We start from the raw sequence: 72089 nt of genomic DNA, 5'->3' as shown, positions 1-72089 counted from the left end.
GTCAATTGCAAGTTGTCGAAATTGTGAAGCATATACTGTTACTGAGCGATTTTCTTGTCGCAGAATTCGGATCTTATTTGTTGCAACACGAGTTGCATCGTGTTCACCATACATAGATCGAAATTCCGCCAAAAATGCTTCCAAATTGTCCAATATTGAATTTCGTTGTTCAAGAAAAGACAAAAACCACGATAATGCAGAACCAGAAAGTAGAGTGCCAATAAACCTGACTTGTGATCCTGGAGTTGGATAGCTTTGCGGTTGAAGTTCAATTGCCAATTGTACTTGATTGATGAACCCTCAAAACTTTGATCTCGTACCATCAAATTTCTCAGGTAAGGCAATTCTTGGTTCTCTAGTGCTTATAGGGTGTTGTACAATTGGAGAAGGAACGTGATTTGTTGTAGATGTTGAAGCAGCTCCGATCATCTCTATATCTCCACTTTCAGCTATTCTTGTTCTTTCTTGTGTTGGTGAATTGAGTTGATGCATCGCAAGCATTAACTCCTTCATTTGCTCTTGCATTTGTGCCATTGCGCTCTTCATTTCAACAAGCTCTGCCATAATGACACTAAGAAGAAAAATTTGTTTGATATTGCTCAAGACAAAAGAAAAGAAAGACTTGATAACAAAGAAGATACTAAGAACAATATCAGTTTAGAAGTGGGTAATCCGCAAACTTCTAATATGCTTATGTCTTGTCAAGAGAAAGGGGTAATCCACTCTTACTCAAGAAAAAACAAAGCTCTGATATTGTAAGTGCACTCTTGTCAATCTGTCAAGGACAAGAACTCGATGAAAAAATAGTTCAGACAAGTAAGCCTTCACTCAAAGAAAAGTAACAAAATATGAATAATAAGTATGTATATTGAAAAGAGAAACTAGAATGGCTATTGCCAAAAGACAAGAAAACTAGAGACACTTGAAACTAGACTAGAAGCAAGAAAGGAGTTGACAAGAGTGAAGAAGCCTTCACTCTTGTCTCTATATATACTATCTCACTAGGGACTACGTGGCGACGTTCTATAGGACCTCCAATATGTGTTGACTTTGTAGGACACATGCCTTGACTTACAAGGCAAGTTTTTCTACGTGTGGGCCACATAGTTAGCTTGATCTTCAAGCTAACAACATGTGTGGCACATGGCCAACTTGTTGACCACGTTTCTAATCCAAAAAGTCAATTAAAGACACCTATGAAGTCAAAGTAGCGTCTAGGAAGTTTCTAGGAAGCTTCTATATTAAATATTATATAATTAACTTACTTTTATCTATTTTTACTTACTTCTACCTATTTCTATATGTAATTATTAGCTTACATGATTATGGCCATGACAGTATGGCTAACAAAGCATTATAAGAGGTCATGGACAAGATCGATCAATTTGAAGGAAAGGATATTACAAAATATTTAGGATGTTATGTAAAGAAAATGGAATTGAAGCGTATTTCAGAAAGTGAGATGGTTCAATTATTTGAATTAGCCTCTACACGAGAGATAAGAAATCAAGTTAAGTTTCTTAATCAACACTTTGGAGGTTCATGGGAGAAATTTTTTCAAGCTTTGAAGGATGAGTTTTTCTTAAAAGATAGTGAAAGGGTTACAAAAAGGTCTTTTTTTGAATGGATTGAAAAGCCAAAGAAGGATCTTCTAGCAATAGAATTATTAAGAGAGTTTAAAAAGTAATATTCTTCTTTATCAAAGAAAGAAAGACAGTTATTGGATCCAAGTAAGGTGGAGCTCTTTCTTCAAGCAGCTCATGGAAAGTTGCAAGAGAAGTTGGAATTCATGCTTGAAGATAAAGAAGAAGATGAAGGATTGACAATAAATTGGGAAAAGAGTAGAGGATGCTGTAAGGACAATGATAAAAAGAGAAAAGAGAAAAGATATGGGGGGTGATCAAAGACCATTATAACCATCTAAGATAAAGGTGTCTAATATCCATCCGACATCTTTAATTCAACCTTCAATGGCTACATCAAAGAAAGAAGAAACAGGATTTGATGAAATCATACGTGGGATGAGAGATTTGCAAATAAAATTTGTAAAACTTGAAGAGAAAGGTCAATCATCAAGAATATCAACAAAACAAAGACCAAGGCCAATAGAGGGTGTAGTACATAGATGCATGTGGTCTGACAGCATAGATCACTCGAGGAGGGAATGTGAAGAATTTACAGAGGCATTACGTAAAGGAGTTGTTTTTTTAAAGATGGTATGATACACTCAAAAGAAAATGGAGAAAAATTGGAAACAAATTTTGATAAAGGAGGAATGAAATTATTTATTGGAGATACTTTTAAAGTGCAGAAAATCTCAAGTAATGAAGCATCAACATATTGGGTGGAAGCAGATCCTAGTAGATGTTTAAGTATAAACCTTGAGTTTCCAGTAGAATCTAGTTCTTTGTGAACAAGTGCAATGAGGTATGTTGAAAGGAAAAATTTTACTAGAGATGATTTGAAACGTGTTGGTAATAACATTCGACAAATTACTGGATGGGATGATCCAATAGATAGACTATTTGTACATGCTTATATTGCAAGGAGTCAATATGAAGCATTAATAGAAGAAAAACGAAGGAGAGATGAAAATAATGAAGGGCCCTCAAAAAGAATTACAAGGGGAGAAAAAGTACGACAACAAAAGAATTCTATACATGAAGAAACAATGAAGAGCATTTCTACAAAAGAGAGAGAAATTGGAAAAGAAAAAGCAAAGGCTCGTGCTTATAAATTACAATTAGATATTGAAGCAGCTATAGATTTGAAGAAGGTATTGGAGGAGCGGATTTTAAGTAGAAAGGTTGAATTCTTAATTAGTGAAATTCTAGGAACTGCAAAGCGTGAGTTGCTTGAAGTTATTATTGATACAATAAAGAGAAAATGACAATCTATAGGAGACTCTATGACATCAAATGCACAAGGAACAAGAGCAATGGAAAGAAATGAAGATGAAGAAGATGAAATACAAAATTTTGGAGATGTCTTGTGAGTAAGGTTTGCAGAAAAAAAAGATTTCATTCAAGCTTCTAGCCCTTATTTTAGAAATCATTGGGCAAGGGCTACAACAGAAACTTTAATAAAATTAGAAAATTTAGAAGAACCAGTTGTAGCATTAATTGATCATGGTTTCGAAATCAATTTGATGTCAAAGGAATTATATAACAAGGGAAAATGGCCTATTGATACTGAACATGGATGGATGATAAGAGCTGCGAATAATTCAAAGGGAAATTTGTATGGAGCATGTCCAAATATCAAAGTGACAATTGGAGATGTTATTCATGAACAAAATTTCTTTCTGCAAGACATGTCTACATACCCTATTATATTGGGACAACCATATATTATTTCCACACGAATGGAAACAAAAGTAATGGATGATGGTTCAGCTTATGCAAGAATAAGAAGCCAAGATGGGATGAAAGCAGTTCAATTTTTAATTGTTTGTGCTAATCATGAGAAAAATTGAGATAAGTTGAGAGAAAAATCAATATCAAATGAGAAATTTGAAGACCTTGAGGATTTTTACCACACACCATTGTAAGACGGGATTGCAATGGATTAGAAAAAGAAATGCTCTCGCTTATTTTAAAAAAAAGAATTATTATCTATCGCACTTATTAGGATGACACAAGATTGTGTATTGAATTTTAAGACTATTGACAAAATGAAAAAGAAGGACAGATGTTATATTAAAAATATAGAGAAAAATTTGAAAGAAAATGGAGAATTGGTTGAAAATAAATTTATTTCAGGAACATATGAAGAAGTAGGTTTTGCACATACTATGGGGGAATTAAATTATCTATTACAATGTGGGTTATAAGTAGAGAATAGAGTTATTAATGTATGTTCTAAAGAATTTTATGATGAAATTCAAGGATTTAAAGAAAATTTAAGTCGCCAAGAGGTATATGTTGAAACTAAGTATAAATCAGTAGCAAAGAAGGTCAAACCAATGGCTTTGCCACTACCATGTGATTGTAAAGAAATGATAAGTGGAGCATCGACACAACCAAATCTAAGAGATTCAAGGAAGATAGGGCATAAATTTACGGATGTTACATTAGATGGAATAAATGTTGGAGGTGATGGATTTTTGACAAAATGTGAAGAAAAATGTTTTAGGGATATGCTTTCATGTCATGGAAAAGCTTTTGCATTTGAAGCACATGAAATTGGGTGTGTTGATCCAAATATTATAGCACCCATGGTTATTTTTACTATTCCTCATGAACCATGGAATTTGTGACCAATTCCAATACCAAGAGCGCATTTATCTAAGTTAGTAGATTTATTCAATGAAAAGATTAAAATGGGAATTTTGGAACCATCTATAGCACCTTATTCTAATCGATGGTTTACAGTGCCAAAAAAAAATGGAACAATGAGATTTATATAAGATATGCAACCTGTAAATAAAGTGACTATTAGAAATATGGATTCAAGTCCAATTGTGGATGAATTTGCAGAAGTTTTGCTGGAAGAGCTATCTACTCAATGGGTGATCTTTATTCAGGTTATGATCAATTCCAATTGGCAATACAAAGTAGGGATTTGACAACTATGAAGACACTGTTAGGATTGGTTAGAATGTGCACATTACCACAAGGGGCTACAAATTCTGTAGCACATATGATGAATGGAATGCATAAGGTATTAAGAGATTTTATTCCAAGAATAATAATGCCTTTCTTGGATGATGTACCTATTAAGGGATGTAAAGAAGAAAGAAAGGATGAAACTTTATATTCAAAGGGATGTAGAAAGTTTGTGGCAGATCATATTGAAGATTGTGAGAAGATTTTGAAAAGATTGGAAGAAGTTCATTTAACCTTATCAAGGACAAAATCAATGTTTGGAGTAAAAGAAATTTTGGTGGTAGGACACATATGTGGTTCATATGGACGTAAGCTAAGTATAGAAAAGATTGATATTATTAAAAAGATGAAAGAATATACAAATACAATGGAAGTGAGAAGATTTTTAGGAGCATGTATTTTCTATCATATATGGATACCTCACTTTGCACATATAGCAGATCCATTATTTAAGTTGTTAAGAAAGAATCAAAAATTTCAATGGAAAGAAGAACAACGGAAAACTATAGAAAAATTGAAAGAACTTCTTTCTTCATCTCCAACTTTGAAGAAAATAAATTATGAAGGTGGAAGGCTAGTGGTATTAACAGTTGATGCAAGTCCAATTAGAATAGGTTGGGTGATTGGGCAAGATGATGAATAATGAAATAGATATGTGGTAAGATTTGGAACAAAGGTATTGAATTCTAGACAAAGGACATATGCGCAAATCAAAAGAGAATTATGGGATATAGTAATAGCTATGAAAAATAAAAAAGAGTACTTAATTGGAGCATCGGTAGTTATAGAAACAGATTGTCTACCTTTGTTAGGCATGATTACAAGTTGTTCAACTCCTGATATTGCTATGTTGAGGTGGATAGCATATATCAAATCTATGAATCCTGAATTTAAACATATTACAGGGAAAGAAAATTCAATTGCAGATATGTTATCGAGATCAAGGTATAATGATGAAGAAAAGATGATTGATTTAGAAGATGATGTGGGTACAAAATTTTATACCAATGCATTATCAAAGGAAAAGGGTGTATGTTTTAATATATCATTAGAAGCATTTTTAAGAGATTTATATGAAAATGAATGGAAAGATGTTGGAGAGTATTTGAGCACATTAAAATGACAAAAAGATTAGATAGATCAAGAATTTAAGAAAATTCGTAAGAAAGCCTATGGATATTTTTTACATGATAGATATTTATGGAAGCATCCAAAAAAGAGAGGAGAAGTACCACAAAGGGTAATATGTGGTTTAGAAGTTCAACGAAAGATTATTAAAGAATTTCATGAAAATTTATGGGTAGGGCATCGAGGTATTTGGGCAACATTTACTAAGTTAAAGGAAAAATATTGGTGGAAGGGAATGTACAAAGACATAGCAAAATTTGTAGAATCTTGTGAGACTTGCCAAGTATATTCAAATATTTGACATCGAGATGGGTTACATCCAACATACCCTTTGGCTTTACATTACAAATGGGTAGTGGATTTAGTGGCATTGCCTATAGCACTTGGACAAATGAAGTATTTGGTACTTGCACGAGAAGATTTATCAAATATGGTTGAAGGACGAGGATTAAGAACAAAGGATACTAAAGATGTATGTCGATTTCTATTAGAAGAAGTTATTTGTCGCTATGGTTGTATTGGAAAAATTATGGCAGATAGAGGTGAATTGGAAGCACGAGAATTCTTTAATAGGATAGGAATTAAGCTTTCTTTAATAACTGTATATAATCCAGAAGGTAATGGTAAAAGTGAGTGTGGGCATTCACCTATTGTTAAGGCATTAGTAAAGGCATGCAATGAAAAAGCACATGAATGGCCTAGACTACTACCATTTGTACTATGGGCAGATCGTAGAACTCATAGTTCGGTAACAGGTTACATGCCTTCTGAATTAGTATATGGTCAAAAACCAGTAATGCCAATAGAAGATGTAGTACCTACATGGAGTGTATTACCTTGGAAGAATAATCTCAACAGAGAAGAACTTTTAGCATTACAGATTCAGCAACTAGAAAGAAGATCTAACAATATTGAAATAGCAATAAAAAAATTGAAAGAAGCAAGGGAAAAGAATAAAGAAAGATTTGATAAAAAAACATCGATTACGACCCAAGGCTATTGAAGATGGTGATTGGATATTAGTTCATGATAGTAGCTTAGACAATCAACATAGCACTATGAAGAAGTTTGCAAAGAGATGGTTTGGACCTTATATTGTCAAAAGGGCACACAACAATGGAACATATTCATTACAAGAACTTAATGGTACAGAATTGAAGGTACCCATAGCAGCCAAACAAATCAAGTTATTTAAACAAAGAGATGAAGGCATTTGTTTTGATGAAGATCAAACTCAAATACAAGGTATTGAGATTGGAATAGAAGAGCATATTGAAGATCAAGAATTGTACCAAAATGAAGAACATTCTACATCAACATATTAAAGAATCGTTGGAGCATGCTGAAGGATGCACAGATTCAAGGGGGGTTGGATATCGTGATGTAACATGATTAATAGGTGAAAGAGTGTGGAGATTATTATAATTTAAGAGATCTTAGTTCAAAGTATTAGAACAAATTATCTTAGAAATATAGTTAATAGCCAAAGGGGTAGAAAAATTAAAAGGTATCAATGCTGCCTTTTAGAAAGGTGACTTCTACTTACTTTGTAGTACCATAAGTAAGGCAAATAAAAGTAGATTGGGAAAATAAATGATATAGAAATCTTTAGAAGAAAGTTAAGAGTAAATTCTAGAAAAAAAAAAAATTACTTAGAAAAACTAGATATTGATACCCGGAAAGGGCCGGTTATGAACTAGGGTCGAAATCAGACCTTGAGGCACAAAACCGAGTCTCGACGACAACTCCGGAACTCTTTGGCAGATTGAAGAGTGGAGTTGGAGAGAAGGTTGGATAGGGTTTCTATGGGCATTGATTTTGGGTGATTTGGAGTTGATATGAATTTGTAAGAGCTTTGCAAAGTTGAGTTTTTTTTCGGATGACTTGGGTTTTATGAAATAAAATAGGGTTTTTGTTTTGAGTGATTTCGAGAGTTTTGTTGCATATCTACAGGTGAATGTTTTTGGATTCATGGTTATAGTTGTGTTGAATACATGTTGTGAATTTGAGCTTGATCTAACGGTTGAACTGAGAGATATTGAGATTTAAGTGAGTCAAGGTCTCTGAAAGTAGAATTTTAGGTCCAGTGAGGGTTTTTAAGTTTTCATGCAATCTACTAGTTGGATTGGAATAAAACTTCTGTAAGAGGATATTAGACTTGTTTTCCTATGTCCATGAAAAATTTGAAACCAATCGAACGACGCAAAGAAGAGAAATTGGCTCTGGAAGGTTGGCAACAAGATTGGAGAAGGAGGCCGGCTAACACCCAAACACATTTTTGAACTTTTCGTCAATTTGGTAACTCCGATTCTTTTCAAAATTTTTTTGCTTGTTTTGAATTTGATTTTTAAGAAGTTTATAAATTTTGAATTGACATCAACGGTTTATTCACTACATATTGAAGGTTTAAATCTATCATAGGAATTACTAGGATTTGGATTAGGATTTGGCTAGGATTCGGTTTAGGGTTTGGATTAGGGTTTGGATTAGGGTTTGGCTAGGATTTGGATTAGGATTTGGATTAGGATTTAGAATTTGGTTAGGGTTTGATTTAGGGTTTGGATTAGGATTTGGATTAGGATTTGATTAGGATTTGATTTAAGGTTTGGTTTAGGATTTAGAATTTGGATTAGAGTTAGGATTTGATTTAGGATTTGGATTAGAGTTTAGGATTGGATTAGGATTTGGATTAGGGTTTGGATTAGGGTTTAGGATTTAGTTAGGGTTTGATTTAGGGTTTGGTTAGGATTTGATTTAAGGTTTGGTTTAGAATTTAGGGTTGGATAAGGGTTTGGTTTAGGGTTTGATTTAGGGTTTGGTTTAGGATTTAGGGTTTGGAATAGGGTTTAATTTAAGATTTTTTTAGGATTTGACTTAGGATTTAGGAATTATTAGGGTTTAAGATTTAATTAGGTTTGGTCTAAAGTTGAGTGAAATTCAATAGGGTTTTAACTAGAATTAAATTAAGGTTGAATTGACATATATTTGAGTAAAACTTTTGATCATTCTAATATTTCTTTAAGAATTTTATTGTTTGTTTGAAATTTCTTTGACTTGTTTTGAATTTGATTACATTTGTTTACCATTATTATAGTCTAATTAGATCATTGTTAGTATTCTATTTAGGATTTTGTTATCGCAATTTCTATTCTTCCTTCTATAGTCATGTGCCCGGAGCATTCTCAAGCAAGACTTCACACATTACGACAACGGCCACAAGATTTCTACTGGAATGTTAACAAAATTTCTTGCGAGTGTTCTTGGCAATTTTTCTAACTGTACATACGCTTGCAGAATTAACAGTCTGTCCAGTTCTTGATATGTTCGGATGCGCCGACAAGCTTGCAACCATGGTTTAATCCAATTCTGTTGATGCTTCCTTTTAAGATTAAGTTCTGGCTTCTCTCTAAGCAAGTTCTTTCCTTGCGCTCTTCCCTGTCTTTTTCTCAACTGATTTATTTTCCTCGATGCAATGCTCTCGTTCTTATTAACTATAATCTTGTTTCAAACACTACTGAAATCGTCTTCCATTGCCAATTTTTTCACACGTTTGGTAATTAATTCCTAACACTCAAAGCTACTATCACTCTCCGACAGCGGCACCAAAATGTAATTGCTCTTTTTGCTTATTCCAGAAAAAACCTCTCAGAATAAACCTGCATAGGGAGATTTGAATACAAGAAATGACTAGTTGCTTAAGCGTTCACGTTAGGATCACACAATCAATTACCTCCTAAATATATCGTCTCTATTTTCAATATCTGAACACAAGGAAAATATAATCTCTTCCTTCACCTTATAGGTCTCTTACTTACAACAATTCAGTCATACCAATAATTACTATTTCCACCAATATATTCACCATTATAATCTCCAATTGTAATACTGCGTCCTCACAACTTTCAGCACACAATTACCCTCATTCCAATCACTTGAATTCTTCACACAAAACTGCCATTCACATTACAATGTTTCACACAAACACAAACTCATTCTCTCTGTTGAATTACAATCACATTTCAGCATTCAATCTTTCTTCTTTTCAAATAATACCAATCACATTTTCATTCTATAATTCACTGCACAATATTCAGAAACTCTCAATCCTCTTATTCAAAGAAAATAACAAACAAAAGAAAAGAAGTAGCACCAAGCTTACCTTGGCTCACACTATCACAACGATGGCACCTTAATTAACTTCTACAACTCCTATATACTTTTTCCTGATTCTCCAGATTCTAACTGTAATTCTGTAATTAATCACTTTTAATAACTAAATCACTCATCCATCCTCTTGAATTTCCTATTATATGGACTATTAATATATTTTATCAATATCTTTTAAAAATAAATTAATATCTATTCTACACTACTTATATCTTTCCTATGATTATGTCTATGGTGGTGCTTGCTCAATAAAGGTGGGTTGAGAGTAGAATCACTTTTGATTATGGTAGTTGGTATTTTACAACTAATATTGGATGTTCTATTTCGGTCGATGATATTTTTGAATTAGTGATCTTGATGAATAAAAGCAATATCAATGGTGTCGTATTACGTGCTTTCCTACTTGAGAACACACAGGGCGTTTGGCTGTAGAAGGTAGTATAGAGATTCGCTAATATTCAAGCAGTCTATCAATTTTTTTTGCTGTTGGAATATAAACAATTGTAAGAATATACTGTAAATCTATATAGATGTCCTTTGACTGCTCGCCAAAATCCTTTTTTCTCCAGCCCGTAGGTCTCTAGACATTACAAAGAACCCCAAACAATCCAAACTGCTAATCTTTGATACTGCTTTATACTCACGATTTTGTATCCACTGACTGTCTTGTTAGATTAATCCAAAAATTCACTTCGCATACTCAATCCTATAGACACCTTTTTAATCCTTCAATCACAAATGTAACTTCAATTTCACAAAACAGTCAAGAGTAATCACACCCACTTCATTAAAACCCCGATTCACCAGTACAACACTGACTTCAGCAATGATTGCCTCAGTCTTCTCAAAACCCTATGAAGAAAAAAAAACCCCAATTCTCTGTCTTTTTCCTCCCTCCCCCCTCCCCCCCACCCCCTCAAAGCATGAAGCTAGTTCTCTGACCCTTAAAACCTTTATTCTCTCCCTTTCATTTCTTAACCTATCCTCCCCTTTAACCCTAATTCTTCCCTCTTTCAAACCCTAGCCTCTGAATTTCTTCAATCTTTCGTCTTAGATCCGAAATGGCTCCACCGTCAGAGCTTTCTTCTCCATTTTTTGCCTTTTAAAAGGTACTTTTTCCGAAAACAACACTCCCTGAAATGGCACAGAGAACAAGACAGCCTGAAACGTAATCGAAAACTCCGTAATCAGAACCACATTGAGTCACCCGACCAATTCAGGTCTCATATTGGCTAAGAGGCCTGTAGTAAGACCTGGATGTTTCCGTAACTGGGTCAAATTGGTCCTTCGCGTCAGATTGGCTAAGAGGCCCATAATAAGACTTAGATGTTCCCGTAATTGGGTCAAATTGGTCCTTCACGTCAGGCTTGCTCAGTCATCGATTTAGTCCTTTCAATTCAGTTGACTTCCACTATTGGACTCGAAGAGAGAATTTCGTTACTGGTAAGTATGCCCTGACCGACTGTGACGGGATGTCTGAATTGGCCCCTGAATATTGGCACTAGAATCGGTCGTTGCTTCCAATATTCGAGATAACTGAACATTAATAAAAGTCCCCTTTCTTTATATTTTCACAGTATATTCATGTTACAACATGACATCCACCTCCTCTGAACCTGTGCATCCTCTAGTATGCACCAATTTACCCAATTACTATTTGATTTATAATGTATTCTCTACGTCTTTGTCTAGTTCGTCTTCGTCACCTTCATTACCCAAATCACTTTCATCTTTTTGCTGCGGAGTCTCTATACCTTTATTAAGATCTTCCATATTCATCTCTGCATGTCTTCGTTTAAATATTTTTACTCGCTTCCGTGCAATTGGTATTTTCAATTTTGTACCATCTAACTCCCGTAATGAGTAAGTCGCATTATCATGAACAGTTGTTACTACATATGGTCCAAACCAATATTTTGAAAACTTTCGTAAAGTGCTATATTGGTTATCCAGACTACTATCATAAACAAGTACCCAATCACCTCCTTCAATTTCTTTAGGTCTCAATCGATGTTGCTTATCGAATCACGCCTTGTTTTGTAACCTTGCTCTTTTTAACCTTTTCAATGTTATTTGCACATCTTCTGATCTTTGCTCCAATTGTCGAATCCTAATAGCCAAAAGTTCTTCTCTTATCAATCCATCTTCCTATGGTAGTATACTCCAAGTAAGTACTTTTTTTTCAATCGACATAATTGGTTTTCGACCTGTCATAAGTTCTACTGGCATATATCCTGTCATCAAACTATGTGTTGTTCGATCAGCCCATAATGCAAATGACAATAGCCGTGGCCACTCTCTAACTTTCCCATTACAAGCTTTAACCAATTCTTTCACAATCGGCGGGTGACCGCGTTCGCTTTTTGCATTCCCTTCCGGATTATAAGCAGTAGTCAGTGATAGTTTAACTCCATAACTTTCAAAGAACTTACAAGCTTCTTGTGCATTTAATTCTCCACAATCTGCAGTGATATTTCCTATGCATCCGTAGCGGCAAATGACATCTTCAAGCAAAAACTTACAAATCCCCTCTGTAGATTTTGTCCTCAATACTCTTCCTTCTACTTGATTTGGTAAATCTTCACGAGCTAAGACCAAATATCTCATCTGCCATAACCCAATTGGCATAATAACCAAATCAACATCCTATTTAAAATGAATAGCTAGAGGATACGTAGAACGAAGACCATCTCGATGTCGGATATTAGAATACGATTGACAGATTTCACATGACTCTACAAATGAGAGCACATCTCGATACATATTTTTCCACCAATATCGTTCCTTGAGTTTAGCAAAAGTAGCCCAGATTCCTCTATGCTCTGCTCATAAACTATCATAAAACTCCTTTAATAATTTTAGTTTTTCTTCTTTTTTACCTATCACTCGTTGTGGCATCTCAATTCCTTTCTTCGGTCTCTTCCATAAGAATCCATCTCGAAGCAAAAATCCATATGCTTTTTTTCTTATTTATTTGAATTTTTCTATAGACCAATTCCCTTGCTTAGTCAAGGTATTCAAGTAATGACCAATATCCAATAATTCTCCTTCATAAGATTCTTTAAGAAATAGCTTGTCTTCTCTGTTGAGATTTGATATTGAATAAAATTTCAATCCGACGTCATCAATGTCTTCAACTATTTTATCGTCCCTCTCGTATCTTGCTCAAAATAGCATGTCTGCTACTAAATTGTCTTTCTTAGTAACATGCTTAAATTCTGGATTTAGTGACTTAATATAAGCAATCCATCTCAACATTGCAATATCTGGTGTTGAACAGTTAGTAATCATTCCAAGCAATGGCAAGCAATCTATTTCAATTACCACTACTACCCCAATCAAATAGTCCTTTTCAGCTTTCATAGCCAAAACAACTCCCCGCAGTTCTCTTTTGAGTTGCGAATATGCATGCTGACGAATACTTAAAACTTTAGCTTCAAATCCAACTGCAAATCTATTCCCACTTGAATCATCTTGATCCACAGCCCATCCAATGGCAATTGGACTAGGATCCACAGTATGAATCACTGGTCTATTGTACTTATAATCAACCTTCCTCAATATTGGAGGTGACATCAATAATTTCTTCAATCTTTGCATTGTCTGAATATGTCTTTTTTTTTATTTAAATCAGTAGCCCTTGCGTAACAGTTCATATAATGGATCTGCTATGAGAATATAATGAGGGATCCAGATTCAATAAAATACACATGCACCTAAAAACCTACGAAACTCTGTTAAAGAATCACAATCCTCTTTCATCCTTCCAATTGCATCAACTTTAGTCGGATCTGGTTTTCTTCCGTAAGATCCACATAAATGTCCAACAATCACAACCTCTTGTACTCCAAATATGGACTTCATACCCGATAATGTAAGATGAACTTCTCCAAGCCAAGTTAAAATCTTTTCACAATCTTGTATATGATCAACATCATATTTGTGACACCCCCTCTTATCTAAAGTTTCATCCTTATCTCCTTCTCTGCACCCTTTTATAGGAACATCATCCAAAAAAGGCCTAATCTTCTCCGGAATAAAATCTCTCAATACCTTATTCATCCCATTCATCATATGTGCAACTGAGTTGGTCGCGCCTTGAGGAAGAGTGTACATTCTAACCAATCCAAGTGGTGTCCTCATTGTTGTCATATCTCTACTTCCTTCGGCAAGTTGAAATTGATCATAACCTGAATACAAGTCATCCATTGAATAGATCACCCTTCCACCAAACGCCTCAGCAAATTCATCCACAATAGGTCCAATTCCTGCATTCCTGACAGTTACTGCATTCACCGATTGCATATCTTGAATAAACCATAGTGACCCATTCTTCTTAGGTACCGTAAACCATTGACTAGAATACGGCGCAAATGAGGGTTTCAATATTTTCATCTTCATCTTTTCTTTTAATAGTTCCACCAATTTAATTAAATGTACCCTCGGTACTGGAATCGGTCTTAGATTCTAAAGTACATGTGGTACAGTGAAGATAACCATAGATGTTATAATATTCGGATCCACACACCCAATTTCATAAGATTCAAAGGTAAACGATCTACTTTGTTTAGCCAACATCTTTTTGAAGCAAGTAATGTCCTCCAGCAATAAAGAACCATCAGAACCAATCTTCAATTCTTCAAAAGTTTCTTTAGTAAACTGATGTCCAATACTCATTGGATCTCTTAAACTTTCTTCTTTTGATGCTTCTCGCATTTGTCCTTAGAATCTTCTAGTAATGGTCCGACAACAGGCTTTACCTTCTTATCTGTCGTTTTATATCTCGTCTCTACAGTGACTTCTGGTCCTTGAAAAGATTCAAGTATGGTATAAACTTGTCTTGAATGAATCTCAAGAATCTTATCATTATCTCCTAACCCAATAGATGTAATCAATTCCAATGAATCTTCTAGTCCATTTTTTTCATAAACACCTAAAATCCTCTCATCATCTTGCAATATACCTAACTTGCGTAATTGTCCTTCAATATCATATAATCTTTTTCTTTCTTTTCTTTTAAAATCATTAACTTTCTTATACATAATATTCCCATTCTCCAAAATATCAATAAAACTCGCATCGAAGGCACCTTCATCTCGCGAGAGTACCTCCTCTTTTGTACCTCCATAATCTCGCTTTACAGTGGTACCTCCCCAAAATCCTTAAATCCTTCAACAATCTTTGGCAATGGTTTCTCCCTCAACCTATCTCGATTCCGTTCATTGTTAGGAGGTACTGTTAGAAATTGTACAGCTTTCCTCCCATCTTCGCTACGTACCCTTGCATAAGTAGAACCATCGTCAAGTACTTTTGTTTCCATCCATGTTGCTGTAACATAAGGTTGTCCTAAAATCAACGGATAAGATGTTGTATCTTGAACATAGAAATATTGCTCCATCGCAACATCCCCAATCCGAATTTTGACATCTGGACAAGCTCCATATAATTCGCCCCATGTGTTATTAGCTGCTTGTATTACCCATCCATGTTCCATATCAATTGACCATTTTTGCTTCTTATAAAGTTCTTTAGACATGAGATTTATTTTAGAACCATGGTCGACTAAAGCAACAATTGGTTCTTGTATATCTCCTACTTTCACTAATACCTCAATAGTTACCCTTACCTAATGCTTTCAAGTATAATGGCTCAAAGTTTCCATTTCTTTATCACTATAATCTTCGAAACATATTCGTTGATTATACCCATTCTTTTCATTTGTTGGTTGCTTGTAACCAATATCAACTTCTTCTTCATCTTTATATATTCTTGCATCAATAGCATGACTCATTCCAATTTCACCCATTAATTGCCTCTTTCGCTTAATGCTGTCAGTGATAACATCATAAAACTCCTTCTTTGCAATTTTCAAAACTTCTTTCTATGTCAATTCCACCTTAGCATTTAATATAAGTTCTTCCAACACTCCTTTCAAATTTGTTGCCGCTTCAATGTCAGAAAGTAGCTTATAAGCAATTTATTTGTCCTTATCTTTTGTCTCCCTTGTTTTTTCTTCCAATGATGTTGAGGTATCCTTTATAGGCAATTCTTGTGAAGCTACCTCCCGAGCCTTGTCTCCTCGAGTTTGCCTCTTAGAAGAATTTCCTTCTCTCGTATTATCAAAATTTCCTCGTCTCTTTTCTTACATCAAAGCTTTATGTTGGCTCTTAGCAATATATGCATGAACTAAAAGAGACTCAACAGGATCCTCCCAACCTGTTGCACCTCGTATTGTAGCTACAATCCTCAATAACGTATCTCGAGGTAATTTCCCTTCTTGCATTATAGAAATGGCAGAACTCCAAAACTCACTAGTTTCTATACTTCCACTAAGGTCATCATCTACTCTAGTACCATAACTTGCACTTTCTCGTGCTATTGTTTCATGCTCTTTTAAGTAATCTTGAACCAATGCTCTCATTCCTCCCTTGCCAAAATTGGTTTGAAAAAGATCCTCCCTATCTTTTAATGCTATCTTTCCATCTTTCCAACAAATAAATCCTTGCCATATCATATTATTAAATTTATTGCAATCTTTCCTAGTTTGTGAAGCGTCATCACACCAAATGCATCTTTGTACATATCCTTATTTTGAAACATTCTTCAAATTGTTTGTAGAAGTATTCTCTTCAAGTCTTGTCAATTTGATTTGAAGATTTCACATTCCTCGTATAATTTCTTCCATCCTCATATCTGCTTTCTTTGATAAGGATGTCAAAGGTTGAACCGTAAGCATTGTTGGTAGTATTGTACGTACTGGAGTTTTGAGTGCTTGTACTGTTTTCGAAATATTGCTCCTATCCTTCCTCCTTTCTCTTTTTGTAAGCAACCCCATCGCATTTTCAACGTTCTTCTACTTTGTTGTCAATCCTTCATCTTCTTTTTTGTCTTCAAGAAGGAGTTCTAATTTCCCTTGCAATTCTCCATCAGCAGCTTGAAGAAATAGATCAACTTTGTTTGGCTCCAATGTTAATTTTTCTACCTTCGACAATTGAGAGTATTGCCTCTCAAATTCCCTTAGTAGCTCTGTTGCTTGCAAATTCTTATTAGGCCGTTCAATCCATTCCACAAACAACTTCTTAGTAATGCGATCAACATCTTGTAAGAAATATTCGTCTTTCAATACATGTGAAAAAATCTCCCATAAATTCCCATAACGATCCGTAATCGATGTTATATCGTTTCTAATCTCTGGTATCATGGCAAGTCCAAATAATTCAACTATTTTCTTCTCAGAAACCCGATTTAATTCCATTTCACGAACATAACATCTTAAATACCTTGAAATATTCCTTCCATCAAATTGATCAATTTTATTGACCACTACTTGCAATGCTTTGGTTGCCAAAGCTTCTTTTCGATCATTGCTTTGTTGTTGCTGTATTGATAATGAGAAGGCTTGAAACATACTAGCAATAGACGGATCCATATGCATACCTTATCCTTTAGAAGAATCCCCACCAGAAATTCCTCCCAAAGATCCTTCAAAATTTTTATTTTCGTTCTCCATAAAAATAAAAATAAAATCAAACGAAATCCAATACCTTCCACCTCAAGCTTTCACGTCAAGTTCACCACTTATGTCGTATTACATGCTTTCTTGCTCGAGAACGCGCCGGACATCTGGCTGTAGAAGGTAGTATGGAGATTCACTAATATTCAAGCAGTCTATCGATTATTTTTGCTGTTGGAATATAAATAATTATAAGAATATACCGTAAATCTATACGGATGTCCTTTGATTGCTCGCCGAAATCCTTTTTGTTCCAGCCAGTAGGTCTCTAGACATTACAGAGAACCCCGAACAATCCAAACTGCTAATCTTTGATACCGCTTTATACTCATAATTTTGTATCCACTGTCTGTCTTGATAGATTAATCCAAAAATTTTCATTCACTCCGCATACTCAATCCTATAGACACCCTTTTAATCCTTCAATCACAAACGTAACTTTGATTTCACAAAACAATCAAGAGTAATCACACCCACTTCATTAAAACCCCGATTCACCAGTACAACACTGACTTCAGCAACGATTGCCTCAGTCTTCTCAAAACCCTATGAAGAAAAAAAAAACCCCAATTCTCTGTCTTTTTTCTCCCCTCCCCCCCCCCCCCCCCCCCCCCCGAAGCATGAAATTAGCTCTCCGACACTTAAAACCCTTATTCTCTCCTTTTCATTTCTTAACCTATCCTCTCCTTTAATCCTAATTCTCTCCTCTTTCAAATCCTAGCCTCTAAATTTCTTCAATCTTCCATCTTAGATCCAAAATTGGCTCCGCTATCAAAGCTTTCTCCTCCATTTTTTTGCATTTTAAAAGGTTCTTTTTCTGGAAACAACGTTCTTTAAAATGGCATAGAGAACAAGACAGCCTGAAACGAAATCGAAACCCTCGTAATCAGAACCACATTGAGTCATCCGACCAATTCAGATCTCATATTGGCTAAGAGGCCCGTAGTAAGATCTGGATGTTCCCGTAACTAGGTCAAATTGGTCCTTCACGTCAGATTGGCTAAGAGGCCCGTAGTAAGACCTGGATGGTCCCGTAATTGGGTCAAATTGGTCCTTCATGTCAGGCTCGCTCAATCATCGATTTAGTCCTTTCAATTCTGTTGACTCCCACTATTGGACTCGAATGGAGCATTTCGTTACTAGTAAGTATGCCCTGATCGACTGTGATGGGGTGTCTGAACTGGCCCCTGAATATTGGCACTGGAATCGGTTGTTGCTTTCAATATTCGAGGAAATTGAACATTAATAAAAGTCCCCTTTCTTTATATTTTCACGGTATACTCGTGTTACAATACGACAACGGTAACATTTATTCAAATATTGACTCATCTATCAGTTACGAACTGATTGCGCTAGAGTTGATGTTAACAACCAACATCAATCATTCAAGGGACTCTTCTCGATTGTGACATAAAAGACAATTGATTCAAGGTATTCTTCTTCATTGTCTCATGAAAGGCAATTGCTTTTAAGATAATTGTAGTACAAGAAATCCAACTTATTACAAGTATGACTGTAAGAAAGGTGGCCGATCCTATGTTGGATGGCCAAGGAATCCATTGCAACAAGGGTGCCAGGTAGCAAGCTATACACTTTGACATTTGCCTTCTTGCCATGTGAGCCGCTAGGTGAATGAAATCTCGATAGATGAAGTCTCACTTGATTTAGGGTAGAGAGTTTATAAAATTAATTAGGGTTAGATTGAATTAGGATTTTGGGTGAAAATTTATTGGATGAAATTTAATTAAAAGATGGATTTAAGTCATAGATGAAATATATGGATGAGAAGTGATTCATAGATGATAACTTATACTTAGAAGATCTTCTATAGATGAATTTTGATTAAATAATCGAATAATACATAAAATAAAATAAAAAAGAAAAAAAAAATATAATAAATAATAAATAATAAATAATTAATTAATTTAAAGTAAGAGCCAAAAAAAGAAATTTCTTTTGCATATAATTTGGAAATAATTTACAATAGTGAATTAATGGTAGAAGGTTGCTTAATATCTTGGATTCAAAGGCATGAAAAGAATGATTTAATTAGGATTTAATTAGGATTTAACTAAGAATTATAACTTATTAAATTTACATATTTAATTCACTTGTTTTAAATTAGGATAACTTTCAATTAATAGAAGATTAATTTTCATACATTTAATGATTTAAAGAGATAAGAGTGAGTAGATTAAAAATTCAAGAAGAGCTACAATTTCTAAGAATTAAATAGTAATTTTATTTATTACAAACTAGAATAAACTTCCAATTAGTAGAGATTTATTTTAGCTCATAATAACTCAATACTACTATTCAATCTAGTTTGTATCTTCTTGCTAAAGATTATAGTATATAATTAAAATATTCATTATAAAATATGTAATCCAATTTCCTGCTACAAGAGATGAATATATTAGTTTGCATAGAATGGCTTGTAACAAAGAAGCCCTATGAAGATATATTTCACTTCTTAATCCAAATGATAAGATGGTTTCAATTAAAAGTTGCTTGCAATTAGTAGTATAAAAAAATGAAGCAAATAGCAATAATAAAAGAAGATCAAACATAAATATATATATATATATATATATATATATATATATATATATATATATATATATATATATATATTTTATAATAATATTATTAATAATTTAATACCACTATAAATCCTATTTTCTATATAAATAACTATTATGGATATATATCTACTGTAATTATTACTTAGATAATATGAATATATAGAAGTAGATAAAAATAGATTAATTTCATAATATCTTTTAGAAAAGCTTTTTAGAAGTTTCTAAATGTTGTGTTGACTTTACATGTATTTATAATTGATTGATAGGTTTGAAACTTGGTCAATAAACAAACCACATGCCAGATGTATTGATAGCTTATGGAACAAGCTAACCATGTGGCGTCCATATATAAAACTTATCTTGCAAGTCAAGTTACATATTATGCTAAGTCAACACGTTTTTGGAAGTCTTATAGAATGTCACCACATAGATCCAAGGTAGATAGTATATATAGAAGGAAGAATAAAGCCTTTTTCACTTTTATTAATTCCTTTTTTACTTCTAGTTTAGTTTCAAGAGTCTCTAGTTTCTTTATCTTTTGATAATAGCTATTTTAGTCTCTTTTTTAATATACATACTTCTCTATTTCTATTTTTTCATATTTCTTTAAAAGAATCTTATTTCTTTATTTTCTTTCATTGAATTCTTATCCTTGATAATAATTAAAAAGATATGAGGTACTTTCTCATGCTTCTTCTAACTATTAACTAATATTTATAATATTTTATAAGTAATATATATAGATAAAAGACCAATATTAATATTAATCTTAATAAATAATCTTTGATATTCAATATTAAATAAAAATATTAAATCAACTAAGATAATTCCTTCCAAGTCTTAATGAGATTCTATTTTTATAATTAATTTTTTAATTTTATATTTTTCCAAGGATTTTTTTACTATTCATCATATATTATAATTTTAAATATTTTAAATATATTTTTATATCCTAAAACAATTAATAAGTCGATTTGATGATTCACAAGTTTATTAAGCTACTTCAATTTGTAAGTGAGTTGAGGCTTTGATGATGGCAATTGAATACTATAAGCCATTAGATTGATTAAATACATCTTTTATTTGGAAAATTCTCTTATGAACCTAGGTCAGAAATGTTGAGGTTTGTTTGATATCAAAGAGAGCTCTAGAAGGTTGTGTGATTAATTGATTTTCAAATAAAGGTTATTATAAGATCTCTATTATATGCTTGAGTGGCATTTATTTTAGTCCTATTTTAGTGAACATCCAAACCTGAAATATCTATCCCTATATTAGTATGGATCTTCTTAAGGGGATTTCTTAGAGAGTTTTGAAGAAAGAATAGGACTTTAATTAGGTATTATATAAGGTTAGAGCTACAAGATCCCTATTATAGCTAGACAAACTTTTTTTTTGATATATTATCTTCTTTAACATTCATACTCCTCATTTTATAATTACATCACTTCTTTGGACAAAGTTGAGTAGTATGCTTAGGTTCTCCATAATATAAGCACAATCCTTCTTAATGGCAATAAGTCTTTTATTGGTTAGTAAGATGTTTGAAACATACCACATTAATTTTTATATCCACTACTTTTGAATATATATGTTGAAGAGGTGTTGGTATTTCTATTGAATTATAGTAACATTGAGGCCCACTTGTTTGATTTTCAAATCAAAATTTAAAAAGTCGATTGTCACATTTTATAGCAAAGTCAATTGCATAACTCAATGTTTGAAGATCAGGTGAATTGAGCATCAATTTCTTTATTTTATATTTTAATCCATAGAAAAATTGGCTAATAAGTGTAATATTATCATACTTGATGTTACTTATAAGTTGTCAAAATTAAAAAACATATAATATTATGGATCAATTGCTTTGTCATAAAATATGGATATTATTGGTTGCAATACAAGTTACATCATATTTTCCATATATAGATCAAAACTCCATTAAAAAGCCTCCAAATTATCCAATATTAGATCTTGTCATTCAAAAAAAGATAAAAATCACAATAATATTGAATCTAAAAGAAATGTATTAATGAATCTAACTTGTGATTCTAGAGTTGGATAGCCTTGGGATTGAAGTTCAATCATAAGTTGTATTTGATTAATAAATCTTCAAAATTTACATCTTTTGCCATCAAACTTCTTAAGCAAGGCAACTCTTGGTTCTTTAGTATTGAAAAGATGTTCTACTATAGGATGTGAGTCCAAAATAATGCACCAAAAATTTATTTACTTAATTTTTTGTGTTTTGATAAGATATAGTATTATTTATTTATTAATTGTGAAAAATTAGAGATTGTTAGGAAAAATAAAGTTAGTTGTAGTTAAGATATGGTAGAAAATGATAGAAAGTTATTCCACTCTTGAAGCCACAAGTGACGGTGAAGGAAGAAGATAAAGAATTACTCTACTCTTGAAGCCATAAGTAGTGGTGAGGAAAGAAGATAAATAATTACTTTGCTCTTGAAGCCACAAGTGATGGTGAGGGAAGAAAATAAAGAGCTATTTTACTCTTCAACCATTATTCTTATGTCAACAAATTAAGTCGTTTTCTAGAGAATCTCTTCCAAAGGATAATATATCTAAGTTAATAAATTATTTTACAGATATTTTAGTTAATTAAGATATTAGAAATTGAAAACCTATGCATTGATTGAAATGCATAGTGATTTTTTATCACCTTCTAGTAAATGGATGCCAATCATTGGTCCTTTCCATAAAAGGCATTAGTTAAAGATTATGGGAGATAGAAGTTGACTTTTTAATGACAAGTTATACTACTTGTATAGATTAGCTAGTAAGAAGGCTCTTAAATTAGTTTTTACTAGTAAGTTACGTACAATAGTAATTACCAATAAATAGCTTGAGAGCTTGGATATATAAGGCCCTCTCAAAGCCTTGTTCTATCTCTCTCACCTTTGATTTGAGCTCTTGGTAAGGGTGGCCCATTGAGGCACCAAAGAGTTGTTGCATTTTTATTTGTTATAAACTTATGTTATAAGTTTTTTGTTCCAAATCCTTGCTGATCCTCTTGGAGCTCACTATTAGTGGGATTATTTTCTTGTTTAGACATGTCCATTGTGTAAGAGAGAGAATTAATAAGGTTAGGTGAAAGAATCATCTTATTTGGAATTGAAGTTGGGAGGTTTTTTTTGTTGCTGCTATTACTCCGCCCTCGTGGTGGTTGTTGCTACTACTATATCCTTGCACTATTTTCATCTAGCTATACCTATTTTCATCTGATCGCATGATTTCCATCAAGTAGTGTTGTTTTCATTTGACTACACAGTTTCCATTTAGCAGTGCTATTTTCATCTAATTATGCTATTTCCATCCCAATTAAGCCTATTTTCATCCAATTATATTTCTTTTATCCAAAAATGCTATTTCTATTTAGTTGTACTTATTTTCATTCAATTATACTATTTTCATCCAAAAATATTATTTCCATCTAACTATGTCTATTTTCATTTAATAGTACTATTTCCATCTAATAGCACTATTTCTATTTAATAGCACTATTTCCATCTAATAGCACTTATTTTCATCCAATTGCTTATTCTATCCATTTTTTTCTCATTCTACTTCTTCTATTTGCTAGTATTTTTTATTTTTATTTTTTTATCTCTTTTTCTAAATTAAATGGTAACTATTGCTTAGAAGACATTATCTAGAGAATTTTAAATTTATTAATTAACTAACCAACCATTAAAATAATCTCACAATTAATCTCTACTACCTTTCAAATTTTTTGTGAAGTTATTTTTCTTCTTAAAGTAAAGTAAGGAGGATTTATAGCTCACATAAGAAAAGAGATATGATTGGATGCAGATGTTGAAGCAGCTCTAATCATATCTATGTCTTCACTTCCTACCATTCTTGTTGCTCTTTGTGGTGATAAACTGAGTTAATCTATCACAAGGATTAACTCCCTTAATTGCTCTTATATTTTTTCGATTGCACTCTTCATTTCAATAAGCTATGCTATGATAATATTTTGAAAATAAATGTCTAATATTGCTCAAAATAAACAAAAGATGGGACTTGAGAACTAAGAAGATACTAAAAACAATATTAGTTTAGACGAGGGTAATTTATAACTTCTAATACACTTATGTCTTATTAAAAAAAAAGTATAATCCACTCTTAATCAAGAGAAGACAAAGTTCTAATATTATAAATGTATTCTTATTAATTTGTCAAAGATATGAACTAAAAGATGATACATAAACCTAAAAAAATTGTGTTAAAAGAAAAATGACAAAATAGCAATAAAGTAGTATGTATATTAAAAGAAAATTAGAATGGCTATTACCAAAAGACAAGGAAACTAGAGACTCTTAAATCTAAACTAGAAGTAAGAAAAGAATTGACAAGAATGAAGAAGGCTTCTTTCTTGCCTTTATATATACTATCTAACTAAGAGCTATGTGGCAATGTTCTATAGGACCTTTAATAAGTGTTGACTTTGCAAGACACATGCCTTAGCTTACAAGGCAAGTTTTTTATGTGTAGGTCACATAGTTAGCTTGTTCCTCAAGCTATCAATATGTGTGGTACATAGCTAACTTGTTGATCACATTTCTAATCTAAAAAGTTAATTATGGATACCTATAAAGTCAAAGCAATATTTGTAAAGCTTCTTAAAAACTTCTATAGAAGATATTATGGAATTAACCTACTTTTATCTATTTTTATGTAAATATATAAGTAATTATTGGTTTACATGTATATGTCCGTAATAATAATTTATAATATAATATATATAATATATTATAATTTATATATAATTATATAATATATAATATTATTATATATATTATATAATATAAAATATAAAATATATTATATAATATAATTATATATCATATAGATTATATAGGCTTGGTGTAGTCAAATCCAGAAAGATTGCAAAATGGATATTTTCTACCTACTATGCTTAGACTCTGAGCCAAATTTAATATAATATATTATCTTGAAAGTTGGTTGAAATATTTGCCACTAAAGTCTACTCTTATTTTTTATAGTGGATATTTTTTAATTATATTTGGCTAATGCCACCATGATATATTAATACATATCAAGAATAGATTAAGTCTAGTGATAGAATGAAGATGCTTCTTCTAAAGTTTGGATTGAATTGACATGTTTGTCCTTAAAGATGATTCTTTTATGAAGATGGAGCATGCTTCAATTTATTACATGTATTTGTGCTATTTTTATTATCTATATTTTTTTGTTATGTCCTTCTAAAAGATAGAATGAAAAAAGAAATTTATTAACTATCATTAATATTTTGATTATTCCTATTAAGTATCTATAAAAGGTTGGAATAATTATAACAGATGTTATTTTTTCTTCTAAGGTACTTTTTGATATAAATCTATTATATATAGTATTAATATTATAGCCTTGGATATCTTCCAATCTTTATATCATCATATTGAGTGGACTAATGGATGATTATCTTTTGGACTCTCATATAAATTTCTTTGTAGATTGTTTATATATTTGTGATATATTAGTGTTAATCCTATAGATAGTTCAACTTAAGGGCACTCATGATTCTTCTTTCTTTTTTTTTCAATTATTTTCATGGATTTTCTCATAATTATGTATTTGGAGATTGGATAGGATTGAATTTTATATTCAAATAAGTAACATTTATTGCACTATAAATATAATCTACTATGTTTTAGCAAATATTCTATCTCACCTTTGTTGACAAGTTGATGAAGAAGGATAGATTAAGATAGCTTCTTCACATCTTTTGTAAGAATATAAATTCATTGTCTTTACAGTCTAATGAAATAAATATCAATATTATCTATAAATAATACTTCAAAGAATGTCAAGAATATTTTCTTCAAGAAATCATGTATTCTTAAGAAAGGTGGTGACTTATAAATTTGTGCTCAAATACAAGTTCTCAAGCTAGATTTATTGAATAGTACATCTAAATTGAAATATAGTGTAAGTCATCAAATTAACTCATTAGTTGTTTTAGGACAAAAGAATGCATGTCGAATACCAAAATTAAAATTTTTAGATAAAGATATACTTAGAGTATGTTAAATGAAGGAAAATAGTATGAATAGAGAAGAAATGGAATCTTAATAAGTCTTAGAGGTAATTATTTTAGTTAATTTAAGATTTTTACTTATTGTTGAGTAGTAAGTATTAGTTATTAAGATCAATATCTATATTGATCTTTTATCTATATGTATTATTTATAAAAAAAATATATAAATATTAGTTAGTAGTTAGAAGAAGCATTAAAAAAATCTTCGTATCTTTTTAGTTATTTATATAGAAAGAAGGATTTATAGTAGATTTAAATTGATTTTATTATTATAAAAAATCATCAAGATAAGAAAGTATAGCTTTAAATTGATTTAGTATTATAGAAATATTATAGAAATTTTTAGAATTTATTTAGAATTTATTTTTAAAAAAAATTAAAATTTTAGATCAATTTCCATGACTTTGGTAAAAATAAGTTTTACCCTTCGGAAGCCATTATGAAGAAATGGAGCAAGATTTGAAGGCCACGACAAGTTGTTAGGCTAATTGGGTGTTTTTAAACACTATAGTGAAGTCAAAAATGCAAAATTATTGGTTTTACTAGTAGAAAGTAGGAGGACCATCAGCTAGTGTAGTCCTTATAAGAAGGGAAGTACACAAGTCCTATATGGGTTGTAGCACCTTGAAGGTAGTTAGGAAGATAAAACTATGACCTCGTAGCCTCTCTTAGAAATCCATATATACTACTTGTGAGCCTTGGTGAGGCTCAAATTCTTGATCTCTTAAATAAGTTATCATTGAGGTAAAAATTATTTATTTAACTTTTCATTTAGTTACTTGTTATTTTTCAAACATTCATAACTTATTAAAATTTACATGTTTCTTATACCATTGGAAAGATAAAAAAAAAAAAAAAAAAAAAAAAAAAATCAATTTCTAAAAAATATATTTTTTACTTTTATTTTTTATTATTTATTGGATAAAAATTAAATGGATAAATTATGACTAATTGTATAGTGTACAATTGCTTGATTGCACTTATTCCACTTGTTTTGTATTTTGCTTCTTTTGTTCTTGTTCTTGCTACTTCCACTTCATACTATCCATTACAAGCAATTCTTAATTAAGGATATCTTGTAATTGGATTAAAGAATAAATTTTACACTCACATATGATAAAAAATCACTAAAGGTTATTTCATTGTCATCCAATCTATATTTTTATTCCACCAATGTGTGAATTTGTCCCTCATCTTGAAAGAATTTAAACTTAAAATAATTATTAGAGTGGATTGTCAATTGGTAGAAGGATCTGTATAGAGAGGATCCAATCCATATTACTAATTTTTTAGCCTTTTTAGTATGTCCTCTGATGTATCTTAATAGCATGTATTTTAAAAAAATATTCATCTTTGTTTTGTATTCTTGAAATCTATCTAATTCTAAAGTTATCTTTAGTGGCTTTAGTTTAACAAAGATCTCTAGTATTTCTTTTGGTTCCACTACTATGTTAGGTTCTCTCAATACTTTTTTGATATGATAGTCTTTGTATGATGTCTAAAGGTTGCTCTTTTTCTAGATTTGGAACTAATCCATTTTACTTTTTTCTATTCTTTGGTACACTATATAATTGTTAATAATTTGGATAGTAAAAAGTGAAGTAACTAAGTAAGCCATATATTATTTTTTGATCAATGCTTTGACCTTATAAAATTTTGATTTAAAAAATATTAAACGAAATTATAGATATTTTCTCAATAATTATTCTCTTTAAAATCTATACTTCTATATTTGGCTTTATATTACTCAATATACCACAAGAGTTATATCCTTGTTATCTTAAGTAGGATCCTTTCTATGAATCCCACATAAGATTCAGTAATATTACGACCTATAAATAAAAGAGTTTGTATTCCTTGTATTGAAGTATATTGGAGAGGCATACAAAATTTGCTTTCATCTATCTTATCCAAAATTAGAAGAAAATTGAGAATGAGTTCCAAAATTATATATTTATTTGAGATTTAGTAATTTGATGTGCCACTTACTTGCATCAATTTTGCATGTTGTTCCTTCTCCAATAAAATCCCTCTTGTATCTCTATTATTTTTTATCCTTTTTCAACTTGATTTTTTAATGTTGGCTTGTGGTATACTATTCAATATTTTTCTAAATCTAATAGATTGATCTATTAATAGTATTTTTATATATATGAATCTTTCCTCTGAATCTCTCACTAAATTCACAATTGCATGAAGGGCAAGAAATTTGCCTTTTAGTTGTGCTCTAGCCTAACTAATTATTGTATTCTTGTCCATCTTAATTAAAACTACTCAAATTAAGTAAAAAATAATCAATTAGTGATGCATGTCACAAGACTAATGGTTATGTAAAAGAAAAATCACACAATTAATACGAATAATTTTAACTATCTATCTCTTTCAAAAATTGAATTTAAATGAAAAATATAGCTACAATTTTTATGGAGCCTCAACAAATCTTGCAAAGCTAAGTCAAGCAATTATCCTAACCATTGAGCAAGAATCATACCACTAGACCAAATACTCAAAGTTGTAATTTATTTTTGTTATTATTAAATTATATAATATTTTTAAAATTTTAATAATTAAAAATTTGAGAATAATAAAAAAATCCATGTATTATTTTGCATACAAGTAAAAGATTTCTTTATTCATAATAAATATAAGACTCTCAGATGTAAAGAAATCATTGCTTTATATCCATGTAGATAGAATAGTCCAAAGTAGACACATTAGATGATTGTATATTAGAAAATCAAACTTGCTTGTACTCTCTCTTTCTTGAGTCTAATACTTTTTTTTATCCTACATTGTTCTTATTCACCTCTTGAGTAATCCTCCTTGTATTAAATTAAAAGCCTTGGTAAGTCATAAGATGAATTTGGATAGAATTCAAAAATAGCTATTTAAACTTCATTGAAATTGGAAGAATGGTTGTTATGCATTCTAGCATCGTTGATATATATATATATATATAAAGATACGTCACCAGATCCATGTTTTTTTATGGAACCGTATCTACCATTAAATTATTCATTTTCTATGTTTTGAACCATTTCACTCCTATAAACAAAGAACAAGTATTAAAGCCACATCAAAGTGTCTCTTATTATGTGAATTTTGAAAGATTAATTCTACAATTATGTACTTTTTAGGCTTAAACATACATATCAATCCTTCCAAAATAGCACCAATTTTTAGAGAAGGTCATAAAAAAATTCATATTTTTTTATCCTTAAGCCAATTCTTGCTCAATTTACATGACATTTACTTCTTTTCCTCCTTTTCTTTGTGACCACTCAACTAATATTATTTCAACCAATACATATCATTTTAATGTTAAATTCATAAATCATTTTTTATTAAAAAAATAAAATAAGAATAATATTGATCATTCTAATCTTTTTAATATCATTTGTTTGTCTTATCCATTAAAGAGTTTTAATCTTAGTATTTTTGGATAATATTTTAGTTGTAATGGTATCTCAAAATATCCCATAATATTTTAAAATATCACTTGATACTTCAAAATCATCCACCTTGTAAGATAGATGATTTTGAAATCCAAATATCAAAAGAAAGTCTTGTAAAATATCAAAAATTGTCTCACTTATTTTAATTGGCTTTTTTTCTTTTATTCCATATCACATTGCTCTTTAACTTTTTTAAATCACCAAAACATCAAATGATACTTCAAAAATTTAAAGGGGGTAATAAAGTTTGAATGGTGATATTTTGAGAGGTGATATTTCAAATAATCCATGATATTTGGTTTTCCAAAAATCAAAAATTTATAATATTTAATTATCTATAAATCTTAATTTTGAATATTTTTATTATTATTATTATTATTATTATATATTAAATCAACTCTATCAACCATTAATTTGATCCACTCATCATAACCATCATTATACATCCATTCTTATTTTTACCACATGTTCTATGTTTCAATTCATCCATCCCTTGTTCTCAAAATCAATTTCTATCTCTTGTCTTGATCTTTCCAAATAACAAATAAGAATTTTTAGGGATTACAATATATTCAAAGAATTTCAAAAATAATTAACATCCTTTAAGAGGCTTTGTTAAAAATTGAAATAGTCTACAAATCTCTAATTCTTCTTACACATATTTCTTTAAATCAAGGATAATCCTTCTATATTCTCAATATAAGGATAATCTCTTTATTTCTATTTATAGTATATAAGTGAGCTCATATATGCCACCTCTTTGAATTAGTTAATTAAATTTTAAGTATTCTTATGTTCAATTATAGGAATTCAAAAAATCTCATTAAATTTTATAAGAAGAAAGTACATGAAAGGGTAGGAGAAGAGAATCACAAGAACTTTTTTCACATAGTTAGTATCATTTGAAAAGCACATCTTTTATCTATGCAAGATAAATTTTGTGTATAAAGAATTATTTATAGAAAAATTATTGGGCCAATGATTTGTGAAGTAATACTTGATAAGTATTAGCAACCACAAAGCTAAGAAAATTTGTATAAAATATGCAATTTGTTATACAAGTTGTGAATATGAAGCAATTAATTTTGATTTGAAAAGATATTTACATAAGGAGAAGAGAGGATTTGGGATCCAAAGATTGCTCCAATTTCTAACAAAGCGTCTTAGGAGACATTTATAATTTTTGTAACTCTTTAAATATATTACAATTTCTAACATTACTTATTTGTGATTTGAAGGGATTGGGAGGGGGGATGGAGGTTGAGAACAAGAAGAAGGGGTAGGAGCTAGGAACAAAAAGGAAGAATAGGGAATAGGAAAGAGGCACATGGAATGGAAATAAGAGACAGGGATTGGAGACAAGAACAAAGTATAAGGGAATTGGGATGAAGGATATGGGCTATGAATAGGAACAGGAATGGAGGACGAGGGGGTTTGAACAAGAAACAGGAGATGAAGGAGTTGGGACATGGAGAACAAAGAATGGAGGGATCTGGATAGGATGTATTGTTGGTTGTCATTAATGGGTCAAATTAATGGATGGTGGGGTCAATTTAACATTTTCCTTTATATATATATATATATATATATATCTCCTTTTTGTTCACTTACATACAAATTGATCATTCTTCTTATTTTATCTTATCAGACATTACCCAATTATTTTCTAAATGTTTCAAGACCTTGCCCACTGATGTTTTTTTAAAACAATAAAAAGAAAGCATATTGAATACTGTCAAGTTCAATGACATAATTGGGGAAGAAACAGGTGTTTAAATAAATTTTCAAGAGAGATGCACTCGACAGCAAGCGTTGAACCCACCTCTGTATGAACGTTTTCATTGCGCATGTTCATGAAAAGACTATTTTTTACAGGCACAAGAATAAAATGTACAAGAGAAACAATGTAACATGTTTATTTTTGAAGTATGTGGTGCAGGAAACGGGTGCGACAGGGCGATGGTGGTTATAAGCAGCACTGGCCAGGTGAGGCAAGGAGAACGGTCGCCGCTGGCGTCGTCTCCCACAACGCACATCTCTAGTCAATGCCGCGGGAGACGTAGCGAGTATTGCGCATTCAATGAACTGGACGAGAGAATATCGTGTCATTTCGATATGACACTGAAACTGGTCAACTTCTAACTGCCGCCTATGTGTCAAAGCCTTCCACAGAGTTGAAAAAGTGCTTGCCCTTGCTACAGCGCACTGCTATCTATGGCATGTACCGGCCTTGTGGCCACCAAAGTCAAGCGCGCCGAACCCGGAGCAGATAGCCAGTTGAGAATTCCTTCACCCTGTGCGCATCATCACTACGTCACTTGTGAATAGACCGCTATATATCATACTGCGGCACTCTAGAAGCAAACGATTCTGACTCTATGCCTCCATCGCAAGCTCACTGTAAGCGCTGATTATTACACAATCGCACGATTGCACTACTGTGCTGCGCGACGGTTAAAGTCCATCACATAGTCTGAGGATCTAGGCGCCGGCATTTGTGAACTACCGAACTGGGTGAGAATTTTGTCGTCTCGTCGTTGTTGGTTCCGGACTTGACAGTTGGAAGTGATCGTGTTCGAATTTCCCATCGCTCAACCAAAGGGTTGAAGAATATTGCCACAGGAGCTTAGCTTTGTGCGTGTTGGTTGGGTTAGTGGAGTCTTCAAAAGATTCGTCGGTAGTGGTTGCGGTCACGATTGCAGCAGACGACGTCAGTTACTGACGCCTTCAAAGAGGTTTTCGGTTCGTCGCATACCCATAGGAAGAATTTGGTGTTCCGCGGAGATTCAAGTGTGACGGACAGCGACAAGATGGACCAGGGATGTGAGGGTGATGGTGGCGCGTCGAAGATGAATTTATGGGAAGGTGGGAAAGCAAAGAGTTGCAATTAATGCAATTAATGCTTAAATGACAGTTATGATCAGGTTGGACTCGGGCGTCCTTGCAGTGGCTTACTTGTGCCGAACATTCAAAGATTCGGGACGAGAGTGGGTTTTCAATACGGAATTGTATAAATTAGCTCACTAGCAAGTAGAACCGCACCCATCACAATTATGCGAAGTTTCCTTCTCCTTCACTACAATGAGAGTCACAACTTCAAGGGGAGTGGTGGATGTAGAGGCACTAATTCGAGAGAAAGAGCAGTACTGCACAAAAAAATTGTGCATTTACGCCCAATTTTTGCCAGTTGAAGAATCACCAGTTGGTAGAGTCTTACACCACCAGGTTCATGTGGATGAACCCAAGATTCCATGAATTTTGTATAGATACTTGTTACATTAACATGAGAAAAATATGTAGTGGCTTAAAATTGGTCACCTACATTTTCCAATTAGTCAAAGTTATGATCGCATGAAATGCAACCAACGATGTTTCAAATTCTCTTGTACTTGAATTTCCAAGGTGCTGGAGACTTATGCACGGAAGGGTTTTCAAGTTCTCCCCTCAGGATTTCGCCACCGAGACTCATGTGTTCGAATCTTCGTTCGACATCCTCCCCATGCATCGCATTGTTCAGCTACCCAATTTGTGTTCAATGAAAGTTTAAAATCCATGCATCGACAATGTCAGCAATGCCAAAAGAACGGTGTGTAGGAATCGAATGAACACTTCACACAGTTTGCTGGTTTTGAGGACTAGTCTGAGACCTTCACACTGTAACATATTTAAGGTCGCAGCTGTCACTCATTAAATTCTCTACGTATGAATATAGTAATCTTCAACTATCAGTTTTGGGTTCCCCCTTCAGTAGAAATAACAATAAAATTATATCCTAAATTTTTGAAATCTAGCTGAAATTAGGTGTAAAGCGGCACCTACTCCCAAATCAACCTTTCAGTTTAATCTTACCTTGGTCAATGGGTACCTGAATGGAATGTAATTGGAAAAGTTGCTATGGACGGGGAAAAAGTTGGTCTGGAGGTTAAATTGGCAATAAATTTTCACAGATCACCACTGTTTCAATCTATTTTTTAGTCTGAAAGGAGACAGTTATTTGAACTGGACAAAAACATTCATCATTAAACAGAGTAGTATCATAGGTACGAGGGCCGCATAAGTTGAGTCTACCTAAAGCAGAGAACTCCAATTGTCAATCCTAGTACCCCTCTGCATTAGTCGTGGAATGTTGAGGTCGTACTGTTGCCACATGAGACTTTGGTCATTATTGGTTGTCTTGCGGTATTGACCTTCCAACACTGGCTTTTATTTTACAGTCCTTCGTCAAATGCTTGTTTCTTCTGATGGAAAGCGTGCATTTGATTGATGTGTCACCAAAACAAAACACATTGAAGCAATAGTAAAGAAATAGTCACTTCACTAGCACTACTTGACTCATATCACTCTTCTACGGTAAACCTCATTCTATTAGTGGTCAAGGGAAGTACAGATCTGAGAACATTCTCGCAGAAAAACTTGGGAGCAAACGCGGGATCATTAGCCACGAGTCGAACTAGGCTGCTATGAATCTCTGTCAAAAACAAGTTACTAAATTACTACATAGTTTGGCATACTTAAGCGAAAAACTGAAAATAAGTAATGCTACAGCTCAGTTTCCTAAAACAATTCAAGAATGTAATCTCGTGGCCACGCTATTGGCACGATTGAGAATGGTTGCTACTCCATCATTTACAGGTATCTCCAGATTAGAGTCGGTACTTCTAAAGTTATCGAGAACAGAAACAGGCTCGGGCACATCAACCAGGCGTTCCATTGATGCCAATTGGTCGTTGGGTGCTATCTGCAGTTCACAAACAGGAGGCCGTCAGTGACATCGACATAGTAACAGATTCAATAATATAGAAACGGTTACAAATTTTTAGTCGGTGATTGTTTCATGTTATTGACGGTTGAAGATGTTCTAATTGATTCCCACCTGACTGAAACCATCCGGCCAATTTATGACAACAGCATAGTTGCCCATAGGTCTACTGCTTTCTGGCTGGATATCTTTAGACACATCAGTATACCGTAGCTTTTGTTCTCCTGACCACTTGTTCTACAGTCAAAGAATAACAAAACTTTAGTATAAACGGAACAGTAATTTCAATCCCAAATCTCGCGATTCTGCTATGCTGTCAGCAGAAATTTAAAGCATATTACAACGTTGAATGTTTCATGAACTTCACCCTCAATAAAATGATCTTGTTATCGAATTCCCAACTATTCAAAAACAGGAACTCATAAAATGCTTTTGTCAGAACGATCATTTCGACGGACAGTGGCAGGATGTAGTAGAAACTCTTTAGTTGATCCAGGAGCCTTTACTCGTAGTGCATTTATAGCCTTGTTGTACGTCACCGCAGTCGATACTGCAGGTGAAACACACATCAACCTCCGAAATAAAACCTAATCAACTGATAAGCAAATCCTCAAACTCGAGTACATTTTATGAAGCCAAAATATTAATAAATACCATTCTGTCAGGATCCGACGGTGTTACATTGGCATCCAGAATTGCACGTAATCACTTGAGTTCAATCAAACGAATGTCTTCAGTATGCTCAGAAATTCTCACCTGGCCAATGCAACGGAATAAACAAAGATCAGTTACCTGCTTGACGAAGCTTGGCACATTGTTGCACCACACAGACCCCAATATCTGAAAAGGTGTTGGCAACTTGACCTTATGGGTCCACAACCACTTCTAGGTTCCCACTATCTCCGGCAGCAGAAAGCTGTAAATGTTGGGAGAAAAATACCATCAATGTCGCAGCACTCTAAAATAGAAAATCGCATATTCAGGAGCCATTTAATCTCGTGTGATGTCGACTCAAACCAAAACATGTGAAGCATAGACAACTCACGAAACAGGCAGAATTCGCTAGCATGAGTTACAGAGAATGTCAAAAAAAGAACTTCCTTCGAGTCCGAAGGGAAGTTCGAACAGGTGTGGAATGCCCAACTGTTGGACTACCTCGACATGCACATCTAAATTGTCAGCCCATAAACCAGATCCTTATTAACAGTTAGAGAATATTTCATGCACCTTTGCATTTTAAAATGAGAGTGCAGAGTTAACGGAACATAATCCTAATGGTTTCATTACATGAATAATCGGGTACGCACCCCTATGAATGACCATTTACACTGGAATTACGAGATGTCAATAAAGAATATCTGAGCGCCAGATCCTTTCCCGAATGAATAATTGCGCTTATCATCACCTTCAAAGAAACGCATATTCTCCACAACGGCAACACACGGCACCTGCAAAACACAGAAATTTGTTTAGTACGGACGCTCAGAGTTTAGGGTTTAGTCTCTTCTGCATCTGCTCTGATCAGAGTTTCAGTGAAAGTTGAAATATTAAGTAAATTTTAAAACAGGAATAAGAGTAGACCTTAAGTTTGGAAAATATGCGCACTCCCTTCGCAACGTCTATGAATGCCAGCTTCTGAGGTATTGTAACTATGATGGCTGCTGTCAGAGGCACCACCTGAGCCACGAGGGCATATCAAAAAGCATCAGAGCAAAGCACTTATAGAGAAGATCGGTTAATTTGATTGAAAATATGAATGCAATTGCTGCTCAATTCAAACCATAGCGCTGGTAGACTGCTAAGGAAAATCACCGCTCCTGTTCAAAATCCTTTCGCTGACAGCTTATAAGACACCCTTGCCGCAAGATAATTTAACGACAATCTGGCATAGAGTCAGCGGAATATCTCCCGTACCAGACGGCATGTCAATCACCAAATAGTCCAACCTGCAAACATTCGCTCCACAATTTCAAGAACTGCAAAAGAGTACATGATTCTTCAAAATTTAACTGCTACAGTAAGAAAGACTGTCACTAATTGAAGAAAGGAAGGGCCATGCGCACAGTTAGTACAGATTAGTTGCCATACCAATCCGTGGTAGAGAGAAATTGATTGATGACCCCAGCAAAGACAAGTAGCAAGACAAGTAGCAAGACAAGTAGCAAGTTCGTAAAGGTGTTCTAAGGGTAGGAAGCTATACTAATTTATTAAGTTTGAAAATCCCAAACCTATGATGTGGGGTTCAGCTACCTTGCAGCTTGATGCCGCCACAATGTTGAAGACTTTCTTAAATCCAACAAGAACATCGTCTGCAATAAGCGGTTCAGCAGGTTTTGCAGTTATTTTCACATCAACCCCATTAACCCATGGTATGGCTGATACTTTCTCCTTGCCTTGTTGCTCAAACTGTTGCACACGAATTCATCAGCTATAGCTATACGTATAAAATTGCATTTTCGCATCCTAGTCACTGTTAAGTAGCAACACATACCATGTCCTTCACTGGGCAAGCGGGTGTCGAAAGCTCCAGCTGAAAAGAGACCTGAAAGACAACAGAAGATTGTGAGTTCTACTTTCAACACTACCCCAACTGCATGAGTACGCATTGAGGAAGATGTGAGTACCTGGCCGGGATCTTCCTCAATGGCCAGTCCCTTGATAAAGCCACAAGTAAATATGTCCGAGCCAATATCAGGGTCAATAATTTGTGATTAAGGACCTTAATATTTGGATACGTAAGAACAGCCATTGAAACTCAGGTTTATCAAAGCAAGAGCGTCGAAAAATAAGTTCGTTCAGTTCTAACAGCGAATTAGTTACCCTAAATAAGATGTCATGCTAATCTCATCTAATTCACATATTCCATTGAACGCAGAGGCAATGTTGGACCCTATAGCTAATTCTGGGTTAACAAAAAATCTTGCACCCAGCATTAGCTATAGGGTCCAACATTTAACTTGAGCTTCGCCCTGTACTGTGCTTGCAGGAGATGTTTACTTGAAAGACCTAAACCTCATCTCATTAATGATGATACGTTCTATCAATCCAGGGTCTAATGTTGTTACATTTATGTAATCTGAAATAAAAAAATTTATTAGAAGCAAAGCAGCACATCATTTGAGAATTTTGAAACGAAGACAAGAAGAATACGCAAGAAGAAATTACAGAGTACAGCCCATCCTAAGACCAGGAATTGCAGTTATACTATATTGAATTGCAAAAAATAAATTCCAACACTTCTGAAATTGAATACAAATCTCTAAACGAATGCGACGAAAATCAGCTACTTTGCACCTCATACTAAATTTCCAAATTAATCTCAAACAAATGCGGCCTCCACTTCCTCGTCAACTGCTTCACGCCTTCAATCTCCAAATCCAAGAACCAAAATTGCCAAACTAAACTCAAGAAAACGTTCAATTCAAATATTTATTTTTTCCGAATAGAGGCCACACTGAAATATTACAAAACGATCAAATGACGGAACCAAGTGAAAAAGAGATAAAAGAAAAGAAATAAAAAAACAAAACAAAAGCAAATTGCACAAACCTGACCTCCGAACTGACTCATTGGAACCAAAACCGACCCAGGGCTGCCACCGCCCGAACCCTAATCGATGAGCTTCTAACCACAACCTCTTTGGACTTACATGTAGCTCCAATATCCTCCAAGGGAAGCCTCTGCAACTGCGCTGCTGCTAGCGACGTCGTCATCTCTCCCAAACCAAGCTCACCTCACACAGCTGATGAGCTCCAGCCTCAGAGTGATCCAAACACAAGCCACAATGTCCAGTTTTTTGCTAAACCCCACTTCTGTCATGAACCTTAAAATGCAGGCAAAGAGTTGAGAGCACAATTCAAGCATCCATGCCGTCACTAATCGACGATTCAGCAATGGTGTGCCTGTGTGCAATTGCCAGCGTATTGGACAACATAGACAAAGAACATGTGAAGATGAAGAGCAACGAAAACAAGTCGATGCCTAGCAAGCAAGCTCAATATTAGAGGTGATTGGTGTGAAAAAAAATGATTTGAACAATGTTGTGTCTATATCCAATCTTTGACCTATACAACTGACACAAAGAACACGTGCACAAGTTAACTAATATAGACAATGGAATAAATATTAGAAAACATGACATGGTGTTAGCAATGTAAATAATTGTATTTGTAGAGATATTTCTCAGTCTTTGAATTATCAAGAAATTGCACAAAAGACACAAGATGAATAAACAATACATTCACATTGGAAAGAAGAAGCAAGGAATACAATATAGTGAGAAAATATAGTAGACAAATGCAACAACTTTATCTTGAAAATCAGAATAAATGATGTGGAATGTTAAATGGATCCAAGTTTTTACTAATTTGATCCATCCATCATAACTATTATGATGAAAAAAAAAAAATAAAAAAAAAAAAAAAATCTACACTCATTTCTCTAGTATTAGATCTGAAACCAAAAAAAACCAACTACATTCATCATGATTCCCAAATATCTTCATTATGGGTAGGTTGATTTAATAAAAACTTTGGTCTATTTAACATTTTTCTAAATGATATGTTGAAAATATGGAAGTTTGATGATCATATTTTAGAATATTTCATTGGATGGAGAAACAAACTTCACCATTGTCAAGACTAAATTTAAGATTTGATATATATTTTCTTTGTCAAAAGATCAAGGTTCCATCTTTAAAAGATCTCTTTTTATTATTTGTATAGGTATTTGATGGTCAAGATAAAGAAAACAAGGAATGTAGAAGAATATTTGCTAGTATAATGTATCACATGCATTTACATCTCTTAATATAAAAATTGATAATATTCTCTTATAAGGTTGTAACTATATAATTTTTGTATATTTAAAAAACTTGGCCATTAAATGGATGTTCTTTTAGTTAAAAAAGATCAAAAGTAAGTTATATGTACCTTTACATGTATGTTGTTGATTTTACATATGGAGTAAGAATAATATATAATGCAAATTTGTTAGTTCAAACAATGTGGAAGCTTCAAGAATGTATGAAAAACCATCATATGTTTTTTTCTTCTTTTTCACAAAGATCATAAAATATTATGCAAAGCAAGAAAATAGAGAGGGTAGTAATGACATATGCATAAATCTTCATTTTGATAAAGATGCAAACAAGTATTATTACAAACATTCAACTTTAAACAAAGTTGATGTTATTGTTTTTAGCAATAGAACAAAAGTAGAAGAAATAAGAGATATAATTGTTTAATGGAGAAGGATTCTATTTCAATGAATTCATGAGAAATATCTTATATACTTGTCATTTTATTATGTCATTATTTTTCCATGCAAAGAATGTAAATGACATGACTAAATGAGACACATATATATATATATATATATATATATACATGAATGGTACTGAAAATGGAGGTAATAATAAAAAGATTATTCAAATCACTAAAGTAGAATTTTATTTGTATTAATTTTTTCTATAATATAACAAATATTCTACGATCTTTCAAGATAGAAAGTTATTACAAGGATTTATAATAGATACTTGAGCAACAATCAAATAGAATTAGATGAGATACTTGAATATGAATCAAGATAAGTTATGCACCAATATTTATCAAAGACAAGCATATGTTTTTAGAGATGCACAAAAATATAAATTTGTATTATAAAATCTAAAACAAAAGATAATTTTTTTTCAATTCATATTAAAAAGATAAAATATTTGTTTGAGATTTTTTAAGATTCTATGGCTAATATTTAATATTTTTAACATCTAGATATATTTAAAATTATAATTGCAAATCCATATTGTTTAGAAATTTCAAATAGACTTCTTCTAAGATAAAATACCAAAGATTGATCCAACTTGGTAAGAAGAGTATTTGAATTTAAGTCTTTTGAAATAATTGAGGATATTTTTGAACACCACATTATAGAGAATATTCTTATAAGAGTGCATTTTATTGAATTTCAAAAGAGATGACTTTGACACATGCACTTCTTATTTTCTTTTTCACCAAGATAGTAAAATAAGAGAAAAAATTTATATTAATAGGATTATTAATGCAAAGTTTTATGTTCAATGAGAAGATCTATTGTAATTTGTAAGAATTAGCTCTTGCATGATTTATAGTTCATGTAGACTTTAAAATATATAATCCATATTGAACTTGGTGCTTAAATTTGAATTATGAAAAATATTTACAAGAACATCTATAAATAACATGATTATACTAAAATACAAATAGAAAATGAAGAAGATGAGGTTAGCCAATGTATTGATATAAGCTATATCAAAGCTATGAAGACAATATAGTAATTTTTAAAATAAAAATATGTAAGAGCATTTTATATGAAATTTAATTACTATAGCATCTTTTTAAAATACATCAAGTAATTTTCTTTTTATCTTAATGATGATATAAATGAAGTCTTAATCCATGAAAAGTACCCAAAAAAAACTTTTTGATGGCATTTTTAAAATTTGTGAATCTATATAGATTTCACAATAATACACATATCAAGCATCTTTACTAAAAAAAAAATGTTTAGAAGAAGATTATAAATAAGTAGAAAATAAGACAATAAAGATTTGCAATCAAAAAGTTGTATTTTGTTGATCTTGCTTTAAGAGAAAGATTTTATCTTTGATTTCTTTTAATAATTGTACATAGATTTCAATCATTTGAAGATTTCTGGACTATAAATGGAGTAGACCAATTCACTTTTAAGAATGCATACTTAGAAATGGAACTATTAGAAGAAAGTAAAGAGTGGAATCAATCATTAAATAAATATTTAATAATAAAAATAAAAATAAATATTTAAAAAATATTTTTTGTTATTTTGCTCTAATATATATCAACATACATAGAAGAAATATGGAATAAGTTTAAATACTTGATGTGTATGGAGTTAAAAGAAGAAGAAAAGACTAAATATAAATAGAATAAAAATAAAAATAAAAGACTTGGTATAAAAAGAATTATCATAAAAAATAATAATGTACAAAAATAAAAAAATAAAGTAAAATAGAAATAAAAATAAGTAGTATATATAAAAAAAAGATGTTCAGCCACCCATGTGTTAATAACATATGGTCGTTAATCCACCTTAGGTAGTTAAGGTAGTTAAAAATATGTATATTTATTAAGATCAAGTAATAAAAAAAAATTATCATAAAAAATCTATAAATATTTATATTTATATTTTATATTTATCATTATAAAACTAAAATTAACATTCAATTATGTCCATTTTTCCACCTTTTTTTTTCATAAGAAAATCTTAAGTCTTAAATTATAAAATGATTCAAGAAAGAATTCATATAGACTTTTAGTTTTTTTTTACTTAAGATTAAAGAAGATTTAGAGCTAAGACCATAGAGTGAGTAAGCCAATGGATGGCTATAAGTTAAAGTTCATTAAGTGCAAGTTAAAGTTCTACCTTAAGCAAATTCTATTAATAGTCTACTTTCTCTTTGAAAAAGACTTACTTAGAAATAGTAGAATATTACAAGATATAAAGAACAAATTAAAGAACTAAGATAATTTAGATAGGTTTAAAGTTTAACTATAAAGAAGAATTCTTGATCTTGATAAAGTAATCAATCTTGGCAAAGTGATTGATCTTAATAGAATATTTGACCTCAATTCAGTAATTGATATTAAACATTGATCTAAATTTTATTATCAACCTTAACTTTAGATACTCACATCAACAAAGAATGATCATCAAAGAGTTATTATTAGCATAGAAATATCTCTTATGTAAAAACATAAAAGGCATGTCTTAAATTTCTTAAGGTGTGACAAGTAAAGTATTTGGTTGTATTTTTTGAAAAAAATATCAAAAAGTGAAAAAAAAATATAATTTAATAGCAATGAAGTTTCAAAGTAAAATTACTTTTTTATTTTTTATATATTGTCTCTTTTGAAATAAGAATACAAATTTTCAATGGTTGGCAAAGAACACGTTTCATATTTTAAATTTTGCTGGATTTTTATAAAGATTTGTTTATTTATAATATTGTAAAGAATGCAATGTATGTTGATGTTCTAAAAAAGTAACGTTTATCATCTAAGATGATATACTAATGCAAGATTTATAATATGCAAAAGTAATTGATGTAATCAGCTAAGATATAAATTATACCAAAAAATTATTTGAGTAAACTTTGGTAGTCTTTAGAAGAAAAAAAAATTACAAATTCTTCTTGTAATTATAAAAGACTTAAGAAACATCAATTAAAAATTATATATTGATAGTTATAAAAGACTTAAGAGCAAGATTTTACTTAAATAAATTTGAAAATCAAATTACAAAAGGGTAATCTGCAATCTTTAATATCAAATAAAAAATTTCTATAAAGAGGGGTAGTTGACTCTTTTTAAAGAAAAAAATCACTATTAGGGAACTAAAATAACAGATTGAAGGTAGATAGTCTACAACCTTCAAAACTTAATAATAGAAGTAGAATAGTCCACTCCCTTCTAAAAACAAGGCAAGAACAATGAATTAGAACTCATGTCAATTTATCAAAGGCATGAATTTCAAAAAACCAAAAACTTAATACATCCTTGTGTAACTCAAAAAGAAAAAATGTTCATTCAAAACTAATATAGTATCAAAATTGGAATGGCTATTACCAAAGACAAGAAGACTAAAAAGTCTTGAAAGAAGACTAAGGACTAGAAAGGCATTGACAAGAATGAAGAAGGCTTCATTCTTACCTCCACATATACTAGCTAACTAGAAGCTATGTGGCAAAGTTCTATGGGACCTTTAAGATGTGTCTAATTTATAAGATATGTATCTTAACTTATAAGACAAGTTTTCTATATGTGAGCCATATTATTAGCTTATACCACACCTTATCAATATGTATGACATGTAGTTAACTTGTTGGCCAAGTTTTTAACCTATTAATCTCCTATAGACACGTATAAAGGTGAAACCACGTCTATGAAGCATCTAGGTAATTATTAGAATAAATATCTAGATAATTATTAGAATAAATATGTATGTCCATGACAATGACTTGAATTTGAGGTGGGCTTTGACAATGAATAATATTATTAAAGGCTTTAGCACTACCTAAATCTTATTACTAGATAAAATGATAATAGACAAGTACTTCAGTACAAGCAAAATATATAGGCAATTTATTGAACAAGTTAAATAAGGTGAAAACTTTGCAGTTGGAGAAGTTAGAAATTTTTCATAGCATGAAGTGAGAGTAGACTAGACATGGGATCAAATAGTAAAGATTTACTTACTATGCTAGCTAACAACATTGCAACCAACTTAAAGTTGACTCCCAATTCTACTACAAAATATATTTTCATCAATACAAATTTGTCTAATTAGGAATTGGTGAAAGATGTTGGCAAATTAGACCTCTAATTCACCAACTTGGAATCTATAATTCACTTTCCAACTTTGCCTACCATAACAAAAAGGCTAAACTCAAAGAAATGCAATACGGATTCTATTGTAGATATTTCTAAATCACTAATACTAACTTCTTAGGAATATATGAGCATTATGCTACAAATTCAACAACAAAATTTTGAATGGATAAGAAAAAAAGAACACAAATTAAACAAGAAGAAGCAAAATAGAAAAAATAAAAGGAGTTGGACAAAAGGTGAATACAAAAAGAAGCTTATTAGCATAAAGTAGCAAAAGAATGTGCTTGCAAGGCATACGAGCGAGAGGTCATGTTTAATGAGGCCATGCACTTAAAGGTACTATTGCAAGCTTTGCAAATAGAGGCTCATGTTTTATAGACTACAAAGGGGATTGAAGTAAGGGATACAGCTCTAAAGTGCCTCAATTCTAGTAAGGAGTGCAAAGGAGGAAAAAACTTTCAAACTCCCTTTCAAGATGCACCCTTGCCATATACTAATTTACAAATTGTATTATACTATTTGTAACTCATGTAAAGTACACAATTTATATTTTGTACTATGTTTCAATTTTTTGTTGCCTCTTTACATGCATAGACTATACAATAAAATATTGGAAAGAGAAAGCTTAAAGAAGCCATTGGAAGATGAATGAACTAGGGTTTGGAGATGAGTAAGAATAAGTGATTGTTGTTGCAAAAATCTCACAATGAACTAATTGATTATTTACAACCAAATATTTGAATTAAAGTTGCTTCATTTATGTATTATCATCCTTAAGTAGCACAATATGAGGTGTGATTGAAAGCATATTTAGGTACAACAATTATCATTTATAGGAATCAAGTATTTTCAATTTTGCAATCAACCATTGATTAGAATTAGGATAACCTATATAATGAATATAGGATGAACATAACATTCACTTCCAAAATTCTTGGTAATTTTTTTTTCGGGGAAAAAAGAAAAAAAAGAAAAAAAAGAAAAAAAAAGTGAAAAAATATGAAATCCTTTTGAAATCCGATTTTCTACATAGGATTTTTTTATTTATTTTTTTATTTTTTTTTTTTCTCGTCATACTACCACTGCAGATATGATAAATTGCTTAACTGGGCGTTAATGGGTCATCTACCTTGTACCATACGTGTTTCACGCCAACACCCACACTTTTACTCATTCTAAACGTCCTGAGATAGACTTGGCGAACAACTCTGCCTCCAGCAGCCCGCAAGCTTGAGGCGAGAGCAGAGTATGCAATGGAAGATCAAGTGATTGACTCCGAACAATGATAACTTGCACGAGGGTTGCGCTACTAGTGCTGGAAATCTTGACGAGTTGCATGATGGACTGTTCGTAGCAAATTGGCAATATCTCCACTAACATTATCTGTTAGTTCTGGTCAGAATTCTGGCTTAAGGCAGATAAGAGAAAGTAAACAAACCAAATTGAGTCGTGAGTCTCCAGCAAAAGATCGAACATTTCCAAACAAAATTTGTGATTATTCTCTGTATACTCAGAAGGTACATTTACATATATTAAGGCATAAATTGAGAGCAAAATGTACGACTGATCATCCCTGTACAGTAATATTCCGGAGAAACAATTAGAGTAATAAGAGCAGCTTGGATAACGCTCTTTCTATACTCTTAAAATAAGAGAAAAGAATTGAAACTAACGCTATTTACTTATAGCCTTAGGTCGACTTTAGCATGAAGACACGTCTTCTACTTTCCATTCGTCTCTAATGAATAAGAATATTGCAGTAGATATCCTAATAACATTTTCAGTGAAGCCTCTGTGTTGAGATGCATATATACTGAGTATGACCTAAAATCATGCTGCTCTCCCACGTACACCTCAATTATGCCGAATTTACACTTAATACAAAGCTTTTCTTCACCAGCTTGGGATGATCAAGTGTCGACAAAAGATCTACCTCAACTGAAATCAATCCAGCCCTAAAAATCAGTTCTATTACCTGCTACACCTGCAACGTGAAGACAAATCTAGTAGAGGCGTATCCTCCTCGAAATTGGTTGCCTGCATATTGGACAATTCGTTAAAGCCTGGGCACAATACTGACACGTTTGATGGCCACAATTAAATGCCGTATCTTTCTTGTCTAAAAGACAAACAGGGCACTCTGCATCCCTTTCACCAGAGTTTCCAGAGGTAGAATGAAAGTAGGTTGGAGGAGCAGGAGCAGAAGAAGAGGACGATGGATACCCAGCAGGAGCAGAAGGATATCTAGGGGGAGCAGAAGGGGGTGGAGGATATCCAGGTGGAGCAGGAGGATGTCCAGAGGGAGCAGAAGGAGGTGGAGGATATCCAGGAGGAGCAGGAGGAGGAGGATACACAGCAGAATCAAAAGAGGGTGGATAACCACCGTATTGAGAATAAGCACTCAGTGCGGGCTGTGAATAATACTCGCTGTAAATGGACGATGGAGCTTGAGGGTTATTAGAACGCCCATACTTTTGGCTGTCCATGTGCGTGAACGACGGAGTTTGGGGAGATCCAGGACTCGGACCATAACCTAGGCCGTCCATTTGCAAAACCCTTGGTGGCGGGGGACGAGGTCTAACCCCGGGAGACTGACCTCTTCTGGTGCCCAAGATTCCAAGCTTCACGGTTGCCTTGTACTGTAAAGGAATCTCCATAAGTGCCCCCAATGCGAATTTCGCCTCCTTTTCCTGCGGCAATAGCCTGCTCTGCATAATTTCAGTGAAGTTGATGAACTGGAAATTATCGAAGGTGCGCTCTGGTAAATTGTCATCAAACTCTTTCATCATGCTGAAGGGCCCATCGCCAACACCCACAAGGACGATGGACAAGGGGTAATAGCTTGCATTAACGATAGCGTCAACTGTCGCCCGCTCCTGAGGGCCTTCTATTTGTCCATCTACAATATCACAAAAGTCCACCATTCAATGTGAGCGCATATAGCAAGATCAAGGCAATTGAAAATCACTTCATTCTCCTTTTTCCAAGGATATAAGTCAACAAAGACTCTAATAGTAACCCAAAAGGGTTCACGATTCAAAGGTAAACCTACGTCGCAAAATTCAAAATCCAACGAAGACCCATGCACGCAATAGGTCATGACCTATTCAAGTGAGAAACAGAAAAAGAAAAAGAAAAAAATGACCATCGCAAAACACTGAAAAGTGCGGACTTGCCAAAAGGGCTGAAATTTGTACGAAGAGGTTCGGATTTAGATGATATTCAAGACCTGAGAGATAGAATGGAGCAGTAATATAGTAGGAAGAGTAGCAAACAGACCTGCGATGATGAAGAGAACATGGTATTGCCCGCCACTTTCTTCAACAATGTCAACTGCGGCGTTGATAATGGGAGCAAACGAAGTGGGTCCAGCGAGCCGAACGTGCGGCAAAATGGCCCTGTAGCGAGCGAGAGCCTCCTCCATGCCATCGCAAGGGCGGTTTTCGGAATAAAAGCTGAAAACCTGCTTGTCGTGAGTGGTGGAATCACCGAATCCAAAGCAAGGAATGAGGTTATCATCGTCGAATGGAGACAGCGTCGTTCCGATGATGGTGAGTGCTTTCTCGTAAGGGTTCTGCTCTTGTCCGATGGCGTGCAAACTCCGCCCACCAAATGAAACCCTCCCCGTCCACTCATTACTCTTCGTGAAATCTATACCGACTATCAAATTAGACGATTCCAACCCGTTGTCTTTCAAGGCGCGCTGAACCTCCTCTAAGGACCTATAATTATCATTGATCATAGAGTACCGCGGGTTCATGGAGTAGCTACGGTCGGGAATCATAGAGTGTCGCGGCCCAGTAGGCCATGTCGACGGAGCAGGAGGGGCATAATCCCTCGATCGCTCGTGCCTGCTCGAGGAAGACGAGCCGCTATTGCCCATAACAATCACGGCACTCAGAATTCTTCTTTTCTTAGAAACCAAAACCCTTCCACTTTGAATAGATAACGCTCAAATTCCTTCCTTAAGACCAAACCTGAACTGAATCACTATTACGCGATCACAAGAGAAAAACCCAAGTCTGAATCTGTCTAACGTTACCAACAGTCTCTCTTCTACGTCAAGTAACCTTACAGGTGGCTTCCGAGGGACAACCCCAGCAATCGTTAACAGCCTTGCAGACTTCGCACTTTAACGCCTCATTGTCACGAGGAGAAACCCAGAAACTTCAAAAACATTACTCGATGTCATCAATCCAGACTATATGCTTGGCGGATCGGGAGGAGGCAGCATCCGAAACATCTGTTAGGTTGGATTGGGACCCACGGACGCATTAGTCGCTACATCGCGTTCCGCGGTGCTTCAATGGAAGCGTGAGGAACAGGTCTGGACCTCGGATGGGGCTCCACCACATTCTAGAAACAGTGAAGAAGCCAGAATCAAGCTCACCCTCGAAGAATTGTGTCGTAAGGACCTCCCAACTCAATCGACTGGCTCCGCCATCGTGAGCCGTCAGATCACAGCTGCCGCTCAGATTCAATCTCAACCGCCGATCGGATTTCTGGAAACGTGGGGAAACCAGGGGGGGGCGAGCAGGTTGGGAACTCAAAACTCATTCCTAGTTGGGCCCGCACTTATCCATATTCTACCCCTGATTGGGCCCATACTTAGGCCCAAACTGATCCACATTCACATGGGTGCTGAAGTTTGTTCAGGGCCTGCCTCTCAATCCCAATTTTCAACCATCAGTCTTGCTTCAAAAGAGTATTTTTTTGTTGTCACACACAACAGTGGACATGTTACTTTTTTTTTTTGGGAGGAATTTTTGCAACTCAAAAAATCTTCTCATTATTTTTTTTCATACACAGATATTTTATAAACAAGGATATATCATTGATTATTTTCTTTGTAAAAGATATAAAATATAGATTGGTTATATTTTAGTTTATTTCATATTTTTAATGAATATTTAATTTACACATTATTTATTGAAAATATTGTAAAATTTTATTATCATATTTGAATATAAAAAATCAAGAAAAATCATTTAATTAATTTTCTCTTTAAAATATTATTTTGGTATAAGATATTATATAGATTTATTTATTTTTAAATTATTTTTCAAATCATAAAACATTTTCTACAAGCATTATATATCTAAGTATTTTTATAATTAAAATAAAAGCAATAACCAGAATAGTGTGATTATAAAAACTATTAATAAAATGAGACTTTATTGTATATAATAATAAATACCACATATGAAATATTATCAAATCAAATCAAATATTTATATGAAGTGCCAAATTTTGCATCTATGTTCTTAATAAAAATCTAAATCTTTGAAGAACAATTCTACATCTTTGTCAACATTGCATCCTTCTTTATATAGTGTAATACTATTATTTTCTTTTATAATTATATATAGGTAATATTTGCACTCAATTTTGATGAATCCAATAAAGAATATGTTTAGATTATTACATTCTAGATATGTTTGTATAGAACCAACACAAAAATATATAATGCTTTACTTAAATTCTACAAATATTTTTATTTTTTCAATACAAATAATCTTCTAGAATGGCTCTTATTAAAGCCTTATACTATATATTATTTTTATTAGTTACTATTATATTTGGCCAAAATATATGCATGTTTTGAAACATGGCGCTTATTATGAAATATATACTATTTGTTATTAATGACTATCTATATTGGCAGTATAAAGCATCAAAAAAATTGGCATCTCAATTCCATAACATTGAAGTATATTTCAACATACAATAGTGTATTTTACAAGTTGGTTTTGAACGTCAATTCTATGATCCATATCAAATTTGATATTATATCCTTTATTCTTTCAAGAGTGTCTTTTTTGTATCACTAATACAAATGGTTAATTCTCTACTATCAAATTTTCTAGATCATAAGCTTAGTAAAAAAGTACTTTTGCTCTGCTTTGAGCTATTGATAACAACTCCTTTCAAATTTTTAGTTTTTATTCCATTACTATATCTAATTTTATACTTTGTATTTAAAATATATTTATTGAATAATTAATTAAGATTTTAGTAGCTATAAATCTTTGTGGATTAGCTAGTATTTATATTAAGAGAGAAAAAGCAACTATTGCAATGACTTTATATTGCTAATGCCCAACAAGATACAAGATATCAAACTGCATAGCAAATCGGAAATATATGGAGATGAAGTTGATTATATGGTTGCATTTAAAGAAAGAGGTCACCTCTAAATACCTTAGAAAAGAACAAAGAAAGTGTGAGTTGCAAAATTGACTAACATATATATTTAGTACAAAAAATATACTTATTGTACTTTAAATCATAGGTTTTGTGAGTTAATAGTAGAATGCTTAGACAAATAGAAAAAATAGACTACTAATATTAGAGATGCAATCTAAGATAGAATTTCTTAAGATAAAATATAAAAATAAATATAATTTTCTTTCAAGTTATTTAATATTAGAAGATGGTCTAAAAATAGTAATTATTATTGATTTTGAATTAAATAGAAATCTAAAGAAGAATCATTGATCAAACCTATTTATAAAAAAATCCTATTTATTAGTAGTCCTTAAAAAAATAGAAACAACATCAAAAGAATAGAAAAAAGAATTAAAAAAATAAAAATAATAGATGAATAAAAGATCTAAAAATATCTATATATATATTAAAAAAAAAAAAAAAAAATGAGCTCCCCTTGAACTCTAGATGAATTATCTTAGATAGGAATTTGGATTTCCCCAAATCCATTTCTCTCTTCTTGTTATTTTTTTCTACTATATTATTAAAAGGCTCAAATATAGACAAAGTTGTAAGTAGTGTTCTTTTCATAGTCTGGTATACAAATATACAAGAAAGTTATATTTTATTATTTTTCTTATTATTGTTATTATGTTTTTTCTTGGATATACTAGTGTGTATGAAAGTGCTAATTCTAAAGGTATCATATAGTATGGCAATGCCTTCAAGTTAGCTATTGTAGTAATAGAAACATTAATTAAAGAGAAACAATAGAGAGAGTAAGAAAAAGAACCTTGTCTTGAATATGTTCTTAATTAGTCTGAATTTGTATATAAAGGGTGGTTTCTATTGATTTTAAGTACTTTGACTATTGGATCTTCTCATGAATTAGGCAACATTGGATATTATAGAATTGATAGAAGATTATTGTATTTATAATAGGAGTTGAGTTTTCCTGATGTTGATATTGTGCATAATCAAAGCAATGGAAGAAGTGTGTGTAGATGATTCTAAAAAAGTAGATAAATTGAGATTATTCATAGTGATGCACCAATCTGTAGCTCAAATATTTCAAAAATTATTTAACTTGCGATGGTTCATAAGATTACATTTCAAACTTTGCAATATAAAGTCGATGAATATGTCAAGTAGTTGAGAATTGGCTTGAATTATTTATGATTATTTTTCTTTTCAATTGATACCAACATCTTCTAGGCAACGCCGTTGCTTGTTTTTGAATGGAAGACAATCTACAAGGATGATCTAAGCAAAGTCAAAATAGAAGGATGATAATATATGCTACCAAAAGATATATATGATACATCACAATTCAGGTATCATGGTTGTAACATTCTACTAAATGACAAATAAAGCTTAAAAATTATACATGCCAATTTAGAATTTGGATCCATAAAGACATGAGTGGACAAATAGGTATGAACTAAAATATACTTGTATTAATTGGAAGTTTATTCTAGTTCACAACGAGTGACTTAACTATCTAATTTTTATAAATTATAGTTTTTATTTAAATCCTAATTTTTATTCACTTCTTCTTCTAATTAAAACATCTAATTAATCAAGCTTAACTTCTATTATTAATTTATATTTATGATAATAAATCATTTACAAAATACAGATTTAAAGAATATTTTTTAAAAAATCATTTTTTTATTATATTATATTATGTTATATTTTTATATAATATTTTTATTTAATTAAAATTTATCTATTAATAAAAAATCATCTAAATATAAGTTATCATCTTTAAATAATCTTTTCATCTATATTTAATTTTATCTTTATTTAAAAACTCTATTTTTTAATTAATTCTCATCCAATATAAAAATTCATTTAAATTAATCTAATTCATTCATAACCTAAGCTTATCTCCATGTACTATGGTTCATCCAATCATATTTTCATGGAACTTTATTATAGCTCTTCTTCTTGTGTACTAAAGCTCATTGAAAAGCTAACAATAAGATTTAGCTTTCTTCAAAATTTCAATATGTAAAGATGATAATTCAATAAGTGGTCTTAAAAACCTTAAACCAGTCTTAAAACTTACCTCTCTAAAATTATAGCAACCTCTTTCCTTACAAAATCCTACCCAAGCAAAAGAAAATCTTTTGATGCAAAAAATCCCTACTCAATCTTCTTTCAAGATCCGTCTAGAACCATTATAGAGTTGGATATCTATTCTAAAATATAATATTTTCAAAGCTTAAATAATCCATTTAAGGTAATAATTTTATATTCTAAATTCCATTCAAATTTGTAAATATATTAGCATTATATTTCCTCTTTCTTACAAATAAAACTAATTATCCTCTAAATATCATTGATGCACTTAAATTAAATATATCACAACACTCACCTCCTCTAAACTTCCACATACTTTGGTATGTGCTAAAGAATTACACCACAATACCTTCATGATTGGAATAAGAGTCATTGTGAGTCATATCACTTTTGAACCATTGATCAAAATATTGAGACTTAAAAGCCTTTAAATCTTCTATGTAATTCATTCCATTTGACCACTTGAAGTTTTTAATTTGCTTTCTTGTAATTATAGACTTCAATGGTAGTTCATCTAAATCTTGAAGAAAATAAGTTGCATTATCGTATACTTCAACTACCACCTAGGATCTTAACCAATTCCATGCTAATTTATAAAGAATAGAATGTTGGTGCATCAAACTACTATCATAAACTAAAATCTAATCACCATCTTTAATTGGCTTAGACCTTAATTAGTAAATTTTATTATATTTTTTTTGTTATTCAACCTAACTACCTTAAGCTTATCCATAGCAACTTGATGATCATTGGATAATTGTTTTAATTGGTAAATTGAAGCTCTAACAATCTCTTCATATCAATGCTACCTTTTTAAGACAAAAATAACCAAAAGAAAATAGATTCTACTATAAGCATTAAGGACTTTTATTGCAACATCAATTCCACTAGCATATAGCCAATAATTAAGCAATAAATAATCCTATCTATTCATAAAGAAAATAAAAAAAGCTTAATTTATAGCCTTGATTGATCCTTATATGCCTTGACCAAAGCTTAAATGATTGGAGATGCCTCTTTTTACTCTTATTATTGGCTTTGAGATTATAGGATGTAATCAATTTGAATTGTACTTCATACTTTATAAAGAATCGACATGCATCTATTCTATTAAGTTCATTTCAATCTGTTCTCATCTTTCCAATGCTCCCATAAAAACATATGATATCTTCTAAAATAAATCGACATACTACCTCTATAGACTTTGACTTCAATGTCCTTCCTTCTATATAATTAGAGAGTTTATTTTTTATCAAAATTAAATACTTCATCCATCAAAGCCCCATTGGCATGGCAACTAAATCAATTACTTATTGAAAATGAATGGCAAGTAGATAGGTAGGACATAAATCATTTCTATACTTTAGATTGGATTGTAATTGGCATTATTTGCAAAAATTTATAAATTCCTCCACATCTTTATATAAGCCCTTCCACCAATAGTGCTTGTTGATGTTGGTATAGGTAGTCCAAATTCTTCTATGCTCAGTCTATAATATATTATAAAACTCACCTAATACCTTGTGTTTGATCTCCAAATCATCCACCACTCTTAATGATACACTATCTCTTTTCTTTGGCCTCTTCCATAAGAACTTATCACATAAACAATAGTTATAGGATTGGTGCCTAATATCCTTCAAGTTCTTGTCCAATTAATTCTCTTGCCTTTTCACTGTATTCAAATACAAACTAATGTCTTTCAACCTTCTTTCATATAAATCAATTCTAAAGAATAGAACCTCATTACCTTGGTCTCTTCTATTTGTTACAAATACAAAGCCTTGGACCAAGTCTCCATCTTCCTCTAGTGCAAGCATTTCCTTCTTTGTTGACTATTCAACCCTAGACAACATATCTGCCACCAAGTTTTTTTTGTCCATGACGTATATCAAAATAGGATTTAGGGACTTAATAAAAATAATCCATCTAAGCATAGTAATATTTGGTATAATAAAATTAAAAACCATTTTAAGCAAAGATAAGAAATTGGTCTCCAATACTATATGAGCACCTATTAAATAATTCTTTTCAACCTTCAATGTAATAAGAATACTCCAAAGTTTTTTTTTTTTTTTTTTTTTTTTTTTTACTTATAGATAAGTTCTTTACTTTTTAGTAATAATTCTTGCTCCAAATCTAATTATAAATCAATTACCTTTCTTATCATCTTGTCCAATAGTCCATCCAATGGCTATATAGCTTGTATCAACTGTCACTATTGATGGTCTTCCATGATTATAGTCTACTTACCTTAACACTAGTGGTGATTTTAATACCAACTTTAATTCATCTATGGTCAATTCTTACTTTTTACTCTATTTATTTATTTATTTATTTTTAATAACCAACACAAAAGCTCTATAATAATAGAAAAATTGTATATCATAAAATATAAAAGCATCCAAAAAATCTTCTTATCTTGGTGGTGCTCCTACATGCCTTCATCCTTGTACTAGCATCTATCTTATCCAAGTTTGATTTCCTTCTATAGCTTCTTCATAAATGTCTAACAATCATAATTTCTTTAAATTCAAATGTAGACTTTTCAAGGAATAAAATAAAATCTACTTCCTCAAGTTTCTTCAAAATATGATCTATATCTTTAATATGTTTTTTATAAATCTATAGCATCCATCTTCTTCCAAAGTCAAATCTTTAGCCTCTTTCTTACAATCTTAAATTGGAACATCATCTAAAAATGATATGATATTTTTTGGTACAAATTCTTTTAAAATTTGATTTATTGTATTTTGCATATGAGTGACCAATTTAGTTATATCTTATAGCAAAGTATATATAAGCATTAGATTCAAAAATATAGTACGAAAAAAAATAATATTATGATTTTTACTTTATTATATTAGTTCAATAATAATTCTAAATATTTAAATAAGATTTTTATGAAAGTATCTTAGTTTACTTTCTTATTTTAATAGCTAGTAGATTAAAGATTGATTTGCAAGTTTACCTTTTAGATTATAAAAATTCTTTTAATGCCTTAAAAAAGCCAAAAATTGATAAAAATGAAATAGATTAGATAAATATTAAATATAATCAACTCTAAGATGAAATAAAGGATAGGATTGTGTTAAAAAAATTACTAAAAAAAGTTAGATTGATACTTGAAAGACGACCATTTGTCGGTCAAGGTCAAAATCAGACCTCAGGCTACTAAAACGGCTACTTAGAACAAAGTAGGAGGGATCAAAGAATTGAATCAAAGAATTAACTTTAAGCTTGTTTCAAAATTATGAAGCTTGTTTTTATAGCTTTTGAAATAACTTTGCAATCATTATACAAAATCAAAATTTGTATTGGTGACTTTGGATTTATACAATAAAATTAAGGATAGCAATATTGACTAGTTTGTAAGATGTGTATAACATTTATTGTTCAAATTTTATCAATGCATAATTAAATAGATGTACTAAATATGTGTGAATCTTTATAATATTTTAATAATGTAATTAAGAGATATTTAGTTATTAGTACAAGGAGATACTAGAAATTAGTAGTTTAAGATTGAGTAGGATTTTTATGATATTTGAAGATCTACTTATTTGAACAAAAAAAAAGTTGGCATGGTTTAAATAGACTATTATATCAAGCTACAAACCAATTTAGATCTGAAGTTAATAGATAAAGATAGAAAAATTATTGCTTGAACTTCATCATCAATCTTCAAGCTGACATCCAAGGAATACTAGTGCAGTTCTTTTGCATTTTTCTTATAATTTATTAGTTGAATTGGATTGAAATTTTTTAAACATATAGAAGATATATTTTTTCATTAGTAGATAAAATTTTGGACCAATTTAGTAATTAGATCAAAAATTATAGCTTATTGAAGTTCATTGCCTATGATGAGGATTTGGAGAAAAAATTGGAAGTTGTGAAAAAAAACAAATAATAAGACGATTAGAGTTTGTATTTATTTAAAGTAATTAAAAAGAATATTTTTGAATACTTTGTATTGGCTTTAAATTCTTTTGCATTGGAATTCAAATTTCTTCTTTTTTAGTAGTTGAAACTTATTAAGATTTCTTAGATAATTGCAACATACAACTTCACCTCTTACAACTAGATGCGAGATGCATTTTCAAAGAAGAAGATACATAATACAACATTGAAATAGGCTTTAAGTTCCAAGACATATAAAGAATACTCAAAATAACTATAGATACTACTATACTAGGATCTATAAAACTTATTTCTTTAAGTACAAAGACAAAAGCCTTATTATATTTAAAAAGCATCTCTAAAAAAAAATTCTTTTCTACCTTAGTAAAAAAAATCACCCCATTCAATCTTCAACTTGTTCAAAGATGTCTTAATAAACTTGTGATTAATCCTTCTTGACTCCTTCAATTTTGGCTCTATAGTATATTGTTTGTTGTACTTTTTGGTATCTTAAAGCAATTGAATTATCACAAGCTTCATCTTTTTGGTGATAGTCTTATACTTAGTCTATACTATAGCCTCTTGCAATACTGCATGACTATTGGTATTCAAAAATTCTTTGAAATCTTCAAAACCTCTTCATATATTTTCTTTGAATGAAGTTCTATGTGAGCTCTCAATTATACTCCAAACTTTAAATTTTTGTTACTTCTTTATTTTATGATAATTGATCATTTTAGAGTAAGATTTATATAAGTAGAATTTAGTTTTATAGAATTTTTAGGATTGTAACCTTTGATGGTATAAATCATAGCATAATTCCTTGATTTAGATTAAGTAGGACCAAAGAGATAAGAATTAGAAATTAGAATAGCAATTTTATTAATTTTAATAATTTAGAGGTTGTTGGTTATTACTATGATGGTTGACTAAGATCCTATGAATTCACCTAAAATCATTTCATATGATTTAGAATGAATTAGAATTATAATTTTTTAAAAGACTTACTGAAGTAATGAGGGTTTTGAAGATTTTTTCGAAATTTAACAAATCCACGCAACAAAGTAATTCTTCTATTTAATGGAAGCCTTTCTAATATAATAGCGGCATTGGATTTACCTTATGGAGTGAAGAAAATAAGATGAGCACCCTCTACTTCAAAATACAAGTAGAGCAATGAAATTCTCATTTTTGAACAATTTTACAAAAATTGCCAAAATCCTTGTAAGTAAAAACCTTCATAAAAATTACAAATGAACATGGATTAAGGCATGTGAATAGTTGATCTTAGCATGAATAGATGTTTTGAATATAGTAGTGAAGTTAGAATTATCAATAAGTGCTTTTTTGATCACTTACAAGAGCCATCAACCTTAGTAATGAAATTAGCTCTCAGATGAATGAAGGCCTTAGATCTACATTAGAGATCTTAGAGATCAACAATGGAGATGCAACCACCTCTCACAAGCCACCACTCAATTATATAAGAGTGCTTGGTTTCCCAAGCCCTCTCTCTCTTCTCTTTGGTGAAGGGCAAAGGCATGCCAAATTTTGGTCTTAAATCCTAATTTCAATCTTATTTTGGATTTTAAATCCCATTTCAAATTTTGTGAGTGTGTGTATAGATATTAAGTGGGAATGATGGTCATTGGATTTTTAAACATACTTTATTGTTGTAGATAGCTCCCTCAGCCTCCCAAATACTCCAATGGTTTTAAGAGCCTCGACTTTTCCTCAATCAGTCATTTGATTTTTTAAGTTACAATGTGAATATTTTTTTTAGTTATAAATTTTAGTATTAGCTTTCCAACAAGATAAAAATTGCTTGATTTGAAATAAAGACGAATTTTTGGTAAAATTTTGAGTGCCAAGGGGTCGGCTGCCTTAGCAGTTTAGATCACCTACCTTTGAAAAGGTAATTCTCATTGCCTCCTTATTGGATTATTGTAAATTTTTAGAAATAAGTGCATCTTTAAGCTGAGCTTCCAATGAAAAATTTTCTTTGAAATAAAAGATGATTTTAATTTTTGGATAATTTCCAAGTGGAGGGAGGTTGTTTTCTACTATAGTCTTCATCACTCAATTTTGAAGAAGCATTTCTTGCGGCTTAGGTACTGGATTAAGTTGAACTTTTTTAGACAAGAGCGCCTTTAAGTTAAGTTTGAAGAATTAAAAAATAATTCAATTTGGAGTTAATATCAATTTTTAAAATTTATTTGGAGTAGAAGGAGGTTGTTGCCTTCAATTCTAGGGTTTTATGAAGGTACCTTTGCTTTTATCTCTCTTCAGTTCCATTTTTACTTTCATGGTAGCGTGTAAATTTCATATTTCAACTTGGGGTTTTTAATTTTATACTTTTAACCTTTAATCTTCTCTATTTATTTTTAATTTATATTTTTAGTTTAAACTTTAAGATTTTATTTTTACTACAAATTAATGATAAGAACTTAATTATTTATTTTTATCATAAGTTATTTAAGAAGTCATAATTGATAAATTTCAATTAGATAATTATTTATTTATTCTAATTCATTCTAATTCATTCTAATTTTATAATCACACAAAATTTAATAGAAACCATGTAAATAATCTTAAATGGTTTATGAATAATCAAGTAAAAACCATATGAATGGTTTGAATGGTCAAATAGAATTTGAGTAGAAACCATGTAAATGGTATTAAAAGAACAACTATAAATAAGTAGAAGGTATAAAAATGGTCTTGAATTGTGTGACTTAAATCCTAAAACAACCAACTTTCCTCTAATTAATTTTGTTTCATCTTCATTATTTGTCTTTTTTGTTTATTCCTTGTTGAGCGATATTGTGAGGCTCTCATAAGTTTTATTTATTTTCTTCTTCTTTGTTGTAATTAATAAATTAAATTATAAGTCTAATAAATAAGAGATTTAAGTAAAAATCAAATAAATGATCTTAAAAGAACCTATAGAATTTAAATAAAGATCATACAAATAGTCTTAAAAGACCATAGTAAATTTCGTTAAAACTTTTTATTTAATATTGATAACCATTGTTTGAAGGGCATTAATTTAACTAAACTACAACCACTAAGATTTAAATTAACTTAGAAATCATACAATTAGAAATTCCTCCATTCTACCTTATAAACTTATTGTGTGGTATCAAATTCATCAAGTAGTAAAATTTGGGCTTACACCTCTTTATTGATATGAATCCAACTACCTGGATTCTTTTTTTTTCTTGATTTTTTTTATTTTTATTTTTTGTGATGCATTCCATAGGCTCTAATCCTTAAAATTTGTATTATAATACAACCACATGGTAAAAATATAATAAAAAATAAATTTCTAGTTAATATTTTATTATCTTGATTTAATAATAATTCTAGAAATTTAATCATGACTTTTATAGAATTCTCTTAGTTTATTTTTTGTCTTAATAGCTAATAGTTTAAAGGTTGATTAGTAATTTTATCTTTTATACTGTAGAAATTCTTTTATTATCTTAAGAAGGCCATAAATTGATAAAATTAGGATGAAAGAGATAAATAATTAACATGGTTGATACTAGAATTAATTAGAGTGTAGGTTTGGGCTAAAACTTTTCTAGGATAGGTTGAATTGATACTCGAGGATTGACCGTTTATAAGATAGAGTCAAAATTAGACTTATAGCCATTAAAACGGCCGTCTAGATAAAATATCATAAGAATATATATATATATATATATATATATATATATTCTAGTAAATACCTACATGATTAGGTAGAAATAGATAAAAGTAGGTTAATTTCATAATACCTTCTAGAGAAGCTTCTTAGAAGTTCTATACATGATGTTTTTACTTAATATGTATTTGTAGTTGATTGATAGATTAGAAACTTAGTCAATAAGTTAACCATGTATTAGTAGCTTGCAAAAGAAGCTAATTATGTGGTGCTATCAAGGTAGAGAGAGTTTGCCTCAGAAAAGCGCTGGGCTTTTGGCTGCTACTAAATACTCAATCAAGTCTAAGATATAAATGTACCAAGTTTATATATATAATATTTTTTCTTTTAGAGAAATTCTATCAATACATAAGCCCAAGTACCAAAAAAACCCAAACGTATGATAAAGTATCTTAAAAACTTATATATCCTTGTAAAAAATATTTTTTGAACTTCAAAAGCTCATATCTCACGATCGGACCATCCAAACAACCTAAAATTTTACAAGAAGTATTAGTATACTTTCAAAAGCTATCACAAAAAAATTCAACTACAAATTCATTACAGATCTTGAGATATCACCAAAATCCTAATAGTAGCTTTAAACCCTAGCTTATATAAATCCACGTGCTAATTTCTTCATATCTCACAAAATAAGTACTCAAATACTATGAAACTTTGATCTATAGCTTTTTAACCTAATAATAGACACTTATAAAATAATTGAGCCAAAAATTCATTTAGAAACTTAAGATATGGCTCCAACCATTACTATCAACAAAATAACTCACTTACTACCTTTGAATTACATATACTTTTTTCAATGTCCTATAACTCCTTCATTTAGACTTGAAATTCATCAAATAATATATGTAAAGTGTAGCCAAATTTTTTTTCTCTCCAACTCTAGTCACCAATCTTTCATTGCTCTCTGTACGCACATGTGAGGCTTCAAAGAGTGATAGTAGGTACAAATTTGACATCTTAACTTTAAACACTTATATCTCTTTTACAAAAACTCAAAATCATACAAACTCTTCACCCAAATTATATCTAAAATCTTGAACTTGCTGATCTAAGCCTCCTAAGCTCGAATGTCTTCAAAAAAAAAACCCTAATCCCCAATAAGGCTTCAGATAGCCTCCTTGAAGCCCATTGGGCATGGCCTTCCACCAATAGGAATGAAGATTCCCATGCCTTGCTTTCATCCTTCTCAATAAGCCTCCTACTAGTTAAGAATTTCTTCTTTAGGCTCTAATCTCTTCTCAAGGCTTCATACTAAGCATTTAGGTCCTATAATTTTTTTTAAATGTTATAATCAAAATAGATAAAACTCAAAATAAAGTTTCTTATACCAACTCTTTTTAATTTATTCTACTAACCACTCTAATATACATCTAGATTTATTAATATATAATATATTTTAACTAATTTTTACATACTATAAGCATTTACAATACAATAATGCATATATAGAAAACTTGTCTTACAAGTTAAGATACGTTGTCGTATTACATGCTTTCTTGCTCGAGAACGCGCCGGGCGTCTGGCTGTAGAAGGTAGTATGGAGATTCGCTAATATTCAACCAGTCTATCGGTTTTTGACTGTTGGAATATAAACAATTGTAAGAATATACCATAAATCTATATGGATGTCCTTTGACTGCTCGTCGAAGTCCTTTTTGCCCCAGTCGGTAGGTCTCTAGACGTTACAGAGAACCCCGAACAATCCAATCTGCTAATCTCCGATACTACTTTATACTCACGATCTTGTATCCATTGACTGTCTCGTTAGATTAACCCAATAAATTTCATTCACTCCGCATACTCAATCCTATAGACAGTCTTTTAATTCTTCATCACAGACATAACTCAATTTCACAAAACAGTCAAGAGTAATCACACCCACTTCATTAAAATCTCGATTCACCAGTACAACACTGACTTTAGCAACGATTGCCTTAGTCTTTTCAAAACCCTATGAAGAAAAAAAACCCCAATTCTCTGTCTTTTTTTTCCCTCCCCGAAGCATGAAGCTAGCTCTCAGATCCTTCTCAAAAACTTATTCCCCCCTCTTCCATTTCTTAACCTATCCTCCCCTTTAACCCTAATTCTCCCCTCTCTCAAATCCTAGCCTCCAAATTTCTTCAATCTTTCATCTTGGATCCGAAATTGGCTCCCGTCGTCAGAGCTTTTTTCTCCATTTTTACCTTTAAGAGATCCTTTTACCGAAACGACATTCCCGGAATGGCACAAAGGACGGAACTGCCTGAAACGGAATTGGAGCCCCGTAATCGGGACCACATTGAGTCGCCCGACCAATTCAGGTCTCATATTAGCTAAGAGGCTCGTAGTAAGACCTGGATTTTCCCGTAATTGGACCGCATTGGGTTGCCCGACCAAGTCAGGTCTCATATTGGATAAGAGGACCCGGATTGGATGTCTTGAAATCGGATCCAATTGGCTCTTCGAACCAGGCTCACCCGTCGTTGAATTGGTTCTTTCCCTTTCTGCTGACTCTCGTTATTGGAATCGAATGGAGCATTTCAATATGCCCGGACTAAATGTAACGGGGTGACTGACCCTAGCCTCTCAGTATTTGCATTGGAATTGATCGTTGCTCCCAATATTCGAGGTAACTGAACATTAATAAAAATCCCCTTTCTTTATATTTTCACGGTATACTTGTGTTATAACACAACAATGTGTCTTACAAAGTCAACATGTTTTAGAAGTCTCATATGATATTGCCACATAGTTCCTAGTTAAGAATATATATGGAGGCAAGAATGAAGCCTTCTTGACTCTTATCAATGTTTTTCTAATCCATAGTCTTATTTTAAGACTTTCTAGTTTTTTTGTTTTTGGCAATAGCCATTCTAGTTCAATAATATATCATCTTTGAATGAATTTCTAATTCTTTTTAGTAATACAAGAGTATATTGAGGAATTTCTTTTATCAAGATTCATGTTATTGACAGTTTGATAAGAATCCTAACTTACTATTTCTATCTTATTTTAGAAGTGAGTGGATTATTCCACTTCTATTGTTATATTTTGAAGGTTTCAGACTACTTACCTTTAAACAAAAAGTCTTAATTTTTAACACTGATCTTTTTCTTTAAAGAGATTGGATTATCTTTCTTTGTAGAAATTTTCATTTAATATTAGAGGTTGCAGATTACTCTCTTTTATTTTAACTTTTTAAATTTTTTTGAGTTGTCTATTGATAAAAAATTTATGGATGTTACTTATAGTTTAAGAGAGAATAGATTTACAATTATTGTAGATCTTCATGAGCTTGTTAACATTCTAAGAATAGAACTCTAATATATTTCTAATATGAATCATAGATGTACTATGCCTACACTTATAGAAGAAGTTTGGAATTTGTAGCAAAAAATCTGAAATTGAAGAAAACAAATAGATCGAGGTCACAACCAAATCCAGGGACTTTTGCTTCTATAATTATGATGGAGACAAGGATTAGTATGCCTAAGAAGTTTGATGGAACAAGATCAAAATTTTGAAGATTTTTGCAACAAGTCAGGCTCTATCTAAAGTTGCATCTTTTCCAATATTTCAACAAATTTATTCAAGTTGGATTTATAGGCACACTTTTATCAAGAAGTACTTTTTCTTACTTTGTACCTTTAACAAAAAAAGATTCATGACAACTTTCTGATTTGAATTCATTTCTAAAAATATTTATGGCTACACTTGCAGAAAGTGATCAAAAAAGAGTAGCAGAGATCAAGCTCTAATTTTTAAGGTAAAGATCATTGTTAGCCATTATGTATGTTGCTGAATGCCAAAACCTTGCTTGTGACATAGACTAAAATGACAAAGCTCTTATCAATCAATTTTGATATAAATTAAAGGATAATGTCAAAGATTTACTGATGAAAATATCAAAGGCAAAATCTCTGTAATAATTTACCTTGCTATTGCATGTAACAATGGATTATTTGAAAGACATCGAAAAAAAAATCAAATAATGACAATAAGTATTGATTTTTTCTCCTCACTAAGGCTAACAAGTAGTATATATGGATTGTTAAGAGAGGCTACAAGGCCTTAGTCTTATCTTCCTACTTATATCCAAGGTGCTACAATCTATATGAGATTTATGTACCTTCCTTTTTATAAAGACTAGATTAGGTACTAACCTTCCTATTTTCTATTGGTAAAACTAATGTTTTTGTATTTTTGACTTCATTATGGTGTTTAAAAACATCTTATTAGCTTGAGAACTTTGCATGGCCTTTGAATCTTCCTTCATTTTTCATAATGGCTTCCAAGGTAGTAAACTCAATTTTACCAAGGTCTTCAAATCTTCTATAATAAATTCCTAAAAAATTCAAAATAAATTTTAAATAAATTATTTAAAATCATATAATAATTATATACTATTAATAACTATTTAAGAATTTTTTTTCTACCTTCAAAATTTTTTATAATAGTAAAATCAATTTATATCTACTAAATTTTTTATTTTTTATATAATTAATTAGAAAGATATGAAGTTCTTTTCATACTTTTTTTTAATTATTTATTAATCATTGATAGGATTTTATATATAATTAATATAGATAAGATACTAATAAAGATATTGATCTTAATAACTAATCTTTTTTATTTAACAATAAATAAAAATATTAAACTAACTAAGATAATTACCTCTAAAACTTACTAAGATTCTATTTATATGACTTTTCTTTCAATGAAACTTTTATAACTTATAAATACTTCTAAATTATAATAAATAATTAAATAATTATAAAGATTTTTAATCTTAATATTTGTATAATAAAATGAATTATTATATTTTTAACCAATCTACTTCTTAAAATACATTGGTAGGACTCATATCAAAGCCTGATTAGGCTTTTTAATCAAAACTTGGCTAGGATTTTTAATCAAAACTTGGCCATGGTTTTTGATGGAAGCCTAGTTAAGATCTTTGATCAAATCTTGGTTAGAATCTTCCATTAAAGACCAACGAAGGTCTTGTCTTAAAGCTTGGCCAAAATCTTTAATTAAAGCCTAGCCATGGTCTTCTATCGAAGCGTCACCAAGGTCTTCTTTTATAGGCCAGTTAAGATCTTGTTCCAAAGTCCGGCCAAGGTCTTTCCTCAAAGATCAACCAAAGTCTTTGGTTGAAGCTTGGCTTGACTCTTGGATTGTAGCCTGATCAAAATTTCTTGTTAAAATCTTACTTGAATCTTGTAATAAAACTCTGTCAAAGGCTTTAATTTCTTTTCCATAACCTCTAGTTGAAGGAAGATAGGGCTTGTCAAAGGATAGTTAGATCCTACTATTGTTGCATACATCTTTTGTTAATAATTAATTCATTTCTTCTAATAATATATTTTTCATTTTTAGATGTTTTGTAAATAGTGAAGTCGGCTTGATAGTTGGCATGACTTCTTTTTAACATTGAATGGTTTTTGTGGAAAGTAATGACTCTTATGAGTAAGTAAATTGACTCATTGATTGCTTTAACAAAGAAAGATACATTTAGAGTGCTTAAAACTATAATATATGGTCAATAGCATAGAAATCTTTAGAAAAATAGAAAATTAGAATGTTAGTTATAGAATTGGAGTCTTGATGAGTTTTGGAGGTAATTATCTTAGTTGATTTAGAATTTTTTACTTATTATTGAATATTGAAGGATATTTATTAAGATTAATATTTATATTATATTTCTATCTATATATTTTATTTATAAAAAAAACTATAAATTCTTATTAGTAGCTAAAAGAAGCATGAAAAAGAACTTCATATCTTATAGTTATTTATGAAGAAAGTAGGATTTACAGTAGATTGAAATTATTTTTATTACAATAAAAAATCTTCAAGATAATAAAGTATAGCTTCAAAATAATTTTAATATTATAAAAATATTATAAGAATTTTTAGAATTTATTTATGATTTATTTAGAATTTTTTAGGAATTTTTAGAGCAATTTCCAAGACTTTGGTAAAAATGAGTTTTATGACTTTGGGATTCATTATGAAGAAATGGAGCAAGATTTGAAGGCCACGAAAGGTTTCTAGGCTATTTGGATGTTTTTAAACACCATAGTGAAGTCGAAAATATAATATAATTTGTTTTACTAGTAGAAAATAGGAAGACCAACAGCTAATATAGTCCTTGTAAGACGAAAGGTGCACAAGTTCTATATAGATTGTAGCACCATGAAGGTAGTTAGGAAGATAAGACTAAAGCCTCGTGGCCTCTCTCAGAGATCCATATATACTACTTGTGAGCCTTCATGAGGCTTGAACTCTTAATCTCTTAGATAAGTTATTCTTGAGGTAAAAATTATTTTTTTAATTATTTATTTATTTATTTATTATTTTTAAACCTTTGTAACTTATTCATAGTAATTTGAATTTACATGTTTCTTATACCATTTAAAAGATAAAAAAATTATTTTTTAAAAAATATATTTTTATATTTTAAAACTTTTTATTGGATAAAAATTCAATAAATAGATTGTAACTAGTTTTGTAAAATATAATTGCTTGATTGCACTTGTTTCACTTATTTTTGTGTTTTGATTTTTTTGTTCTTATTCTTGCTACTTTCACTTTACATCACCAATTACAAGTAACTCTTAATTGAGGCCATCTTGTAATTAGGTTGAGGAGTGAATTTTACACTTAAAACTCCTATAAGACAAAGTTGATTATTGCATGTTATCCTACAAGGTGCCTTAAATTTAGTCTATCTAATTTTTATAGTAGCCATGTATTAAAATTTTAAACTACTTGTTCTATCTTTGGCCTTATTTTTTAATCTCTAAATTATAAATTAAGTCTAACTAATAGATGACTCCACCATATTAAGTTCAGCACAAGGTCTTAATTTGGTATTTATCTGGACTTTATGTATTACTTTCGTGAAAGATTTAATTATTGGATGAGACCACAAATTTGAAATTGACACAAGATCTCATCTTAGTATATAACTAAGCCACATGCCTCATAAATATATAAGTAGAAAAAGGATTTTATGTTATTTCATAAAATAAAAATAAAAATAATTTAAAATCTAGTTATTTTATTTTAAACTACCTACTAGGTCTTTTGTTTTAAGAGATTTATTTAAAAGCCATATATTTAGTTGCATACCACTTAGAATTAAGTCTACAGTTCTTTATCTTCTTATCAATCTTATTTTATAATCTAGACATATTTTATGAATTGATGTATATATTGAGCCTATAATTTTAGAAAACCACATATTAAAAGAGTATTGTGATAAGATGTCACAAGCTTCTATTAAGATGGACCATAATAGAGGGCAACCTTTAGAACTTCATATAGATTCTTTACTTTCTTCAACTCTACAGGCTAATACATCAAATAGATGTAATAGATATCTTTAATGAAATATTGAAATTGATCCAATGATGTTATTTAGGAGATTATCAACTGTAGTATCTTTGGAATTATAAGGAGCAACAATTCTATCTAATCTTCTAAGAATTAGTGGATCCATCAATAAAGACTTAGTAGCTCATATAGAAAGATTTGTAGATGTACTTATTATTAGTTTTGTGACTAACCATGGATACTACTTTATTTGGTTTTCAACAAGCTTCATAGATTTTGCATACACATAGTATAGATCCCATATAGAGGAGTCGTTTATTACATAGAAACAACTTTTGGAAACTTTTTTTTATCAGCTTAGGCCCATAATTGGCTAATGAAAAGCTCTTTTAGCTTTAAGCAACATTAAATGAGGTCCTTCAAAGAACATTACCTCTTATGTGAGGTAATTTTGTATAGTTTATACTTGATACATTGATAATCTTTTAAATGAAGATACCATAAGGCATTACTTTATCCAAGATTTTGCCATGCCCTCTATAATTTGAGATATTTTAAAGAAGAGACCTAAAGATTTCAAAAGAGCGATTTAAGTTGCTTTAGAGATAGAAATCATTGATAAGAAAAATGATCATATGCTTAAAAGAGAAAAAGAAATAATAATTGCTTTTATATCTTTACAACATCGACTTACAAAATTCCATCAACATCTAGCTTTAAATTACTTACAACCTTTTATCTTTTTATTGCCAATTAATAATCCAATACCTTTAGCTATACAAGGTCTATGAGATTAAGCTCAAATCAATATTTTTAGTTATGTTGGATTGGAGGAATTTTAAAAGTAAAGTAAGGCAAGCTAATGATGTATTTAAAAATGAGATAATGAATAATATGAAGGCCATTAATGAACAAATGTTTTGCGTCATTAAAAATCAAATTCCAACTATAGAGGTATGAGCCTAAAATCCACCACTCTGTGGAATTAGTACTACACAATGAGCTCTAGAGGTAGAATGGAAGAACTCCCAATTGTGAAATTATTAAGTTAATTTAAATATAGGTGTTTGTAGTTCAATTAAAATTAATGCCTTTTAAGCAATGGTTACCAATATTAAGTTAAAATATTAAATGAAATTCACTATGCAAAAATGATAAAAATAATAAATTAAATTATTACCATTAATTCATAATAAGAATAAAAACTTAAATTTAAGTTAAAATTAAAAATTAAAAGTTAAAGTTAAAAATTAAAGTTAAAAGTTAAAATTAAAAAGTTAAAATTAAAAGTTAAAATGAAATACTAAAAGTTAAAGTTAAAGTTAAAGTTAAAAGTTAAAATGAGAATACTAAAGGGTAAAAGTTAAAATTTAAAATTTATTAGCCAAAAGTTGAAATGTAGAGATTACGAGTCATTGTGAAGATAAAAGTAAAAATAAAATAAGAGAGGTAAAAGTGAAGGATTGAAGGCAGCAACCTCCTTCTACTCCAAAATTTGCAAAAAATTGTAACTAGCTTCAAATTGAGTGGCTCTTTATTTATTGCAAGGTTAACTTAAAGACACTCTTGTTCTAATAAATTTCATTGCAATCTAGTGATCTAATCATGAGAATTACTTCTTTGAAGTTGAATGATCCAAACTATAATGGCGACTAGTCCCTTACACTTAGAAATTTTCTAAAAATCCAAATTGCCTTCAAATCCAGAAAAACTTATGTATTTCAAAGATTAGCTTATAAATCTCAATGCTCCCAAAATTTCAATTGAATCCAATTATAATGCAGTGAGAAATGCCTTCCCAAATTCGATTAATCTAAACTACAAAGGTAGTCAACTCCCTCGCACTCAAAATTTTACTAAAAATTCAATTCAACTCCAAATTGAGTAAGCCTTACCTTGTCCAAAAGATTACAACAAAAGCTACCATCATAAGGAATTTTACATTGAAACTAAAAAAAACTAAATGACTGATTCAAGGAAATCCGAGGCCCTTGAAACCCTTAGAGTACTTGAGAGGCCAAGAGAGCTATCTACCACAATAAACCTTGTTTTAAAACCCAATGACTATCATTCACAACTAATAATCCATGCACATCTATCCAAAAAGTTTACAATGAGATTTAAAAATCTAAATAAAATTAAGATATGGATTTTTGGCCAAATTTTGGCATGGCTTTGCCCTTCACCAAAAGAGGAGGGAGAAGGCTTAGAAAACCAAGAGTCTCTTATAAAATTGAGTGGAGGCTTCTGGAAGGGTGGTTGCATCTTTACCCTTGATTTCTAAGATTCTTAATCTAGATCTATGGCCTTCATTCATCCAAAAGCTGATTTCATTACTAAGGCTAATGACTATTGTAAGTAGTCAAAAAAGAAATTTTTGATAAATTTAACTTCACCATTGTATTCAAAACACCTTTTTATGCTAAGTTTGATTACTCTCATGCCTCCATCTATGTTTATTTGTAATTTTAATGAAAGTTTTTAACTCTAAGATTTTAGCAATTATTATAAAATCCTTCAAAAATGAAAATTTCATTGCTCCACTAGTATATTGGAGGAGAAGGTGCTGATCTTGTTTTCTTCAATCCATGAGATGAATCCAATGCTGCCATTGCATTTGAAAGCCTCCATTAATGAAAAAAAAAAAAAAAAAAAAACTACTTTGTGACTTGGATTTATTGAAGTTAATGAAAAAGCTTCAAAATTGTCATTGCTAAACTTTACTAAATCTTTTAAAAATTTCTAATTCTAATTCACTTTAAATCATATGAAATGATTTTAGGTGAACTTATAGGCTTTCAATCAACCTTTATAGCAATTATTAACAACCTCTAAATTATTAAAAGTAACCAAATTACTATTCTAATTTTCTAAACTTTATTATTTTGGTCTTAATTAACCTAAATCAAGGAATCATGCTAGGATTTATACCATCAAAGATTATAATCCTAAAAATTTAATAAAATCAGATTCTACTTATATAAATCCTAATCTAACATACTCAATTATCAGAAAATAAGAAAAAAATTTAAAATAAAATTTTGGAGCATAAATGAGAGGTTTGTATGTGGTGCACCATCTATGAGTTATTTGCTATGCAGATAGAATGGATCTATGAGTCTCTTGCTAATGAAGCTAGTATCTTATCTAAGGGCACATGGTCAATATAAATGCCTAAGAATAAGGTTCTTAAAAAAAAAAAAAAAAAAAAAAAAAAAAAAAATTCATAATATGGAACTTTGATACCAAATCCTATCTACTCTAATATAAATTTTTTGATATTATAATTTAAAAATATTGGAACCCATCCTTCTTCTGTAAGTGATATTGATTTGGTGAACTATATAAAAATAATTAGAAGTTAAGAAGTAGAAAATAAAAATAACCATGTCATCTCTTGTTAGAATAAATTTTGACCTATAGATAGTAAATTACTTCAATTAGCCTTCTACCTCTATCAAAGTGGATTTGGATTAAAAGAAAGGAAGTGAAAATAAAAGAAGAATAATAGAATAAAAAGATTTCAATTACTACATGAAAAGCAATGCCCTTCTTTTAGTAATTTGAACCTAATTTATCTAAAATCATCTAATACTATTTAAAGAAGTGATATAAGATTGAATAGTGATAGCAAAAGATGAAAATTACTCACTCAATGCCTTCTATACTATGTTTTGGGCCTAACACATGGAAGAATATTCAAATTATATTTTATTTTTATATATTTTTAATAAATTTTTGAATACCATATAAATCATACTATCAAATTTAACTTCATAATATTAACATCATTCAAAAATATAAAGAAAAAGAGAAGAAGAAAAAAAGAAGAAAAATTTAAGATATAACAAGAATATTATAAAAAAAAAGCACTTAGCTGATATTTCAGTTTTGTGGCTGCTATCAAATCCTTAATCAACCATCCTTGAAGGTTGATTAATATTGACCTTTATAGCTTCCATTTTGCTTTCCAACATATTATTTGATGTTGGTAAAATATAATCTACAGAAGAATTTTGTGTCTATGATTACACTTTGTATTCTTTGTTATTTGTGTAGGAAATAACAAGCCATCTAAAGTCTTCAATTGTATAGAGTTGTTCATAGAGACACTATGTACAATATAAGGGCTAGTCCATAAGACATCAAATTTTCTTGAGAATTCCATTTTCAGTGCATTTTAAAGCATGATCCACATACTAGGCTCCAATACCCTTTTTTTAGTCTTTTTATCAAAAGTTTCATTTTTTTGCCATTATATGGCCTCAATATTTTGGATTGCTATTTTTCTAAATTCATCCAAAGTTTCTAATTGCTCCAACTTATCATTCATTGATCTTGATCAATCCAACCTCTTTTGGATTGTAATCCATAGTAAAGGTATTTCAAACTCAATGAGTAAAATAGCTTCTATTCCATACATCAATACAAAAAGGTGACTTCCAACTTGTAAAGTTCATGTTTAGATTGCTTATAAGAGAAGCAACTATCTTCCACTTGGCGCAATATTTTTCATAAGTGTTGCTCATGCTCTTCAAGGATTTTACTGTATATGAGGATATCATCAATGAAAACAAATATATACTTATTTAAAAGGTCTCAAAACAATTTTTTCATCTGACCCATAAAAGAGGTTGGAATATTGGTGAGGCCAAAAGGTAAAACTAGCCATTCATAATGTCTGTAGTATGTACAAAATATCATCTTTTTTTTATCTTTTTTTGCAATAGGTATTTGTCAATAACTTCTCCAAAGATCTAATTTACTAAAGATGGTCACACCTTGCAGTTGTTCAAGAAGATCATCCACGCATGAAAGTAGATATGTATTTTTAATAATTTGCTTATTGAAGCTTCTATAATCAATGCAAATGCAAAGTCTACTATCTGTCTTGGGTATAAAGATTATAAGTGTTGTCTATGGTAATAGGCTTTTTCAAATGAAGCCTTTCTCTAAGAAATCGTCTATTGTCTTTCACAGCTCTTCAAGTTCTTTTGGTGCTAGGTAATAAATTGATTGATTTACTGATTTGGCTCTAAACAATAGTTCTATTTAAAAAAGCCACCTTAATGAGGAGGCATACCACTAGGTAAGTTAGTTGGAAAGACAACTTAATATTCCCATATGAATTACTCTGCTTGTTCTATTCTTTTGGC

At 31.1% G+C, this 72089-nt stretch overlaps 2 protein-coding genes across 2 annotated transcripts; both read right to left on the bottom strand.

The window, feature by feature from the left end:
- Nucleotides 1-33880: 33880 nt before the first annotated feature.
- Nucleotides 33881-45083, bottom strand: LOC112285310 (fe-S cluster assembly factor HCF101, chloroplastic). The gene is given in 14 exon segments (XM_073535665.2): nucleotides 33881-34275; nucleotides 34411-34527; nucleotides 34716-34846; nucleotides 35089-35222; nucleotides 35408-35453; nucleotides 35657-35744; nucleotides 35878-35993; nucleotides 36243-36272; nucleotides 36525-36702; nucleotides 36788-36838; nucleotides 36921-36950; nucleotides 37846-37888; nucleotides 38030-38198; nucleotides 44885-45083. Coding segments are annotated over 14 exon segments (1506 nt in total). The 3' UTR covers nucleotides 33881-34101.
- A 76-nt stretch (nucleotides 45084-45159) lies between these two features.
- On the bottom strand, nucleotides 45160-48073 carry LOC112286011 (E3 ubiquitin-protein ligase RGLG3). Its single transcript, XM_024527498.3, has 2 exons — nucleotides 46983-48073; nucleotides 45160-46602 (listed from the first exon to the last, which is right to left on the bottom strand). The coding sequence occupies exons 1-2, from the start codon at nucleotides 47584-47586 to the stop codon at nucleotides 45707-45709; spliced, it is 1500 nt and encodes a 499-aa protein (XP_024383266.1). The 5' UTR covers nucleotides 47587-48073; the 3' UTR covers nucleotides 45160-45706.
- Between the last annotated feature and the right edge of the window lie 24016 nt (nucleotides 48074-72089).

This window comes from Physcomitrium patens, chromosome 8 (genome assembly GCF_059467195.1).
Source record: "Physcomitrium patens ecotype Gransden chromosome 8, ASM5946719v1, whole genome shotgun sequence".
Taxonomy (NCBI): Eukaryota; Viridiplantae; Streptophyta; class Bryopsida; order Funariales; family Funariaceae; genus Physcomitrium; species Physcomitrium patens.
Note: the sequence above shows the minus strand (reverse complement) of the source record. Positions and strands in the feature narration are given on the sequence as shown.

Coding starts and splice junctions, on each gene's coding strand:
- LOC112286011 (XM_024527498.3), bottom strand. CDS start 47,586: ATGGGCAATAGCGGCTCGTCTTCCTCGAGCAGGCACGAGCGATCGAGG. Junction 46,603..46,982: donor TGTTCTCTTCATCATCGCAG/GTCTGTTTGCTA, acceptor GTGATATTGTAG/ATGGACAAATAGAAGGCCCT.